General features: G+C 43.6%; 1 protein-coding gene across 8 annotated transcripts; it reads right to left on the bottom strand.

Moving 5' to 3' along the window:
• Positions 1–14,372: 14,372 nt before the first annotated feature.
• On the bottom strand, positions 14,373–64,243 carry HMG20A (high mobility group 20A). Of its 8 annotated transcripts, none has more exons than XM_070953566.1 (10): positions 64,144–64,243; positions 37,493–37,580; positions 35,763–35,913; positions 34,822–35,034; positions 31,453–31,624; positions 29,908–29,939; positions 22,623–22,698; positions 20,646–20,861; positions 18,898–19,041; positions 14,373–14,533 (listed from the first exon to the last, which is right to left on the bottom strand). In XM_070953566.1, exons 2-9 carry the CDS (start codon positions 37,576–37,578, stop codon positions 18,905–18,907), a joined length of 1,083 nt encoding a protein of 360 aa, XP_070809667.1. In that variant the 5' UTR covers positions 37,579–37,580; positions 64,144–64,243; the 3' UTR covers positions 14,373–14,533; positions 18,898–18,904. The 8 variants fall into 8 exon arrangements, with proteins under 8 accessions (XP_070809667.1, XP_070809665.1, XP_070809664.1 ...); XM_070953564.1 differs by lacking the exon at positions 14,373–14,533 and adding an exon at positions 14,556–14,844; XM_070953563.1 differs by lacking the exon at positions 14,373–14,533 and adding an exon at positions 15,650–16,350.
• Positions 64,244–71,896: the final 7,653 nt, after the last annotated feature.

The following is a 71,896-nucleotide window of genomic DNA, read 5'->3' as shown; positions in this document are numbered from 1 at the left end:
TTATATGCCGCCCTTCTCCGGAGACTCAGGGCGGCTTACAATGCGTTAAGCAATAGCCTTCATCCTTTTGTATATTTATACAAAGTCAGCTTATTGCCCCCACAAACTGAGTCCTCATTTAACTTACCTTAGAAAGGATGGAAGGCTGAGTCAACCTTGAGCCTGGTGAGATTTCAACTTGCAGTAATTGCAGGCAGCTGGTCTTAATAACAATGCTTTAGTCCACTGTACTACAGGCTCTTTATTGGTCTAGAAGTTGGTCTAGAAGATCTCCAAAGTCCCTCCCAGCCCAAGATCCTATGTTCGATTCTGTTCTGTTCTTACAATGGTCTTGAGCACGTATTAAAAGAGTGAATCCCACCCCCCAAATCCTGTCTTCCAGCTTTCTGAACCCTTTGCTAGAAGTGACCCTTGTCACTTCTGACAGCCGTGAAGTCAATCAATCCACCATACGAGTGAATATCATATTTCAAACTCTTCCTACCACCATTGGGGTTGAATTCAGACATTGCATTAAACGATAGCCTGTTTAAGTCGCCCTTGTGTGAAGAAACCACAACAGCTAGGATTTCCTAGCTCCTCAAAGCTGTACGTTTACAATCCCAACAGCTTGATTCATACCATATGCTAAGTTATAATGCCGTTTAATTTTGATGTCAGTATGTTTTGTAAATCAGCCGTTGCGGTTGACTCAACAAACCATGACTTCACACAACGTTTGTGATCTGAACCGTGCTTTCCCCTCCACTCCACCCCCTATTCGTGAGCCAGAAAACGTTCAGGCTTTCTGTGATTTTTTGGGTAGGGCTTTTAGTGCAGTGTTGTATAAAAAGACGGATAAGAGGCAGGGGAAAAAGAGCCTGTAGTACAGTGGACTGAAGCACTGTTATTAACACAGCTGCCTGCAATTTCTGCTGGTTCGAATCTCTCCAAGGCTCAAGGTTGACTCAGCCTTCCATCCTTTCTAAGGTAGGTGAAATGAGGACCCAGTTTGTGGGGGCAATAAGCTGACTTTGTAAAAAAATATACAAAAGAATGAAGGCTATTGCTTAACGCATTGTAAGCCGCCCTGAGTCTCCGGAGAAGGATGGCATATAAATTAAAGCAAAAAAAAAAAACACAACTCTCTGCTCAGTGGAGGAGCCTTGTACTGCCCCATTCAAATGGATATTCAGTCCATTTTCGAAAACCTCCACACCACACAATGCAACACAGCGTGACCCCTCCCAATCACACCCAACTCAATCCAATCAAGTCAACCCAACCCAAAGCCTAAACCAAACCCATAATGGAGGCCATGAGTGCCTTAAGCAATATCAAATCCAAAACAGCTAACATCGAGATGAAGCAAAGAATACATAGTGTTCTTGTTCTTCAATTAATCTTCTTGAGAATCACTCCAAGAAGCTTTTTCTAGAACTGAAGAAGCTTCTTGGATGAGAAGCGAAACCTCTTCAAGGAAAAAAAAAAAACAAAGCTCAATTGCCTGTTGAAAAAGCATTTTGGGGACAATCATGACCTGGATGACTCAGAATCCCCATAGACGTTTCATAGAGCATCATCCAAAGCTGGAGCTCCTTGCTCAGAGATGCTCATTTTATTTATCTCTTTATTTCCTGGATATTTATCATGATAAGAGTTCTTGCCGACAGACACCCAATGGTGACATTCTCGGAGAATGCCTTTCGCAGAAGCCCTGCTGACAGCTCTTGTTCTCTCTTGTAATTGATTGTGCAACCCAACATGACAGACAAAGACTTCAGAGGATAATTAGAATTGCAGAAGAAACAATGGCTACCAACCTGCCTTCCATTGAGGACCTGTATACTGCACGAGTCAAAAAGAGGGCTGTGAAAATATTTACAGATCCCTCACATCCTGGACATAAACTGTTTCAACTCCTACCCTCAAAACGACGCTATGGAGCACTGCACACCAGAACAACTAGACACAAGGACAGTTTTTTCCCAAACGCCATCCCTCTGCTAAACAAATAATTCCCTCAACACTGTCAAACTATTCACTAAGTCTGCATTACTATTAATCTCTCATCATTCCCGTCAACCATCTCCTCCCACTTATGACTGTATGACTGTGACCGTGTTGCTGGTATCCTTAAGATTTATATTGACTGTTTCCCTACGACTATCATTAAGTGTTGTACCTTATGATTCTTGACGAATGTATCTTTTCTTTTATGTACACCGAGAGCGTATGCACCAAAACAAATTCCTTGTGTGTCCAATCACACTTGGTCAATAAAGAATTCTATTCTATTCTATTAAGCTCTAATAATATTTATCAGGAACGAAATGTTGACTAGCTGGCTTGCAATTTCTCGCCTCGGCTCAATATCTTTATTAAAAACGTAATAAATCATCATTATATTAGCTCCTTTCTATCTTCCAGATCTGGAGTTTTACTGGCAGTTCAGAAAGGCTGCAGATTTCCCATCAGTTTTATGGAACTCACTTCTTCGAAAACAAAATGCTAACCAAGGATTCAGAAGAAGCTGTGGACGGTTATACTCTCCTGACAGCTTTCTCACAGCTGCCAGGCGAACACGCTGGGAATGTCATGTCGCTGCTTTCATTTAATTGACTCGATTTCTTTTTCCACCAGCAATTGATAAGAGAAATGTTTCTTTTCATAGATCCAAGAGGGTAGAAGGGGAAAGTACGTCTAATGCTAAAACTCATTTATTTTCTCCATTGCAGTTTATTTATTTATCTATTTCCTGAAAGGGATTTTTGAGACCTTTAAGCAGGCGTGCGAGACTCTGGAAAATTGTTCTGTAGCGTTTCATTCACATAATGCAATAATCCCACCAAAGGACCCTAAGTCTGTGTAATAGCAACAGGAGCAATCTGTATTTCCTCTCTGTTTTAGGAACAGCTCAGCTACTCTGCTTCAGAGGCTCACCATTTTCTACAGGAGGAGGGCTCTTCTGTCCACAAGACCCACTGCAACCCTCCGAAAAGGATCCTTGAAACCCCCATCTGGCTCTAGGCAAGGTGTTAGTTCCAGCAAGTATTCAGAAAGCTGGAAGGCAGAATTTGGGGAAGGGGAGGCGATTTATTATTTTAGTAACTGCTCAAGACCATTGTAAGAACAGAACTGAATACAATGCAACATAATGCAAGGTGAGGCAAGGCAATACAACATAACCCAACCATACCTAGCCCAACCCAACCACACCCAATCCAACACAACCCAACTCATCCCATTCCAACACAACACAACACAACACAACACAACTACACCCAACTCAATTCAACTCAACTCAACTCAACTCAACTCAACTCAACCAACCCAACCCAACCCAACCCAACCCAACCCAACCCAATCCAATCCAATCTAATCCAATTCTATAATGGAGACCTTATCACAAGGCAAAACTTCCATGAATATTTTGGTCTGCAGTCAACTGAGGTCAGATCTAATGGCCACATTAGTAGCACAAGCTTCATGTTAACCTTCCTTCCTAAATTTGGGGAAGGGGGGAGAATTTATTATTTTAGTAATTGCTCAAGACCATTGTAAGAACAGAACTGAATACAATGCAACATAACACAAGGCAAGGCAAGGCAATACAACATAACCCAACCATACCATGCCCTACCCAACCATGTCCAACCCAACCCATCCCATCCCATCCGCACCCAACTCAACCCAAGACAACTCAACCCAATCCAACACAACACAACTCAACTCATCCAATCCAACCCAATCCAATCCTGTAATGGAGGTCTTATCGCAAGGCAAAACTTCCATGAATATTTTGGTCTGCAGTCAAGTGAGGTCAGATCTAATAGTCACATTAGTAGCAGAAGCTTCACGTTATTCTTTCTTCCTAAATTTGAATTCCATCCTTGATCAAACAAAACCACAAAGCTCTTGACTGAATCAGAATAACATTTGCTAACCAAGCCTCTCCAGATTGCCCCCACCCCCCATTAATTGTGCAGAATTCTGGCCCATAAAACGCTCCCTCTAAAACAAGAACAGTTTATACCATTCTCTCCCCTGACCTCTCGTTTCCTTGTAACCCAGACCTCAGATGCAAAACAGGAGAGTTGAGCTGCATAATTCATTCCAGGGGTTAAGTTCCGTAAAGCCTCTCAGAGAGGCATTTTAGATTTGGGGCACTTCATTTCTTTTTAAAAAAGAAAAGAAATAAGCCATAGTTTTTATTATTTTTTTTAAAGCAGCATCTACAGTATAATGGCTGTGATATTAAATATTTAAACTTCCATGAATATTAAAAGTTCTTCGGTCGCCGTGAGCACCACAGACCAAGCGAAGGCTGCAAACAGCTGGGGCTGTCAGGAGGTCAGGATGCCCAAACAAGATTTGAAACCCAGGGACAGACTCCAGTTTGCAGAGAAAACAATCTGTTAGTTTCCCCCCACCCCACCCCTCTGCACGCCCCCCTTCCCTCCAATCTCTGTGTGCAAAATGCCCACAATCTCTCTTGGATACCAGAAATATTTTAAGCGTTTTTTTCATCGGCGTATTTGGCTCCATCCAAACTGACCTTTTTCTAAAACATCCAGGAAAGAAGCAACTTGGGTTTTAAGGCAAGGATCAAAACAGCTGGATATAACGAGACCCAAATAAAACCTAATTGGGGGGGGCATAGTCTCCCGCTTGGGGAGTTTGTCAAACTTGATTTCAGAGTTTGCTTATTTATATATTTAATTAGCACTGACAACCAAAAATCTCTCGACAGTTTGCAACCGTTCATCTCGCTTTGAAGGCTATTCCTGCCTGCCTGGAACATCTGGAAACCAAAGATACGCAGTTGAAATATTTTGCTTTTCCACACATTTTCCCCTCCGGGACTTGCGGAAAATTTGTTGAAAGAGGAAGGGAGGGAGATTCCCCCATCACAAACAATTCTTTTTCGCAGAGCCATTTTTAATATAAAACTTCACCGATTCCATCACACGGCTACAGGATTGTAAAGCAGAGCTTCAGAATTAATGACAAATATAATACGGAACGCTTTTATGCAGGGAGACCTTACACTTACAGCTAATCCATAAAGCAATTACAAAAGGGCAGGCGAGAATCCGTCTCTCTAAAAAAAAAATGGCTTAACTCTTTCGGGAGCGGCTGTTTCGCAGAAAGCAGTGGCAGTGTTGATCCCTTGTTTGAAGAATCCCCCATCTAGGTTCTCATTTTATACTGAGCTAGGATTTAACTGTGGGGGGTGTGGGGGCCATAGCGGTTAAGACACTGGGCGTGTTGACCAAAAGGTTGGCAGCTCGAGACCCAAGCACCACATGATGGGTGTGAGTTCCAGTTCCTTGCTCCGACTCCTGCCAACCTAACAGCTTGAAAACATGCAAATGCAAGTAGATAAATAGGTACCACTTCAGTGGAACAGTAACAGCATTCCGTGCACCTCGGCATATAATCATGCAGGCCTCATTACCGTGGAAGCATTTTTGGACAACGCTGGCTCCCTCAGCCTGTTTTTTGCCCTCCCCGAGCCTCTGTGTGCGCCTTGCACTTACATGCATCCAAAATGGGCAGTGTGGGGACTCCTGGGAGGGGTGGGTGGGGCCAGCCAGAAGTGGGATTTAGGGGTTCTGCAAACGGCACAGAATCTTAGCTAGAGTTTCTCCCGAACAACCAGCAGCCCACCCCTGGTGGACTCCCAGGAATTAGAAAGAGGAGACCCTCTCCACACAGCCCCCCTTGATGTAGAGTGGGGTAGGTTCCTCTCTCTGTTTCCAGAAGTCTAGCACCATCTCCTTTGTGCTATTGGGGGTGAAGCGGACCCAAGGGCAACCTCTTCCAAGGATCACTCACCGGGGATACGCTCATTCGGCAGGGTTTCCTTGGAGAAGGCACCGCTGTATAACTCACCTCTCAAATTAAAATAACAATGTCTCTGCTTACCCTGTGTTTAGAGGTTAATAAATTGCGCTTCGTGGTTGATGAGACGCTGACTTAGGCAACCACTGCTCACGAAAAGTCATCCATCATGGCTCCATTTGCTGGAGAAATGGAAACGGTGTCTTTATTTTAGAACTGCAGAAAAAACCAGGGCTACCAACCTGCCTTCCATGGAGGACCTGTATACTGCACGAGTCAAAAAGAGGGCTATGAAAATATCTACAGACCCCTTGCAACCTGGACATAAGCTTCCTCAACCAGTGGTGCTATTTAGCCAGTTTGGACTGGTTCAGACCCCTGCCCCGCCCCCCTGCCCCGATACTATGACTATTTAGCCACATTTTTCTAAGCCATGCGCACGCATGCAAGCCGCACGCAAGAGCCAAGTGCATTTTCAGTGCACGGCGAACCGGTGGTAAAATGATGTGAAATCCACCTCTGCCCTCAACCACTGTCTCGCTTAGCCACAGAAATTTTGGGCCCAACTGTGGCCGTTAAGTCGAGGACTACCTGTACACAGATCCGTGCAATCTTCCTCTCTCCGTATGATCCCGTCCTTAAATAGAAGCTGTTTAAGTGAGAACTTCAAAGCGAGGATATCGTTCCATCCTAATTGCCTCCAGAGCTTTGCAAACCTCCGTTAATGCAGGAGGCTGAGATGGAGCCGAACTCCAGAGGAGAATCGTATTTTTACAACCCTTATTGAGAGGGGTTGTTTTTTAAAAAACATTTTGAGGCATTTAGGTCAGCTCCTTCAGACCACCAAACCATGCAGCGTGATCCCCCCCCCCCCAATTTGATTCGCGTACCACCCAAAAACAACGCTGCTGATTTAACAGGGCAATATGTCCTTCCCGCTTTTTTCCAAAGAACCAGCTTTGCCGAGGCAAAGAGCCTTGGTAGTACAGTGGTCTAAAGCACCCTGTTATTAAGAACAGCTGCCTGCAATTACTGCAGGTTCGAATCTCGCCAGGCTCAAGGTTGACTCAGCCTTCCATCCTTTCTAAGGTAGGTAAATTGAGGACCCAGTTTGTGGGGACAATAAGCTGACTTTGTATAAAAATATACAAAAGTATGAAGGCTATTGCTGAGCACATTGTAAGCCGCCCTGAGTCTCCGGAGAAGGGCGGCATATAAATCAAATTAAAAAAAAAAAAAGGAGACAAATGAGGAACTAATAACCTTTATATTTCCAAAGCTGGATAAAACGATTTCCTTGATCCCTGAAAGCTAGAGAAAGCTGAACTATTGTCATAGCGCCTCCTTATTAACCAAGCGTTTAATTGAACGAATCCATTAAGGCAGTGGACGCTTAAAACATTATCGGGAGAAAATGCTTTGGGGGCCTCAGGAGAGCATAAGGCCACCCTGCTAGTCAATAAAACACCCTTCTTCTTTCAAGCTGCAGCAGAAGACGGGAAGACCGGTTGCTGTTGCTATTTAAGATTGGCGATAACTTTACAGAGTAGCCTATGGAACTTCCTACCCCTTATCTACATGTGTTCCACCCAGAGCCAAAGTACTGAAAAGCTTAAGGGGAATAGGACAAGAGGGTCATACAGGTAGCCTGTTGTAGCCTGTCAGCCACCAGCCCCTCCAGCAGCCGACTCAGAGGAGGAGGAGGTGGTGCGGGAGTCAGTGCCAGCATCAAGGCAACCTGAGAGCAGCAAGGGGGAAGGGTCCCGGGGGTCATGCGGTCCCCTTTTGAGATCTACTGACAAGGAAAGCCAATGGGGATTCACTGAACCATTGTGTTACTAACTTAACAATCGCAGTAATTCGCTTAACAGGTGTGTCAAGAAAAATAGGGCAAAACTCACTTAACTTGCTTAGCAACAGAAATGTCTGGCTTGGTTGAGTGGCTTGTGGCTCATCTCTGCCCAACCCATCTTGTAGAGCAGGGATGTCGAACTCAAGACCTGCGGTGCCTCTGCCAGCACAAATGGATCTCGGGGGGGGCACGTGCAGGGCCCCCCCCAGCCCCATTTTCACTGGCAGAGGACTATTTTATTGATTTATTTTTATTTATTTTGTCAAGCATATATAACAGGTAAAAGTATAAACATAATTTGAATACAGGAAAAGAGTAAGTAAATACAATGCTTAGCGCATTGTAAGCCGCCCTGAGTCTCCAGAGAAGGGCGGCATATAAATCAAATTTTAAAAAAAAAAAAGGAATATTAGGACAGGGATGGTAAGCACGCTGGTGCACTAAAAAACTAAAAACAGAACAAAAGGAGAAATGTGCCCCTTTTTGCATTTGAGCATGCAAGAAGGGACAGGAAAAGAGAAAGGCAAAGGCAAAGAAAAAGAACGGAAGGTGGGAAGAGAGCAAGGAAGGAAAACTAAGGGAAGAAGGGAAGGAAGAAGGAAGGAAAATGAAGAGGGAAGGAAAAAGAAGGGAAGGGGAGGGGGGAGGGAGGTGAGGGAGGGAGGGAGGGAGGGAGGGAAGAAAGGAAGGAAGGAAGGAAGGAAGGAAGGAAGGAAGGAAGGAAGGAAGGAAGGAAGGAAGGAAGGAAGGAAGGAAGGAAGGGATAGATTATAATGCGAGTGAGGGTCTGAGGGAAGTCCTACCTTAGCACTTGGCCACCACAGGTTCTCCTGACATGAGTGATGAGTGACGTCGAGCTGGTCACACCCACTCCAGCCACACCCAAAATCAAACACAACCCTGATGTGGCCCTCAATGAAATTGAGTTTGACACCCCTGTTGTAGAGGATCCAGAAAGAGAAATCCCATCAAAATCACTTTGAACTCTTAGAGGAAAGGCATGATATAAATGTAACCCACAAGATAAGGATGAGCAATGATGGCAAAAATTCATTCACTGCCTTCTCCAGAATCGTGCAAAGAGACCCTGCTGTTTCCACTAGGAACACCAAATCTATTTTTGCCACATGCGCAGATTGGACCGGACACCATCAGCCCCAGGAAACGTGCAAGGAATTGTCTAGTTATTTATTATCTTCCCCTTTTATCCGTGAACTTATTTTCCTATTTCCTGCAAGACAAAAGAGCCTGGTTTACGCTGTCCGTCTCTGACTTTGTCAGGATTGCAGCCTCATCTAGAAATGGGTCTCCCAGCATCGCTTCGGGGAAGTTTGGGGTGTTTAAAGGCAGTTACATTTTCCCCTTCCTTTTTATTCGTTTGAGAGAAGAATTTAAGAGAAATCTTCCTTTTTTTCCCCCCCCTTTCTCTGGTTTTGCCTTTGTACCGTCTTCTTAAAGGCCCCGTCTTCTTAAGCTGTGCTCCTTTAGTTAGCAAGCAGGAAACGCCAATACAAACGTCGGTACAAAGCACCCCTGTTAAAATTCATGTAGTCAAATCCAGCACTTAAAAAAAAAAAAAGATTGCAATGTAATGTAAAATTACTGATAAGCCAGACGGGAGGAAAAACAGGTCACGCTTGGAGGAATCCATTGACCTCCCGATCAAGTTGCTGAAAGACACCGATTTAACATTCTGACTATTTTTTTAAGTTCAGGTAAGAGATGGTTCGAATATTGCAGCCGAGCTGATATTTCAACCGTCTTCAGACTCACCAACAAAAGCTGGACTCACCCAGTGGTGGGATTCAAATGATTTAACCACCGGTTCTCTGCCCTAATGACTGGCTGGGTGGGCGTGGCCATGGTGGGCGTGGCCAGAGGGTGTGACAGGCAGCACTCGGCTTCCTGCACCCCCCCACCGGGAGCAAAAATGGACCGTTGGGGGGGGAACAAATTGCCCCTCTGCGCCCCATTTTGGGCCTAGGAGGCCACCCTGCACTTATCTGGAAGCCAAAATGGGGCACGTGGGGACTCCTGGAAAGGGCAGGGAGTGGAGGGGCCAGCCAATAATTTAACTACCGATTCGTCCAAACCGGCCTGAACCAACTGAATCCCACTATTGGATTCACCTAACATTCTACGGCATCATTCATTAGAATAGAATAGAATAGAATAGAATAGAATAGAATAGAATAGAATAGAATAGAATAGAATAGAATAGAATAGAATAGAATAGAATAGAATAGAATAGAATAGAATAATAGAGTTGGAAGGGACCTTGGAGATCTTCTAGTCCAACCCCCTGCCCAGGCAGGAAACCCTACACCACTTCAGACAAATGGTTATCCAACATCTTCTTAAAAATTTCCAGTGTCTGGGCATTCATAACTTCTGCAGGCACTTTCCATTTTTAATAAGTTCCACTTATTAATTTGTTAAGAGTTATTTATATCCTACCTCTTGGGATAATAAGTTTCAGCCTCCAGTCAATAAAAACAATTGCAGATACATCCATCCAAAATATTAATTAGGAACCAAGGCATTTTATATTGTCCATTCTACAAGACCGGGAATGGCAACGGATTTGCATTTTACTCCTTGCCTAAAGCTTAAATGTGATTTTTATTCATTCACAAGCGACCTATCCTTCATTCATATTTAAGCTTTCCAGAGCCAGGGGAACATGAATATGTGTTTGTTTTTTCAAATCTGAGCTCTGGGTCAAAACTCAAGTTTTCTGGCTGAATTGAGTTCTACCACCAATTCTGAGATAATTCTGAGGATTATTTACCAAGGTTCAGAACTCTTGGATATTTTTCCTTGTTTGTGCCTGGTGCTGTATTCTTTTGATCTGTTTTCTAATCTGTGTTGGTTTAGATACTTTCTCTAAAAAGTTTTTTTTATTTATTTAAAAAGGTTCAGTTACAGTGCTAATTTTTTCCCCCTCCAGGATTACGCCGAATTTGAAGTACATACCCAAGACAGGCCACTAGATGGCAGTGCTTCTCCCCAAAAATGTCAGTTCCACCAGGGTTGTGTTAAACATCTGGAAAATCGCCCTCTGTCAAATCCTTTGCACTGCGCAGAGGGTTGGTTCCATTCCCTCCCCTCTCGGAAGCATTTGGGGAATGTATGGAATTCACCCAGATATATAGATATATATATATATAGACACATACATGAAATAAACACACTGCACATCTCGTACAAGGAGCAAACAAGCTGGATTAACAGCGTGAGCAGTTTCCAGCCTGCAAATTTGCACCAAGGCTCCCTCTGAAAAGCAGGTCAGGAATGCGGAGATCAGCCACAACAATGCTTAAAATTAAAATAAATAAAGTAATATTTAAAGGGGTTTGTTTCTCAACTTTGTGGTCTTTATAATTTGTGTGGACTTCAACTCCCAGAATTCCCCAGCCAGCGTTGCTGGCTGGGGAATTCTGGGAGTTGAAATCCACGCATTTTAAAATTGCTGAAATTCAGAAACACAACAGAAAGGGTGGGTAGAATTAGCCTGTTTCTCTTGTACAGTCTCTGGAATTGTACTTTGGGTGTCTTTCCTTTCCTGTCCAAGTCCCTCAAATCTACAATGACGCAAACGCACAAAGCCCCTGCCTTGTGAGAACCTAAACAACAAAAATATGTGTGTGTGAGTTTTTTTGTTTTTGTTTTTGTTTTAATTTCTTCCATGGGCAACGTTAAATGCCAGCCTCACTTCCTGCGGCTGAAACAGAATTGCCCACGGAACAATTAAAACATCTGGAGGAGGAAGACGAGCAGGAATTTCAAAAAGCGAAGTTTGAATCTTCAGCCAGGGGGTTTCCTCGCCCACGACATTTTCCCCGGCCTGATGCATTCGCTGAATTGAAGGAAATGACACCAGCACCAGTGTTCGCTGACGGATGCGCTCAAGAGGCGGGCATGCCCAAATGGTGTATCCTGCTCTGGGACTTTCATACAGATAGTCCTCGACTTACGACCGCAACGGAGCCCAAAAGCGAGGCATCTGTTGAGTGAATTTGGCTCCATTTTACGAGCTCTCTTGCCACCGTCATTAAAGCTAGTGACCCGGTTGTTAAGTGAATCCGGTTTCCCTGTTGCTTGTCAGAAGGTTGCAAAAGGGGACCCCCGGGACACAGCCACTGTCGTAAGTATGAACCAGATGCCAAGCACCTAACTTTTGATCCCATGATCGTGGGTCATAACTGTGAAAAACCGTCGCATAAGTCCCCTTTTTCAGTGCCGTTGTAACTATGAACGGTCACTAAATGGACTGTCGTAAGTTGAGGATTACCTGTACTGTCAGCCAGCCGATTGTTGGGTCTTATCCCAAAGGAATGATGGCTTTTCTCTTCTTCTTTTTTTTTTTTTTTTTTTTTGCCCAAATGGGTGTGATTCCTTTGCAATTTTCCCTGCTTCTGGAATCACAACTGCTGGAGAGAGATGCTTTAAAAAAAAAAAAAAAAGGAACAGAATAAAATATAGGCTCAAGGTTGACTCAGCCTTCCATCCTTTCAAAGGTAGGTGAAATGAGGACCCGGATTGTGGGGGCAATAAGCTGAGTTTGTATAAATATACAAAAGGATGAAGGCTATTGCTTAACGCATTGTAAGCCGCCCTGAGTCTCCGGAGAAGGGCGGCATATAAATCAAATCAAAAAAATAAAATAAAATAAAATAAAATAAAATAAAATAAAATAAAATAAAATAATAAAATAAAATAAAATAAAATAAAATAAAATAAAATAAAATAAAATAAAATAAAATAATAAAATAAAATAAAATAAAATAAAATAAAATAAAATAAAATAAAATAAAATAAAATAAAATAAAATATCCCTGGATTGAACTCCTGTTATTATTAGTCCTCGATTTACGACCACAGTTGGTATTTAGCCAAATGGGATTAGATGTGGTCTACAGCTACAACTTCCTGCAGATACAACTGTTATCCTACGAGCAGCTACAAAGAATAGCTTTCCCCAAGCTCCCGTCTTCCAACTTCGTTGGGGACGTCCATGGAAATTCTACCGTCTTCCAACTTCGTTGGGAATGTCCATCATCCAGGTGATTAATTGTCCCAAAGGTGCTTTTCCAAAAAAGGAAATGGACTTCTTTGGTTTTTTTCCTTGAAAATGTTTTGGTTTTCATCCATTAAAGAAGCTTCTTGGATGAGAAGCAAAAACGTTTTCAAAGGAAAAAGGAAAGTAAGTCCCGTTGCCTTTTGGGGAAAAAAAAAAAACACCTTTGGTGCTTCGTTGGGAATCCATCATTCTCGAAAATCTGGCCGTTGGGTTGAAGAAAATCGACCAGCTCTTTCGAGGACTAAATGCAAAGGGATCTGCTCTCCTTTCCGCCTTCCAGGAAAACCCACCTAAATTGCAAACGGGAAGCAGTTGGCCGAAGAGGCTGTAATTTAGGATGTTTTGACTCCGGCCGATATTAAGCAAGGACTCGGCCCAGCAGCTGCGAGGTAAGGAGAACAAAATCTGGGAGATGTTTTCATGTCCAGCCTTCTGCTCTTCCTCATGAGGTCAACGCCGCTCACCATCTGCTGCTTGATGTCAAGGTTAGTCATGTTGGGCGAACTGGAAACGGGCCTCCTGCCCTTTGGGGTGAAGGCTTCAGGGCTGGTTTAGGGGTGCAGCTGGTTTTCTGTGCCAACTTTGGGGAAAGGAGAAGGATGCTGGAAAGGAGGAAGTGTCATTCTCCTTGTCGTTTGTCTAACCGGACCGTCCAACTCCAACCGGCTTCGAATCCCTGGCAGAGTCGCAATTTCCAGTTTCCAAAGATCACTTTGAGGGTCAAATTGGAAAGCTTTGCAAAGCTGGATTTATTAATAATGAGCAAATGAACTACAGCTGGCCCTCGATTTTTGTTTGCCCCCATTTTATGACCTTTCTTGCCTCGGTTGTTAAGTGAATCTTAACAATCTTAATTAAGTAAATCTTAAATCTTAATGCAGCTGAGAAGTTGCTAAGCCAGTGGTTCAGTGAATCTGGCTTGTCAGAAGGTCACAAACAGGGATCACATGACCCCGGGATACTGCCAACCGTCGTAAATATGAAATGTGAAGCATCTGGATTTTGATCAGGTGATCATGGGGATGCGGCAACGGTCGTAACTGCGAGAAAGTCAACTTTTTTCAGGGCCGTTGTAACTTTCGAACGGTCACTAAACGAATAGTTGCAAGTCAAGGACTATCTATTGGTCTGCCTAGCTCAGGAGGGATTTGCAGGCTTGCAGTAGATTTTCTACAAATCAAAAAGGGATTTCTCCTAGAGCTGACTGCCTGAATCTCCTTAGAAACGGGGAAATTCTGAAATTGCTTCTGCACAAATATTTGTAAGAGATCGTTGCAAAGCCGGGGAGCACAGATTCCCCAAAGACAAACAAGCAGAAGAATCTCATCTAGACTTCCTCGAGGGAAGTCTCGCCATCTTGAGGACGGTTGGCCCTGAAAACTCATGATTATTGCTTTTAAAATCCACAAGGCACGTTGCTTCTCATGCTGGCAGAATCCAATTCAAAAAGGGTAACGATGAAATGAGCGTATTGCAATTCGGTGTGTCCGGGTACCGAGTGGTACTGAAAACTGACAGCAGGCTCCAAGTGGCAAAGCGATGCTGGGTAAAATTCACCCTCATTAAAATGCAATTAAAATTAAGGTCAGAACAAATCTGGTCTTAATCGTGTTTAATGAAGGCAATGTTAGGAAAGCACATTCATTCTCTTTTGAAAAACATTTCTGGAGAAACCGCGGCGTTTTCTTAAAATCAAGCGTCATTAGAGCCGGCAAGTGACTCTGGTTACGTTTGGTCTCCATGCTACAAAAGATGGATCTTCTTTCTTCGGCCTGCAGATTAGGGAAATCTCCTGTGAATTATTACTATAAAAATGATTTTAGTATATCTGGATATATTCTGAATTGAAATCCAGAGAAGCTAAATTTATAAACCAGAAGGCAAGGTCTACATTTTCAGACTGCAATTAAATTGAAGTGCCTTTGGCTTTTTTTTTTTTTTTTAAAGTGTGCATTGTTTTGGGTTTTGTGGTGAGGGGGTCAAATGAGCGTCTTCTTTATTTGGAAACAGATCACGAGTTCAAGTCCCACTTTAGGCATGAAATTCAGGACTGGGTGACTTTGGGCCAGTCGCTCTCTCTTCTCTCTCAGTCCAATCCAGGGTTTGTTGTTGTGGGGAAAATAGGAGGAAGGAAGGAGTATTAGGTATGTTTGCCACTTTGAGTTACTTATAAAGTAATAAAAATGGGATTAACATCTATATAAACATCTATAAATAAAAACAACCAACTGGAAATGGGGATTTGAAATAAGTGTCAATAGTTGCTCTCACACAAAAGCAGCTAATTGAAACAGAACGATGCAATTTGTTAAGAGACTTCTCCAATCTGGAGCCCTTTATATGTTTTGGATTTTAATTCTCAGCTTTTTCTCTTCAGCCTGGGAAATCTGAAAGCTTCTGTTCTAGAAAATCTAGAAGGCATCAGGCTGGCAAAGGGCTGGAGTGGATAAAAGTAGGCTCAGCAAGTCACGAGCGTAAGGTGGAATCTCTACACGGCATAATCTCTTGCATTTTACCTGTATACCTGTATAACACCTGGCTGTACCTGGGCAGCTTTCACTGCTGCAAAACTGCTTAATAGTTATAAGAGAAAAAAGTGAATTCTTCAGCTACCATGTTTCTCCAAAAATAAGCCCGGGTCTTATATTAATTTTTGCTCCAAAAGTCACATTATGGCTTATTTTCCAGGTAGGTCTTATTTTGCGGGGAAATACAGTACTAAACACATCTGTCTTCTGACGATCTTAACTGGGGCTTATTTTGGGGGTAGGGCTTATATTACGAGCATCCTGAAAAATCATGCTAGGCCTTATTTTCCAGTTGGGTCTTATTTTCGGGAAAACGGGGGTAGTCAGGAAATAAGCACCAAAGAAATGGACATCCCCTTTTTCACATCATTTATTTCTGAAGCATCATCACATTTTACCAGAAAAGGGGAAGAAATGTCACACACACACACCCTCCCAGACACATACATGAGACTCTTTGCGTGTTTTCTGGTTTTGAAAGAGAGAGGGAGATTGGAGTAAGACTCCTGCGTACACCAAACTTAAGTAAGCATGCTACAAAACAAAAATAAGTTGGACTACAATGCACGTGAAGATCTTGTGTTTTTAATGTCAGAAGAAGGCATTGGTCGGTCTTCTTCTCTCCAAGCTGATTGGTCTTCTTCTCACCAAGGGAAGCCCAGGGACTTTCATGTTGGACAAGACAAGACTGACATGAAATTAAGGAATAAAGAGGCAGGGAAAATGCTCTCCTTTGGAGCACCACCACTTTGGAGCTTAGTTTTCGTTGCAATGAAAAAATACAACAATGTTGACTCAAATGAGAACGAAGCGTAGCCATTGCGTTTGTTCAATGCAGTTTAGTCCATGGCTAGTGGATAAACGATAAGGAATGGAGGACTGGGCAGAAAAACTGGGCCATTATCTTATCGTGACTTCTCAAAAACATAGTCCTCAATCTTTAAGGAAAGAACTGGAGCTTATCTCCAAATTTCTGCCTTTTATTTCTTGGCTTAGTTCCACACCAGGGGTCTCGTTCCAGGCTTCTTTCTCCCTTTAAGAGAGAAAAAAAATCCTAGAAACTGCAGATAAAACAGAAGAGGAGGAGAAAGGTGAATTAGAAGAGGAGCTGGGGTTTTGTGAAGGTATCTTTGAAGAGTTAAGCCCAACTCAACTAAGCTCCATGGAGAGATTGTGCCTTGAGAGATAAGTTGGCCCTAGAAGTCACACTTGCTAGCAGACATGAATTGTTAACCCACGTGACCTGCTTTGAAATCACCTGCACCATCTCCCGAATCAGAGGTGTCCAACCTTGACAACTTTAACAACTACTACCAAAGTAACAATTACTACAAAAAAAAACAATTACTGCCAACCTGCCTTCCATTGAGGTCCTGTATACTGCAGGAGTCAAAAAGAGGGCTGTGAAAATATTTACAGATCCCTCACATCCTGGACATAAGCTGTTTCAACTCCTACCCTCAAAACGACGCTATAGAGCACTGTTCACCAGAACAACTAGACACAAGGACAGTTTTTTCCCAAACGCCATCACTCTGCTCAACAAATAATTCCCTCAACACTGTCAAACTATTTACTAAGTCTGCATTACTATTAATCTTCTCATCGTTTCTATCACCCATCTCCTCCCACTTATGACTGTATGACAGTAACTTTGTTGCTTGTATCCTTACAATTTATATTGCTTCGTGGTAAGATTGCTTATTTGTTCCCTACGACTATCATTAAATGTTGTACCTTATGATTCTTGACGAATGTATCTTTTCTTTTTATGTACACTGAGAGCATATGCACCAAAGACAAATTCCTTGTATGTCCAATCACACTTTGCCAATAAAGTATTCTAATCTAATCTAATCTAACTTTAAGAGTTGTGGACTGCAATTCCCAACTTTTAAGACTTGTGGACTTCAACTCCCAGAATTTCCATGCTGGCTGGGGAATTCTGGGAGTTGAAATCCACAACTCTTCAAGTCGGCAGTTGAAGTCCACAACTCTTAAAAAGTTGTCAAGGTTGAACAACCCTGCTCCACCCCATTCTCCTTCACTTTTAGTATCACCTCCCACTGAAGGAAGCTGCTGAGGTGAGGCCACCAGGCGCCTTTGTGAGTCCCACCCATTGGGAACCAGCACTCTTAACAGTCTTGTTTGGGTTATTTTTAGGTAGTGAGAACATGTCATCGATGGGGGGGGGGGGGAAATAATAAGGAAGCAAGGGAAGAATTTGTTCGGGGACTTTTCTGTGGTTGTCATTTCTAGAAGTAGTTGAAACCATTTTTTCTTTTTCAAGAAGGAAGTCACGCTTGTCTTTGGATGCCCCAAGGAATGTTCTTAACTCTCCCAGGATTCCTCATCAGAAAATGAAATGGGGACTAGGAGCCTTTGGGGCCTCTGAAACCTTGGACAGGCCTCGGTTGAAAAGGAGAAACCAGGAAGGGAAACATCTGGCCTCCAGCCTCGGCTGCCCGTCTAAACGGAACTGCCATGTTCTGTCATGGCACGAATCCCGCAAGTCTGCCTTGGCAGCTTCTGGGCAGAATAGCTACCGCCGCCGCCACCATCCCCGAAAGAGATGCTTTGTCAAAAGGAGGGGGCCGATCAGCTGTGGAAAAATCCCAGGCTCGCATCCACAAGCTGCTTCCCTTCAACAAAGGGCAGCAGAAGTGTGGCTGATGCATCCCTGCGGGGAGAGCGGGCTTGGCTTAGAACCGTTGTCTGTTCCATCTGGCTGCTCGCTGGAAGGACAGCGGGCTCTGACGCCGACGCCAAGGGAGAATGGCGAGCGTGCAATTAACAGCACTTGGCAGCGATTATCGAAGGTCGGGCACGGAAAGGTTGGGCTCCTCTGGCATCTCCAGCGCAGATGGACCTGAACTGAAAGGGCATTTGTTTTTTGGGGTTTTTTTACTTTTTTTCCCCCCAACTCTCAATTCACAATTGAGAAGGCAAGGATTGAGCCTTATGGATTGACAGGGAAATAGGGGAGGGGAGGGGAGGAGAAGAGGGGAGGGGGGGATGGAAAGGGAAGGGAAGGGAAGGGAAGGGAAGGGAAGGGAAGGGAAGGGAAGGGAAGGGAAGGGAAGGGAAGGGAAGGAAAGGAAAGGAAAGGAAAGGAAAGGAAAGGAAAGGAAAGGAAAGGAAAGGAAAGGAAAGGAAAGGAAAGGAAAGGAAAGGAAGATAAAAAGGAGAGGAGAGGAGAGGAGAGGAGAGGAGAGGAGAGGAGAGGAGAGGAGAGGAGAGGAGAGGAGCGGAGAGGAGAGGAGAGGAGAGGAGAGGAAAGGGCAGGGCAAGGGAAGGGAAGGGAGGGAAGGGAAGGGAAGGGAAGGGAAGGGAAGGGAAGGGAAGGGAAGGGAAAGGGAGGGAAAGGGAGGGAAAAGAAACAAAGCAACTATGCTTCTGCTTTTAGTTGTTTTGAAGAATGTACATTCTTTGAAATACAGAAAGACATAAACATTACTGAAAGGAAAGCAGACCGTGGGAGGATTGGTTTATCTGTGGACAAGTGCTAAGAGTTTGGTGTAGCTGCACATGGTTTTGTACGGTCTGGGGCAAGAGTTCCATTCAGCTCTGAATTCCCAGAGGTCCTGATCAGGTAACTAGAAACTCACCAGGTGATTAACGTTCAAGATGGTTTACCACCTCCCGGACTGTCGCTATAAGGGTCTCATTCTCCTGTGGGTTGGCCAGGATAAGGTTGTGCAGCCGATTCATGTAGGAATCAATAGTGTCTAAGGTGGGGATCTCCCCGCTCCCTGGAAAACAGAAACAGAAGACCAGCCACTTGGCAACTGCCTTCCCAAGGAATGGAGGCTACCTGCAGGGTAGAGAAGCAGCAGAATGGGGCTCTGTTGGGCAACCATAGTCCAACCCACACAAAGGGGGCAGAAATTCTGACTCGGGGTCTGCTTCAACTTCCTGGTGTGGGGCTTTGGGTAAAGGCTGGAGGGAAGCGCAGCTGGTGGCAAAGAGCCGGAGGGCCTCGTTCCAGTGGGACTGCCTCATGGCCTGGAACTGGCCTTGCACTCCCGCAGGTCTTCCCTCTGCTTGGAAAGCCCATGCTCGTAGTCCTCAGTGAGGTGCTTCTGCTGAGCCTCCTTCTTGGCCAGATCCAATTTGAACTGAGCTGTTTTGCCGACTCTTTCTCGTGGTGGCTGCTTAGCTCCAACAACTGCTTCCTGTTGGGGCCCTAAGGAGCCCGGGCGGGCAGGCGAGGAGTGGCTGGGAGGGGAGGGGCGAGTAAAGGCCGGCGAGATGCCCCTTGACACAAATGACATCGAGTTGGCCATGCCCACCCAGTCACATGACCACCTAGCCACACCCACCCAGCCAGTCATTAGGCAAATCATAGTAGTGGTCCGCGAGACTTAAAATTATGAATTTGGTGGTCCCTGAGGTCCGAAAGGTTGGTGACCCCTATCTTGGACAACGTTCAGCGCAACCAAACAGGATGGTAAGCGAGCGTGCTACAAAGCGAAGCGTCGGCCTCAAGCATGACCCATGTTCCCAGCGCTTCCTCGGAGCCCGACAGATTCTAGAGCAGGAACCTTGACGACTTTTAAGACTTGTGGACTCTCAACTCTCAAGAATTCCCCAGCCAGCCATGGGAGTTGAAGTCCACAAGTCTTAAAGTGGCCAAGATCGGACAGCCCTGGTTCTAGAGGCAACCTCAGAAACTAAAACGGCTGAGAGGGGCTTCCTGCTTGCCATTTTATTGGCCTTCTGGGGCAAAAGAGTGTTCGCTTTTAGGACAACCGTCTTGTGACAGAGCCTACGAGAGCTCTTATGGATTGCCAAAGACAAAGCCAGGGAGGTGGCTTCATTCCAGCAGTTTAAAGCTTGAATGTAGGCCCCGGAAGAAGAAACCTACCAGAGGCTCACTTTGTTCCAAAGCTGACCCTTTAAGCATTTAGGACCCATCGGGCGTTGGGTGATGGCATCTAAGCTTCACCGGGCAGCACCATTCGGGGGAAGGGGGGAAGGACGCATCACCTGGAGAACTATTTCTAAACCTTCTCAAAGGGTCGCTTCAAATTTGAAACATCAAAGAGATCGAACCCAAGCGTGAAAAGAAAGAAGGTGGACGTAACCCCGCGGAGGAGGAGGTGCTTCTACTAAAGGCCGATGTAAGAGCCGCGGTGGCGCAGTGGTTAGAATGCAGTATTGCAGGCTAATTCTGCCGACTGCCAGCAGTTCGATTCTCACGGCTCAAGGTTGACTCAGCCTTCCTTCCTTCCGTCTGCGGCGGGTAAAATGAAGACCCAGATTGTTGGGGGCAAATATGCTGACTCTGTAAACCGCTTACAGAGGGCTGTAAAGCACTGTGAAGTGGTATATAAGTCTAAGGGCTATTGTTCACCTGGTAAGGGGACCCCGGCGAAGCTACTGGCTAGAGCTTGCCGTAAGGTTTCCAAGTGCTGTTGCAACACCGTGTTGCGACTGCGCTCGTGGATCACGTCCACCTCCAGCTTCTCCACCGCAGTCCTCATGCTTTCCACGTGCTTCTGGAGGGCCGCGTTCCTTTCCTCAAACTCCATGTTGGACTTGCGAAGCTGGCGCAGCTCGGCTTCTCGCGCTGACAACAACAGAGAAGAGTGTGAGAACCATGTTATTTAAAATTCAGAAGATTTGGCCTGAGTGGGGAAAGGTTTGGGCCCACAGATCATTCCCCTCATTTCTCGTCTCTTGATCGCCCACGGAGCCATAGGATCGGTTCAAAGAAAGACAAGATAAAGGGATTTATAGAATTAAGAGATGTCGTTATTAAGAAGGTAAAGGTAAAGATTCATCTGTTTCTTGGCCGAGGGAGCCAGTTTGTCCATAGACTCTTCTCTGTTACCTTCCCACCAAAGTGGTACCTATTTATCTACTCACATTTGCATGCTTCCGAACAAAAGGTAATTTGTGCTTAATGCATTCTGCAGAGCGAGTAAGAAGTCCCAACAGTTTCAAATGAAATAAGTATAATTTCTTCTTAAACCAGGTTTCCCAACCTTGGCCACTTTTAAGGCGAGTGGACTTCAACTCCCAGAATTCCCCGGCCAGCCAGTTGAAGTCCACTCATTTTAAAGTTGTCAACGTTGGGGAACCCAGTCTTAAATTCTTCTTACCATCATTCTGTACCGGCTATACAATCGAGTTGTATAGCCGCAATGGTATCATCTAGAACAGGGGTCTCCAACCTTGGCAACTTTAAGCCTGGTGGACTTCAACTCCCAGAATTCCCCAGCCAGAGCTGGGGAAAGCTGGCTGGGGAATTCTGGGAGTTGAAGTCCACCAGGCTTAAAGATGCCAAGGTTGGAGACCCCTGATCTAGAACAGTGGTGGGGAACGATGGGCCCTTTATGACTTGTGTGCTTCAACTTCCTGGCTCAGAAATTCTGGGAGTTGAAGTCCACAAGTCATAAACGGGACACCTTTCCCCACCCTGATAGACAAGCTTTATATCAAATTCTTCAAAGAAGTTGGCCCCCCCCCCCCCCCCCCCCCCCCGGAAGACGACTTGGGGTTTGGGGTCTGATGAGTCATTTTTGAAATTCTATTTAGGATAAAATTACTTTTAAATTAATTTTAGCAAGCAATCAAGAATTTATTATAAAACATGTTCAGAGATGGTCCTACATGCCCTTAGCATTTCATTAGATTAAATGAAGCTTTTTTTTTTTCTAAGATGTGTTGGAGGAGTTCTAATCAAACGGTTACGTATTATCAACTCTGATCAAAGGGTTTCTAAGGAAACTGGGGGTGGGGGGAAATCACACAGTAGATTAATGCTGGTGTAATTTTGCTGCCCATCTTTTCTGGCAAAATGGTAAACATTAAAGACACGCAAATCAGGATACCCTTATTTTATTCTGTCATTACTTCCACAAAGGAATTGCATGACCTCTGTAGATGCCTTAAGCGAAATAAGTGAATAAATTCCATAAAGAAACTTGTGTTTCCTGGATTTAAGAGTGCATTTTCCTAGGCCTGCACAACTATTGTGTGAGCTCAGAATTGGCACAGCTCTTCTAGAGAGACACTATGAGGGTGCCAGTTTTGGCTCCAACTGTTGCAAGACTTCTGGCAAATGCATTCTCTTAATTCAGCTGTTATTAGCTGCAAGATTTACTATAATAAGGCAACAGAAAAATGTCTTCCTTTTTTAAAATGAAGTAATCATAGGTTTTAAACCAGGAGTGTCCACACACATATATATATATATTTATATATATATATATATATATTCCTGAATAGATATCGGTAGCATCGCTCTATCGCATGCCAAAACTTTGAGAACACGCAAAATGTGAAAGGAGAAAGAGAATGCGAGTTTTTATTTTGTTCTGCTCACCTTTACTGTGGTTTAAAAACTCCTCGGTAAATATGGGAATATCGAACACTGACCTCTCCTTTGTATCCGGTTCCTTCTGCAATCAGACAAAGTTGCGTCTTGAAAATTCATAATATGAAACAACTCTGAAGACTATTAACCCTTTTCAGGCATTAATCAAAGGATGGACTTTATGATAATTTACAGATTAACAGAGTTGGAAGGGACCTGGTAGGTCATCTAGTCCAACCCCCTGCCCAAGCAGGAGACCCCTACATCATTTCTGACAGATGGTAGTCCAGTCTCTTCTTGAAAGCCTCCAGAGATGAAGCTCTCACAACTTCTGAAGACAACTTCTGTTCCATGGTTGATTGTTCTCACTGTCAGAAAATTCCTCCTTTTTTCCAGGTTGAATCTTTCCTTGTTCAGTTTCCGTCCGTTGTTCCTTGTCTGGCCTTCGGGTGCTTTGGAAAATAGCTTGGCCCCCTTCCTCCTCTCTGTGGCAGCCCCTCAAATATGGGAAGATGCTCTCCTGTCTCCCCTGGTCCTTCTCTTCACTAGACTAGCCATGCCCAGTTCCTGCAACCATTCATTGTATGTTTTAGCCTCCAGTCCCCTCATCTTCCTGGTTGCTCTTCTCTGCACTTTTTCTAGAGTCTCAACATCTTTTTTAAATAAGGAAGCAAGTAGGGATTTCGGGCCTGTTCCACGTTATGCCATCAGCATGGTAAACTCACAAGATTTGTTTTTCTCGCCATGTACATTTATACATCCGAACTAGACTGTGTTGTTTCTCTGTGTCATATAATATATGTGGGTATATGGGTATATGCATATTTTCTTATTTATATTTTTTTCATGTTTATGTAGTGTGTATTGGAGTGGTGACCATTTGAGAGCTGTATGTAACAAAATTTCATTTTAATCTATGCCGATTAGTGTACATTCAAAGCAGTGGTGGGTTTCAAAATTTTTTACTACCGGTTCTGTGGGCGTGGCTTGGTGGGCGTGGCAGGGGAAGGATACTACAAAATCTCCATTCCCACCCCACTCCAGGGGAAAGATACTGCAAAATCCCCATTTCCTCCCGATCAGCTGGGACTCGGGAGGCAGAGAATAGATGGGGACGGGGCCAGTCAGAATTTTTACTACCGGTTCTCCGAACTACTCAAAATCTCCACTACCGGTTCTCCAGAACTGGTCAGAACCTGCTGAAACCCACCTCTGATTCAAAGTGACAATAACGCCATTCTAAGTCTATAAGTCTTCCTTCTAACACGCAGGCACCAAAGGCAATCACCTGCAAAGAAAATCCTTCCCGCAAACTCTTCCGTTAGGTACCCCCCACCCCCACCCCCCACAGTGAACTGGAGTTCCTATTCAAACAAACGCACCCAACGCAGAGATTTGGGGAAGGTGGCCTAACGTTGAAGGCAAGACTGAAAGGACAGAGTTCCTAACTAAATCAGGGAGGAGGTTATAGACTGAATTACAAGCCAAAATGTGCACAGGGTTCAGGAAAATAGCTTGACGAAACCCCAAATATTTCTGTTTTTCCAATTCTCGGATCTTCGGTCAGGAATCTTGGCTTTCAGAGCTGGCCCTGGCAATTCCTCTGTTACCTTTGCTGTAACAACCGCCGTCAAAACAGTTGTGCAAGAATGAAAGAGATTGGCAAGAAGCAGGGTTTTTAAGCAGCTAAAAGCATCCTGTCTGCCAGCGAGATCTATCAAGCAGGGGCCGAGTCTTTTGTTTGGTTAGGACTCTGGCCTTTTTATTTTTTATTTTTATTTTTTTTAAGATTGAACACCTCAGGTTTTGAACGAAGCGTCAAACATAACTTGGAGCCAAGCTAAGAGCTTAAGGCCCTACAAGGGAATTTTGGCAGTTCAATCTCGGGGCTTCGCACTGGGGGCGGCTCTTCACCAGTTTGGTGAAGCACCTGGCAGGTCTTTAAGAGGGAGACAAACTTCCATGCAACCCTTGAAAGCTCTTGTAGAGGAGGAGGAGGAGGAGGGGAGGAGGAGGAGGAGGAGGAGGAGGAGGAGGAGGAGGAGGAGGAGGAGGAGGAGGAGGAGGAGGAGGACGACGACTCTGGGGTCCTTGTGGTCTCTGAGCTTGGTGGTTTTCTTGCAGTTGTTTCATTACCCAGCTAGGTAAAATCATCAGTGCAAGAAGGGAATGGAGTTTGTAGGGAGGAGGAGGAGGAGGAGGAGGGGAAGGAGAAGGAGAAGGAGAAGGAGAAGGAGAAGAAGGAGAAGAAGGAGAAGAAGGAGAAGAAGAGGAGGAAGAAGAAGAAGAAGAGGAGGAGGAGGAGGAAAAGAAGAAGAAGAGGAAGAGGAAGAAGAGGAAGAGAAGAAGAGGAAGAGAAGGAGAAGGAGAAGGAGAAGGAGAAGGAGAAGGAGAAGGAGAAGGAGAAGAAGAGGAGGAGGAGGAGGAAGAAGAGGAGGAGGAGGAGGAAAAGAAGAAGAAGAGGAAGAGGAAGAAGAGGAAGAGAAGAAGAGGAAGAGAAGGAGAAGGAGAAGGAGAAGGAGAAGGAGAAGGAGAAGGAGAAGGAGAAGGAGAAGGAGAAGGAGAAGGAGAAGGAGAAGGAGAAGAGGAGGAGGAGGAGGAGGAGGAGGAGGAAGAAGAGGAGGAGGAGGAGGAAAAGAAGAAGAAGAGGAAGAGGAAGAAGAGGAAGAGAAGAAGAGGAAGAGAAGAAGAGGAAGAGAAGGAGAAGGAGAAGGAGAAGGAGAAGGAGAAGGAGAAGGAGAAGGAGAAGGAGAAGGAGAAGGAGAAGGAGAAGGAGAAGGAGAAGGAGAAGGAGAAGGAGAAGGAGAAGGAGAAGAAGAAGCAACAACAACGACAAGAACATCTGCCTTTCCTGGGTCCTTGGGAATAGGTGGACAAAAATGCTAAATCCAGCCTAGACACCTGGTTGACTGTGCAATGAATCATAATAAATAAATCTTAATATCAATAAATATAAAACCGGATGCCGTCTCCAAAGGGTATGTGAGAGCCCTCAGATATTGGAACCCTGCTATCACTTCACCCCCCTCGTCCTTCTTTTCCTTAAGTGAGACATACCCTCCCTACCCAATTCCTGGGACGGAGTGGAAAACCTTTGGGGGTAGGGCTCATTTTGCAATGGCTCCTAACAACCTCTCTGCATCAAACGAAGGAACGAAACGAATGACTTGGTCCTCTGAACGCCATGACCCCTCCCTATTCCCGATTTGAGGAACCATCTCAGAGGCAGCGTCACGATAAAATTCATTATAAAAGAACGTATCAGGGACCGAAGGGGCAGGAAGGGAATGTTTGCCTAAGGCAACGACACGGCTTAAACCCAGCTTTCATTAGACCCCAAAGGAAACCGGCATTAAAAGCGGTGAGGAGGAGGAGGAGGAACTCTTTAAGAATTGATGAAAGGGGATTTGGGGGGGGGGGTGAGCCCCAAGGACAAAATATTGCTTCTCCTAGGAGGTTCCCCGTATGCACCCTCCCCACTACAAGCAATTAAGTCCCAGAGATCAGGCAAAGACTGCCAGCCTTAATGGAAGCATCTTAATGAAAACTGTCAGCCCCTTTCCATTAGCGGGTACATTTTGCCAACATATGAAGAATCTCTTGGGGGGAGGGGAAGGGGGGGGTCTCCTACAATTTAAACCACTCGTGGGGATAACATCAACAGAGATCTCATTACCCTTTTATTGCAAAAAGGGTATTGCATTTGTTCGGGCTTAATGTCGGGGTGTTATGAAGGCGAGAAACTCCCGATTGCGACGGCTCCTTTCCTGGTCCTTAAAAGAGGTGATTCGGGGACACGTCAACTGACTTGGCGGTGTGAGAAGAACTGCGTTGTGTTCCTGGGACGGGCCTCGATTCCGAGATTGCAGGAATTACCCCGAATCCTTGATAAAGGAGAATGCTTTTTGTGGCTCAGGGTTGAAATTAAGAGGTCCTCGGGGCTCTCTGAGCTTGGTGGGCTTCTTGCAGTCGTTTCATTACCCAGCTAGGTAATATCATCTGTGCTAGAAGGGGAATGGAGTTTGTGGAGAGGAGGAGGAGGAGGAGGAGGAGGAAGAGGAGGGGGAGGAGGAAGAGGACGTCGACGACTGTGGGGTCCTTGTGCTCTCTTAGCTCGGTTGTTTTCTTGCCGATGTTTCATTACCAAACTAGGTAACTACAGCACTGATGATGTTACCTAGTTTGGTAATGAAAGGTCCACAGGAAAACAACCAAGCTCAGCGAGCACTAAGGACCTCTCAATCCGGACAGTGTCAGTTGACCTTTAAGAAAGGAAATAATGAAACGAAAATATTTTCTCCAGTTAAGTGTATTCCGACATTATGTTGGCGATGGAAACAGACGAATTTGCTTTTGGAGAACGGCTGTTAAGTTAATGAATTCTAGCTAGATACAAGAACAACTATCCCCACTTGGTGTAGTCGTTTCATATACTTGTTTGGAAAAAAAAAATTCTTTCCAAAAAATGGAATTAACCGAATGGAGAACGCCAAACGAGATTCTTAAATCTTAAGAATAATGGTTGAATGCGTTGCCTAAAACCCTGCTTTTTCATTTTGCTGCGTGAAAATTATTATCTGGCCCAACAGCTGGCTGCAGTGCTCCTGGGTTGATTTAGGACTGCTATGAGTGAAGCACTCCCAAACCAGGAATGTAAACCCAATTCTGTTTTAAATAGTTATTCAAGTGCCTCTAAGGGGCACCCAGCACTTCCAAGGCTGATCAAAAGGATTAGAGTAACGTACTAGAAAATGCAACATTGGTGTAAAATGGCGAACAGTAAGAAGCTTTTAAACGCTTGAACCAGGAGTTCAAAGATGATGGGCCTACCGCTAAAAAGACATTCTCTTTTGCGCTTGCTAGGCCATAGAATAAGATTTATAGTCAGTCAAGTGTCAAGCGCTGGAAAATCAGAAACCCAGGCAGTTCAAATATATACAGTATGAAGGTTTATTGCAAGCTCAAACTGTCTACAAGACTCTGAATTACTAATAGTGCAGTTTGGTGGTAGATAAGAGTCTACAGAATTCAAGGTGGGCTGGACTTCTTGTCGGCGCAAAGGGACTCGAAACTAGTGACACGTTTGACACTTCCCTCCCTCGGGCTCAGCCTGCTCATCCCCTACACACCAAGTTTGCAGAAAACGATACTGTTGGGAAGAGCCATTTAGCCGTGCTACTCTGTGGGGAAAGGACAAAATCCAGCAACTGTGATCCCAGTGCCAGCTGCTGAGAAATTCTAGAGGAATAACATGGTTGCATGGCATCGCCACCGCCCATTCCCTAGAGTGGGTTACTTAATGCAGCTGTTGTGGTCCGCCAGCAGCCAGCAGAGCTGGCAGCAGATTCGAACACTGAGGAGATTGGGGAGGAACGTGGGCCAGTCCTGGAGTCTGGGGAAGGCTCGGACGAGGGCTCTGCATCGGAGGCAGAGAGGGGGCCAGGGCCATCTGGGAGTTATGTGCTGCCTCCGGAGCCTGACATCAGCAAGGCAGAAGAACGGGGGGAGCCTGTTCCCAGTGCGCGCATGCGCAGAGTTGCCAAGAGGCAAGAACAGTTAAGACAAAAGGGGCAACTCGGGAGTAAAGCTTGGAGATGATTGGCCCCTCCCATAAGACTTAAAAGAGGAGCAAACGGACGTGAGCCTTTGCAGGAGGCGATTTGTTCATTCTGGTTGGTTCAAAGCTCCGTTTGACTCTGTGCTCCGTTTGGCCTTGCAAAACTAATTGGCAATTAGGTCTCTGGCAGCGTTTCAAGGGAGATAAAGGTGGGTGCTTATCAGCATTACCTTGAAAGACTGTGGCAGACATCTGTCGGACTCTTCACAGAATGTTTGTGAATTATTACGGGCCGTGAATGACCATAATTCACAGCTGTTTAAATAAGAGTATTTTTGGGGACTAGGCATGTGATTTAAGCTTTCTCAGGGAGCCTAGGTCAGAACAGCAGCAACCCAATGGATCCCAAGCATCCAGAACTGCAAAGGACCATGTAGAAAAGAGCCTGATAGTACAGTGGACTAAAGCACTGTTATTAACATAACAAGAGCCTTGGTACTACAGTGGTTTAAAGCACCCTGTTATTAACACAGCTGCCTGCAATTTACTGCTGGTTCGAATCTCTCCAAGGCTCAAGGTTGACTCAGCCTTCCATCCTTTCTAAGGTAGGTTAAATGAGGACCCAGTTTGTGGGGGCAATAAGCTGACTTTGTATAAATATACAAAAGTATGAAGGCTATTGCTTAACGCACTGTAAGCCGCCCTGAGTCTCCGGAGAAGGGCGGCATATAAATCAAATTAAAAAAAAAAAAAAAAAAAAAACATCTGCTGCTTGCAATTACTGCAAGTTCAAATCTCACCAGGCTCAAGGTTGACTCAGCCTTCCATCCTTTCAAAGGTAGGTAAAATGAGGACCCAGATTGTGGGGGCAATAAGCTGACTTTGTAAATATACAAAAGTATGAAGTCTATTGCTTAACACATTGTAAGCCGCCCTGAGTCTCCGGAGAAGGGCGGCATATAAATTAAAGAAAAAAAAAATGAAAAAGAAAAATGAAAAGGGACCACTTGCTACTTGGATACCAAAATGGGGAGGGGGAGGTGTTTCTCTCCTTTGCTTAGCATCACCCAGTCCCAACAATGAGGTTCTTGTTTTCTCTTTTAAGGTTTGAGATTAGATTTTACAGAATCTTATACGCAACTGGTCCAGCAGATCTATCAGCGGACAGGATTGAGGTTATTGTAACTTTGGTCTATAGGATGATATTTCATTCTATTTTCAGCAGGCTTGCTTGTTAAATATAGGGGGCCTCAATGTCCCTTCAATTAATTCCAGTAACGCTTTCAACCCTGAAGTTGGCCTGACTGAGGCCATTTTGAGGCTTCAGTGCTGACACACCGGAGCTGAGCGATAGGGAGGGGGGGAATAGAGATAGTTTGGGTATTATAGTCAAAACAAAAATACTTTCTCTTGGGAACCAAGGACATTCCTGCAGGTGTTCGGAAGGAGGGGACTGATGTCACCTAGCAACTGGATTGTATCCTGATTGGGCCATGTGACAGGGTGTTTTAGGAAAATGAAAAACGTTTACTTTTAATTAGGTGAAAACTGCGGGAATGTTCGGAGTCGGTTTTCACCAGCCTGTGCCAATATGACATATCCAATAAACTTATCCTTTGAGGAATCTACCTGCCACAGAGTTTTGTTTGCTATGGGTGTGTTTACTTGGAACCCTGACAAACACTTAATGAAAAAAGAATCAGCTCCAGATGTTATCATAAAAAATAAGATATTTACCTGATGGTCGTGGGTAGCTGGGCGTGTTCCTTCTGAAACAGACAGACGAGGAGTAAATTTACAATGTGTTTACAATGATTGCAGCGTCCAAAGATCATGGGATCGCCATTTGAGGCTTTCCTGGCCACTTCTGACACGCAAAGTCAATGGGGGAAGTCGGAGTCACTTAACAGCAGCATGATTTGCTTAACAACTGCAGTGATTCGCTTAACGTCCATGGCAAAAAAAGGGTCATCAAATCAGGGGTGACTCACATAATCACGCTACTCTCTGAAGTTCTGATCCCAATCGCAGTTGTAAATTAAGGAGGAGCTATAATTGTTGCATGTATGCATGTGTAAAGGTAAAGGTAAAGATTCCCCTCGCACATATGTGCTAGTTGTTCCCGACTCTAGGGAGCGGTGCTCATCTCCGTTTCAAAGCCGAAGAGCCAGCGCTGTCCGAAGAAGTCTCCGTGGTCATGTGGCCGTCATGACTCAACGCCAAAGGCTCACGGGACGCTGTTCCTTTCCCACCAAAGGTGGTCCCTATTTTTCTACTTGCATTTTTTATGCGCTTTCGAGGTTGGCAGAAGCTGAGACAAGTCACGGGAGTTCACCCCGTTACGTGGTGTTAGGGATTCGAACCGCTGAACTGCCGACCTTTCGATCAACAAGCTCAGCGTCTTAGCCACTGAGCCACCGCGTCCCTAATGTGTAGATTACATGTGTTTAACATGTAGATTAATGTGCATGTGTAGATGTAGGTAAATAAAAGAATACAAGCAGAAGGTACTCTCTTGAAACTCTGACTGAAATACCACTCAGAAGGAAACCCAACTGCTTCTGCAGTCAAGGAAATGGACACAATTCACCCAGACACCCAGGAAGCCTCCTGCCATCCAACTCAACCTCTTAGCCTCTCTGCAGAAAGTGCAGCTGCAACCACGCAAACTTCTGGCCATCAGTGCCCTTGCTCAGAAAGCACAGATGTTCTAAGGAGGGGCAGAGAAGTGAAACATTTGTGGTTTATTGTGTGCACGGTCCTGACACCTGGACAGTTATCGTGTGTGATATAATGTACGAAAAAAGAACATCTACAATAACGACCCTCAGACATTATATGAGCAGTTCCCAACTTACAACAGTTTGTTCAATGACCATTCAACGTTATAACGGCACTGAAAAAAAGGGACTTACGACTGTTTTTCACACTTAATGACTGTTGCAGCATCCCCATGGTCATGTGATCAAAACTCAGCTGCTTGGCAACTGACTCGTATTTATGACCATTGCCGTATCCCGGGGTCATGTGATCCCCTTTTGCACCTTCTGACTAGCAGAGTCCATGGGGAAGCCGGATTCACTTAACAACTGGGTTACTAACTTAACAACTGCAGTGATTCCCTTAACAACGGTGGCAAGAAAGGTCGCAAAATAGGGCAACACTCAACGACTGTCTCGCTTAGCAACAACAACGGAAACGTTGGGCTCCGTTGTGGTTGTAAGTCGAGGGCCACCTGTGTTACTATAAAACGAGCCCGCATGTTACTTCTAGAGATCGTACCTTGCCGATGTGTTTTGCCTTTCTGTCTGTCCTGGGTTTTCCTGCTAAAAACCTTGTAAGCCTCCGTCTTCTGGTACTGCTCCAACTCCTTCATGTAGCGCTCCTTATCTCTGTCGGCTTCGTCAAGGTAGCGCTGCAACGACAGAACAATCACTCTTCTGTTCTTGGCCAACTGGGTGAGGAAGCCAGAGAGTTGAAATTCAGCCGCCGTCTCTGGTTCACCCAAGAATGTAAAGCGGAGCTGAATACCAAGAGCTGGCAGGGTTAAAAAAGCAGCCGAGTTGCCTCTCGGTAGCGTCCGCATGTTAATATCAAACTAGAATTTTCTTCGTAGTTGGTCAGTTGTAACCCTCTCCGCTTTAGGATGTGGGCTGTGCCTAACATTCCCTGCATGCATAAAGCAATCCTACAAATTTCCCGGTGAATGGCCATGAGTAACTCAAGAGTAGTTCCATCTGGGTATGAAGTGTCTGCACCTCTGGCTTTACTATGGGCGTAAACTACAGAAATCTTGGGAAAGAGGGAGAGGGAGAGAGATATAGATGATGGATGGATGGATGGATGGATGGATGGATGGATGGAGAGGGAGGGAGGGAGGGAGATAGATATAATGGATGGATGGATGGATGGATGGATGGATGGATGGATGGATGGGGAGGGAGGGAGGGAGGGAGATATAGGTGATGGATGGATGGATGGATGGATGGATGGATGGATGGATAGATAGATAGATAGATAGATAGATAGATAGATAGATAGATAGATAGATAGATAAAAGATAGATAAAAGGGCGTTGGTATAAATGGAGAGCAGAAGATGCAGGTTTAATTGCAAATCTGTCCTCCCGCCTCTGGATGGGATGGATCAAGCATAAAAGTTTAGCTTTCCGATCAGCGATGTGTTTGAATCAGGTTCTAAAGAAATCATATCAAAGTTTGCCTGGAGCTGCTTGTCACTTTTCCTTAATGACTGGAGCCGGGCTGCAAAACTCTTCAAAGGGAGCTGTTAACGGGGAAACAACTTCAAAAAGAGACCTGAGCGTGCAGAGAGAGGATGGGGCCCCTTTCTCGGATTTAAAAGCCCCTCTCCCCTCCCCTTCCTCTTTCACTTTGTTTCCTGTTGCCCTCTGAGCCTCCCTGATTTAGAAACCGGTGAGGGATGAGGGAAATACGAGCGATGACAGCAGCAGAACGGGGAAAGCAAAGGGACTCTGCTTCTACCTGTGCGTCAACGACAAGGCAAGCCTGTCCTTGATGGATGGAGGCAACTTTTTAGCGGAGGCAGCTGTGCCGCACCGAAAATCCTCTATGATCCCCTGCATTTCTCGACAATATATCGCTACGGTGTGGCCTGAATATTAAATCCCTCCCAAAGTGTGTTGAAAGGAGCCAAAACGGAAACAGGCATCCAGGACAGGGAGTCCTCGACTTACAACAGTTCGCCTAGTGACCGTTTGAAGTTACGACGGCACTGAAAAAAACAAAGGGACTCGGGACCGTTTTTCACGTTTATGACCGTTGCAGCATCCCCACGGTGACGTGATTTACATTCAGGTGCTTGACCGCCGACTCACACTTACGACGGTCGCAGTGGATTTCCCCCTTTTGCGACCTTCTGACCCGCAAAGTCCACGGGGAAACTGCGTTCGCTTCACCACCGTGCTTCTTAAGCGATTCGCTTAAGAAACAGGGCGGGAAAAGTCGTAAAACGGGGCGAAACTCGCTCAACCGATTTCTCACTCGGCAGCATGCATGTTTGGGCTCAATCGTGGTCGTAAGTTGAGGACTACCTCTATAAAGGGAAAAGCGAGGCCTGTGGAGGTATCGAGGTCCTGTCGGTCGTGAAAATCAGGACCGGAGGGGGCCTCGGTGCTCGCTGAACTTGGTTGTTATTTTTGCAAATGTCGCTGTAGGAACCCGAGTTCTGCAAGTGGCTTTTGGGAATTGTCATTTGTGGTGTGATGTGCTTTGTGTTTATCCTGTGGCTTCTGTTTGGTCCCTCTGTCAACCAGACTGATTTATTTCCTGATTTTGCAAGTCAGTCAGGAAGGCAAATTGCTAACAGGACATCCCATATACACAACAGAAAGTCCTTGGGAAGTCAAGGCCTTACTTCTGCGGAGACCCATTCAGGACCCCCCGGGGCCAGCAACGCTGCTGGAACCTGCTCAAAGGCGTAAACCACACAGCCAGCTTAAGACAGACAACGTTCACTAAATAAAGCCTGCTAGGCTGTCAGCCGGCTCCTGGCCAACCTCCTTTGGGTTTCGTCCTTTGGACCAAAAAGAAGAATGAGGCAAGGCTCCCCATTATACGCGGGATGTTTTCTCCACATGGTGAGCAGCCATTCTAAAAGGGGAGGTGAATTATCCCTTTGTCCCCGCGTTTTCAATCTGCATCCTGTTCAATCTGTTCTTTCGGTTGTATCTGTTGGGCCCGAGACGCCAGCTGTACCGAAGAATGTAAGGAGGCATCGTTCCATCAGCCTGCCTTGCCATATCCCCACAACTCCCTGCGCACCAAGACACAGTCCTACCTGTCACACTCCATAGTTGCCTCCTGAAGGCTAAAGGGCCGAGTTACATTACAGGTCCAAGAGGGAGGTGTCTTCTAGAAAGCATCCTACCCTAGAAGGGAGTATTTGTAGCTGGGATTTCAACTGTGGGGTCCTTGGTGCTCTCTGAGCTTGGTGGTTTTCTTACCGACGTCTGATTACACAGCTAGGTAACCTCATCGGTGCTAGAAGGGAATGGGGTTTGCAGATTTTGGGGGGGGGGGGATTGTGGGGTTCTTGGTGCTCTCTGAGCTTGGTGGTTTTCTTGCAGGTGTTTCGTTGCCCAACTAGGTAACTTTATCAGCTTAGAAGGGAATGGAGTTGGAGGAGGAGGAGGAGGAGGAGGAGGAGGAGGAGGAGGAGGAGGGTGGAGTCCTTGATGCTTTCTGAGTTTGGCTGTTTTCTTGCAGATGTTTCATTACCCAACTAGGTAACTTTATCAGTTTAGAAGGGAATGGAGTTTGTTTTAAGGAGGAGGAGGAGGAGGAGGAGGAGGAGGAGGAGGAGGAGGAGGAGGAGGAGGAGGAGGAGGAGGAGGAGGAGGAGGAGGAGGAGGAGAACTGTGGGGGTCCTTGATGCTCTCTGAGCTTGGTGGTTGCAAGTGAGGATGTAATCAAATGCCATAAAAAAAGGGCTCCCCAACCTTGGCCCCTTTAAGACTGGTGGACTTCAACTCCCAGAATTCCCCAGCTGGCTGGGGAAACTCAGCCGGCTGGGGAATTCTGGGAGTTGAAGTCCACCAGTCTTAAAGGGGCCAAGGTTGGGGAGCCCGTCCATAAAACATTCCCCAAGACAGAAAGGCGAATAGAGCAGTACCCGTTTCTCCTCCGGAGGGAGTTTGCTCCATTCGTTGCCCAACATCCGGGTGATTTCTGGAAACGGGACTTCGGGTCTCTTGGCGCGAAGCTGCTCCCGCCGCTCGTTCATAAACCTCACATAGCCGGTCAGGGGGGATTTGGGGGCATTGCTGTCCCTTAAAGGCTTCTTCCTTTTCCGCCCTTTGGACCAGTTTCCTCTCTTGGCTCTCTGCTGTTAGAGGAGACAATTCAAAACCGATCGCTTGGTTGGTTGGTTGGTTTTTTAAAAAAGACATTATCATCTCCCATGTTTTGATAAACTGCAGGTAGTCCTCGACTTACGACCGTCAACGGAGCCCCAAATTTCCATCACTAAGGAAAGACAGCTGTCAGCTGAGTTTCGCCCCATTTTATGACCGTCCTTGCCGCCATGGTTAAGTGAACCGCTGCAGTTGTCGAGTTAGTAACTCGGTCGTTAAGTGGCTTGTCAATGGTTGCAAAAAAAAGGGGGGGTCTCGTGACCCCGGGATGCTGCAACCGTCATAAATACAAGTCAGTTGCCGAGTGTCTGCATTATGATCACGTGACCGGGGGGGGGGGAATGCTAAGTTTGCAAAAATGGCCCCAAGTCCCTTTTGTCAGTGCTGTTGTAATTTCAATGGTCACTAAATGGGCCGTTGTAAGTCGAGGACTAGCTGTACAGAAGGCTTTCGTTCCCCTGTGTCGAAATACGGCTTCCGTTCCAGCCCAATCATCAGAATCTGCTGGGGAGGGGGGGGGAGAGGGGAGGATTATATTTGTGGATGACGCCCCGTTACCGAACCCCTTGCGAGGAGCAGGATTGCTATAATTAAAATATAAATAATCGATTTACCCCCCCCCCCCTTAAGAAGAAAAGATGAATGGCGACAGAACAGGCAGGTGGAGGAGGAAATCTTTCAGAGACGCATTTCCGCTCACCTCCTCCTCCGTCCTCAGCTCACTATTTTCAGCTGCATTAAATGACTCGTTGCGCAACAGTTGGCTTTGCAAGACGTCTTCGGCAAAATCTGGATGGTTGGCAGACTGGGAGGCGCTGCCACCACAGCACGATCCTTCTGAATGATTTACCCTGGAAGGAAGGAAGGAAGGAAGGAAGGAAGGAAGGAAGGAAGGAAGGAAGGAAGGAAGGAAGGGAGAGAGAGAGAGACTCAGATAATCATTGGAGATACTCCCACACTCGTTGCCGCAAAACACAAGCTACTCAGGCACAAATTTATCCCGTCCGCTCGGCCTCCAAAATGTCATAACTGAGAACATGACGGGCATGGCGAAGGGCAGCTGATAAGGGCTCCTGAATTCTAAAAAGTTGCATCCTTGCTCGTTGCGAAGGATAAGAAGCATTTCTGACCTCAACGGGGGAACATTATCGGGGGGGGGAAATAAATTTTGTTTGTAGAAGAGCAGAAGCTCCCTGTCTCTATTCCATGTTACAAAGGGCTGAAAGCTTCACAGGAGGACCGAAGGCAAAAAAAAAAAAAAAGTGTTTTATTATTCAGTAGGTTTCAGGCAACATTTCCAACTCGGCTTGTGATGCTAACTTTGATCTATACTGCTCTCGTTTTTTGCTTTCATTTATTGTCACAGCACTGCTGGCTGGCTGTTGCACTGGGGAAGTGGGGGGTGGGGGGAGTAAGGATTTTTCTTTTAAAAACAAAACAACCTTGGAGTGATAGGAAACACCACAGTGTGTTCCACGGCGTTCTGAGCCCGTCGTAATAAATCACTGGGCGCAGCACATTTGTCTGTCTGAAAACAGCTCACAGGGAAACGTATGCACTGCAGCTGCCATGGCTCGGGGCTTGGGCGTTCTCTCTCCCTTTTTCTTCCCCTCCATCGGGTCAGAGTTAGAGAAAGGTAGGCGACAAGCACGACAAACAAATCCTTTTTTTTTTTTTTTCAATTCCTTCCCCACAAACCCAGAAAGATCTTAGGCCTGAGCCAAAACGAACCATTCAGAGAATAGCCAAACTCGGCTAATGCCACTGTAATTCAGAATAAGGGAGTTGGAAGGGACCTTGGAGGTCTTCTAGTCCAACCCCTGCTCAAGCAGGAGATCCTACACCATTCCAGACAAGTGGCTGTCCAATCTCTTCTTGAAAGCGTCCAGTGATGAAGGATCCACAAGTTCTGGTGGCAAGCTGTTCCACTGGTTAATTGTTCTGTCAGGAAATTTCTCCTTAGTTCTAGGTTGCTTCTCTCCTTGATGAGTTTCCACCCATTGCTTCTTGTCCTGCCTTCTGGTGCTTTGGAGAATAGGTTGAGCCCCTCGTCTTTGTAGAAGCCCCTGAGATATGGGAAGACTGCTATCATGTCACCCCCTAGTCTTCCTTTCAACCAAATTAGACATACCCAAATCCAGCAACCGTTCTTCATATGCTTTAGCCTCCAGCCCCCTAATCCTCTTTGCTGCTCTTCTCTGCACTCTTTCAAATCCCACTACAGTTGAAATGCTTATTTTACTGCACATGAAAAACGTAAAGGCGGTGAGAACTGGAAGACAATTCTTATTTCGTATGCGATGTGCTCATCAAGTTGGGAAAAGAGACGAGAGGGAGAGAGAGAGAGAGAGAGAGAAAGAAAGAGAACAGTTTATGGTATAAAGCATGTTACATATGCATTAGTCTAAAGTTAGATAATAAGTTGCTCACCCAGATGGAACATCAGTGTTCTCCTTTGAGCCATCGTCGCCTTGAATGCGTGAAGGGGGAGAGGAGCTGCTCATCGGATTCTCCATTTCTGTTACAAAAGGAGATGGAGAGGCATTTTTCATATTAGTGTCTCTGGAGATTCTCCATCATCCAGGCCGTGGCTGTCCCAAGGGTGCTTTTCCAAAAGGCAGTTGGACTTCCTTGGTTTTTTTCCCTTGGAAATGTTTCCCTTCCCTTCCAAGAAGCTTCTCCAGTTCTGAAGAAGCTTCTTGGAAGGGAAGGGAAACATTTTCAAGGGGAAAACCAAGGAAGTCCAACTGCCTTTTGCAAAAGCACCTTTGGGATTTTCGTATTCGTATTTCTATTTACAGAACATGTTTGTAGAGCCACAGGCAGACTTATATCCTGGTTTTAAGTATTCGCTCCTAATTTCAATCTCATTTACTTCTGGGAGTGTTTATACTCCGGGCTACAGTCATCAGCTGCACAACCTCTGGCACATTTCAATTTGAGTTAAGTAGCATTTCTGAACAAGCTCTACAGAAACAATCACTAGTAGTGCAACATGACTGACGTGTATTAAGAGACTGCTCGAGTACAAGCAATAAGCAGTTTAGTTTAACAAGCCTACTAACTCTTAAAATATGGAAACAAGCACTGGATAGTAGCAATTTTTAATTAGACGTTCTGTACCAGTAGCTCTCAACCTTCACAATAGACCCCCTTTAAATACTGTTTTTGGCCACGGATGCCCAAGACTTAACTCAAGATTTAAACCATAACATTTCTTCAAATCTTCCCGGATTTCCTGTGATGCCATTACGCCCCTGCCCCCAGGGGTCTACGGACCACCGGTTGAGAACCACTGTTTTTGTCCCGACAATCGTCAGTATGATTCTGAATGAATTCGCCCGATAAATACAATACAGGTAGTCCACGAGTTACGACCACAACTGAGCCCAAAATGTCTGTTGCTAAGTAAAACACTGTGACCGTCATAAATAGGAAACCAGTTGCCAAGCATCCAAATGCAAGTCCCGTGATCATGGGAGGTGCTGCAACGGTCATAAGTATGAAAAACGGTCCTAAGTCATTTTTTTCAGTGCCGCTGTAACTTCGAACGGTCACTAAATGAACTGTTGTTAAGTACGGTGGCGCAGTGGTTAGAATGCAGTAGTGCAGGCTAACTCTGCCGACTGCCATCAGTTCAATCCTGACCGACTCAGGGTTGACGCAGCCTTCCATCCTTCCGAGGTGGGAGGAGATATGCTGACTCTGTAAACTGCTTAGAGAGGGCTGTAAAACACTGTGAAGCAGTGTATAAGTCTAAGTGCTATTGCTAGTCAGTGCTTCCTTCCTTCCCTTCCCTTCCCTTCCCTTCCCTTCCCTTCCCAGTGGTTAGAATGCAGAATTGCAGCCCAACTCTGCCCATTGCCAGGAGTTCTATTCTGAGTGGCTCAAAGTTGACTCAGCCTTCCATCCTTCCGAGGTGGGTAAAACGAGGACCCAGATTGTTGGAGGCAATATGCCGACTCTGTAAACCGCTTAGAGAGGGCTGTAAAAGCACTGTGAAGACTAAGTGCTATTGCTATTTTTGCTGCCCCAAATCCATTGATAGTCCCATATTTTAGAGTACTGTAATTGCCATGCTTCTATATAATCATTTATACAGGCAATCTGAGCTACCCTCAAATGTCAATCCTCTGGATATCATGAAACACGCTACAGGTGTAGAAAGGTTAACAACAACAACAAAAAAGAATAATTGTGTAATGCGTAGCAATCGATAGCGAAAACAAAACGAAAACAAATGTCAATTTTACGTCTATGGAAAAGAGGCAGATGGAATTTGTCAGACATTTATTTGACCGCTTCCTATTTCTGTTCCGTTCGGCGTCTCTTGAAAATGACCTCTTCAGGAGCCTGAATGAAAAGGGAGCAGGGTTGCTTAGCATATTCTGATGCAGCTGACCTCCAGGTGGGCTGCAGGAAAATGCTCTTTTAACCTGTTCTACTCCAGTAAATGGCAGTGGAGGCACGGCAGAGGCTCGCGTGGGGGGATAAAGGCATCGTTTTAGGGCAGGGGTCTCCAACCTTGGCAACTTTAAGACCTGTGGACTTCTGGGAGTTGAAGTCCACAGGTCTTAAAGTTGCCAAGGTTGGAGACTCCTGTTTTAGGGGGCCCATTCAATACCGGTAGTCCTCGACATACAACCACAATTGATCCCAAGATGTCTGTTGCTATTTGTTCAGTGAATTTTGCCCCGTTTTACGACCTTTCTTCCCACAGCTGTTAAGTGAATCACTGCAGCTGTTAAATTAGTCACACGGTTGTTAAGCGAATCGGGTTTTCCCCATTGACTTTGTTGGGCAGACGGTCGCAAAAGGGGATTGCGTGAACCGTCGTAAATATGAACCGGTTACCAAGCGTCTGAATTTTGATCGCGTGACCGAGGGGTGTGTGTGTGCCACAATGGTCGTAAATGTGAAAAATGGTCCTGAGTCACTTTTTTCAATGCTGCCGTAACTCCGAACGGCCACTGAACGAACTGTTGTTAAGTCGAGGACCACCTGTATGTCCTTTAAGGAAGCACTGACATAAAGTACTTACTTTACTTTTTATTTTTTTTATTTGACTTTTTATTTTTACTTCCGTAAAAACCTACCCTGACTAGGTGGCTCAGTGGCTAAGACACTGAGCTTGTCGATCAGAAAGGTCGGAGGTTCGAATCCCCAAGAGGGTTGGACTAGATGACCTCTAAGGTCTTCTCCAACTCTGTTACTGTTGCTGTTACTTAAAGCTGGTGGGGGGGGGGTTGCAGGAGAAAGAGAGCCCACAATCCAGCAGGAAAGAGGGCCATCCCAGCCAAATTTTTATTTACTGTCCGAAGAAGGGAGTTGTGAGGCATTGTGCCGATGAACCAACAACAACATCTGCCAGGGATGCAAGGAAGCAATTTGGGCCTTTCCACCCCCACCTCCAAGAGAAGCAACCCCAATGCTTATAAAACTAGTTTCAGGCTTGGTTTAGTTCCCGAGTGTCAGAAGGATGAAAAACAAGCATATAATAGGGTCCTTATGGTTTTGTTTTGTTTCCTTGTTTTGTTTTCCGATTTTATGAATGCCGCTTTGAAAGAAATTTGGCAAAGGGTTCTTTCTTATTTTTCCCCTTTCCTGAATACAATGCTAGGTCTGCTAACGAGCAGGAGAGCCGAGTGTATTGATCGTTCAGTTGTCAAAATATACCAGCACTTCAGCTTTTAAAGTCAGACCTTCCAGTTTACACGATTTACATTTCCCGGTTGGTTTTAAGTCAGGCTGTTTTCTTACAGTTCAGATTTATCCATCTTTATTGAAGACGAAGTCATCGTCTTGAGCCCTTCGGATCAGTTACAGGTAGTTAGAGGCACAGAATCAAGATCACGTGAAGTATTAGTACCGCTTTAGAAAAAAAAAAAAACACCTAGTAAGACCACACTTTTTTGGAATGCCAAAAAAAAAAAAAAAAGAGATGTTGAGACTTTGGGAAAAAATTCAGAGAAGAGCAACTAAAACGATTAAAGGCCTGGAGATTAAACCATATGAAGAAAGGCTGCAGGATCTGGGTTTGGCTAGTCCCGTGATGAAGAACCTTTGGCACGCGTGACAGAGGTGGCATGCAGAGCCCTCTCTATGAGCACACGTGCTGTCACCAGCGGCTCTTCTGGTTTCCAGCGCACCAGCTGATCTTCGTGCATGCCGGAGCCCCAGAAACCTGAAAACGAGCTGGCCGGTGCGCATATGGGAAACCGGAAGACCAGGTGGCCAGCATGTGCAAGCACACCAGCCAGCTTTGAGTTTCCGGGGCTCCGGTGCACGCATACGCGCATGCCTGCACACGCACATTCCTGTTTGGGCACTCAGTGCCGAAAAGATTCGCCATCACTGGGCTAGTCTAAAGAAAAGAATTAGGGGTGACATGATAGCAGTCTTCCAGTATTTGAGGGGCTGCCACAAAAAAAGAGGGGGTCAACTTACTTTCCAAAGCACCTGGAGGCGGGACAAGAAACAATGGTTGGAAATGAACCAAAGAGAGAAGCAACCTGGAACGAAGGAGAAACTTCCTAACGGTAAAGACAATTAACCAGTGGAACAGCTTGCCACCAGAAGTTGTGAGCGCTCCATTGCTGGAGGTTTTTAAGAAGAGGCTAGACAGTCATTTATCTGAAATGATATAGGTTCTCTTGCCTGAGCAGGGGGCTGGACTAGAAGACCTCCAAGGTCCCTTTCTGTTCTGTTCTGTTCTGTTCTGTTCTGTTCTGTTCTGTTCTATTCTATTCTATTCTATTCTATTCTATTCTATTCTATTCTATTCTATTCTATTCTATTCTATTCTATTCTATTCTATTCTCTATCGTCTATCTTATCCTTGACTTACAAAACCAGTCCCTGGTGCCAGAAAGATTGGGGACCAGTTATCTAACAGGCATTCTCCTCGAAGCATATATGAAATACCTCAGGGCATATTTAGACTTTCTAACTCAAGAAAAAGGCATATATATATCCCTCACCCAGGATTCATAGTCTTAGGAGCTAATGGGCATGTTGCCTTTTCTGTCCTATTCTATATATTACATTCTACTATCCTATAGGTTATATTCCACAGGCTGGTCTTCTTTTCCCCCCTTGGCCTTCAGGCTTCATAAGCAACCATTTAAGGGTCAACCTTGCTTTCAATTCAGCGTGGGAAGCAGCTGGACCCCAGGGTTACCACCGGGCAAAAGAGGCCGTATAAACACAGGAAGTAAGAAGAATGCAAACTCCTTTCTTGCTTTAAAGGTTTGTTTTATTTAATCCATATGGCTGGACACTCAACGTCGAGGTCAAATATTTCTGAACGTGGAGAAATTATTCAACTCTTCCAACAGGCAGGATAAGGGAGGGGAGGAGGGGAGAGCCGGTTCCCACTGGAACAAACTGGGAAAAGGATTTTTTTTAAAAAAAAAGTGTGCATAGGATGTGCTAGGTCAGAGGTTGCTCTGCTGGCTTCAAAACTATTCCTGCCTTTATGGGCCTCGCAGCTGTGCTCCGAAACCTAGGTGGTTTTTAAGACCGTCCAAGGCCTCTAAAACAATGCACAGAAACTCAAAATGATGTTTATTCCTGCATCAATTTTTTTTTTTTAATTTTGATTTATATGCCGCCCTTCTCCGGAGATTCAGGGCGGCTTACAATGCACTAAGCAATAGCCTTCATCCTTTTGTATATTTTATACAAAGTCAGCTTATTGCCCCCACAAACTGGGTCCTCAATTTACCTACCTTAGAAAGGATGGAAGGCTGAGTCAACCTTGAGCCTTGGCGAGATTCGAACCTGCAGTAATTGCAGGCAGCTGCTCTTAATAACCAGCTTAATAACAGGGTGCCTTAGACCACTGTACTACCAAGGCTGTTCATTATCTCAGTCCCCCGGTGCCTGGTGATGAGTTCCCCTCTTAAATTTTGGGCTCTCTGGGGATAGAAAAACATTACAGAGGATGGTGAGCACAGCACAAAACATTATGGGCTGTCCCCCAATACCACTAGATGAGATCACTAGGGCTCGCTGCCTTAGAAGAGTGAGGAAAATTCTCAGGGACGACTCTCACCCTGGTCACCACTTCTTTACCCTCCTACCACCGGGAAGGAGATATAGAAGTATAGCCAGCCACACAAACAGGCTGAAGGCCATCCGTGGGCTGTCAGACTCCTGAATGAGAAATAACATCATAACTACATAGTATGATGGACTGCAGGGCCGGCGCAATGTGTAACCTGTTCACACAGCTGCAATAGGACTGGGTGTTTTGTTAATATGATTTATTGCAGCGTTTCTCAACCTTGGTAGCTTGAAGATGGGTGGACTTCAACTCCCAGAATCCCCCAGCCAGCAGCGCTGGCTGGGGGATTCTGGGAATTGAAGTCCACCCATCTTCAAGCTTCCAAGGTTGAGAAACACTGATTTATTGGGTTAGGGGTTTTCTGTCTTCACTGTGAGTTGTATTGTGTTGGGAGGGGGTGGGCACTGAGGGAGATCAACCAATCTCATTGTACATATGTTGTGCACTGACAATAAAGATTTGAAATTGAACAGGTGAGCAAGTGATGGGACTGGTTTCAGCCAGATATTTCCTTCCGGTATACTTCGTCAGGATGAGAACAATCCTGACCAGGATGCTGAAAGGAAATAGGCCCTTTGCCCTTCCGCACTCGGGAACGCTAGGAGACTGCCGGTCGAAAAGCAGTTCAACATTCACTGAAAGTGTCAAGTCAGCAAAAAGTGGATGATTATTATTTTTTTTTTAACCTTAAGGACCCGGTATATTATAATCCATTTATTTCACAGTTATGGTCAGCGCTGATTAAATAACCGTTATTGGGATCATGGCAAGAAATGACAAATGTAAGAAGGAAGCAGAAATGCTTTAAAATGACAATGCTATAATTTGTAAAGGATCATTAATAGCCGGAGATTGCCATGTCTTAAATTGTAGCTTACATAAAACTATACTACGAACGTGTAATAGGTTCCATCAATCCACCTATAAATATTAAATCAGGCAATCCACAGCTAAAGGCAAACAATGACGTTCACTCTGAGAGCCTCTGTCTATTATCCTTCCTCTTCTCCAAAATCTTAGCTTTGGCGGGTTTCTAATCCGGGAGCAGAATTAAAAAGATCAGAATCCATGGCAATAATGAAAACCACCAGCTGTAACATGACAGAACTGGCCAGCAGACCTGCTCCAGGCCCCAGAATAAGATGCCACATTTCAGCACTTTTTTAAAATGCTGAACACCCTCTTGGTTTCCCAAAAGGCTACACACACACAAAAAAGTGTCCAGATATTTGAAAGACGCTTCATATTAAAGAAAAGAATACCAAATGCAATTCAGATTTCTAACCAGGGAGGGAAGGGGTTAAAACAACATCACTCCAATTCACAGGTTGTCCTCTGTAAGGCAAAATGGCTGCATTTCACTTACAGAAGCAGGTTGGGACATCTCAAGAAAATAATACTAGATTAAAGAGCCCCTAGATTAAAGAACTAGATTATAGGGACACGGTGGCTCAGTGGCTAAGATGCTGAGCTTGTTGATCGAAAGGTGGGCAGTTCAGCGGTTCGAATCCCTAGTGCCGCATAACGGGGTGAGCTCCCGTGACTTGTCCCAGCTTCTGCCAACCTAGCAGTTCGAAAGCACATAAAAAAAAAATGCAAGTAGAAAAATAGGGACCACCTTTGGTGGGAAGGTAACAGCGTTCCGTGCGCCTTTGGCGTTGAGTCATGACGGCCACATGACCACGGAGACGTCTTCGGACAGCGCTGGCTCTTCGACTTTGAAACGGAGATGAGCACCACCCCCTAGAGTCGGGAACGACTAGCACATATGTGCGAGGGGAACCTTTACTTTTAAAGAGCCCCAGGGCAGTTTGGGTGCAGGCTGCAGAGAAATTGATCAAACTGGGGGGAAAAAAACTCTGAATAATGGAATTACTAAAAAATAAATTCAGCAGTGGGACACATCATTTTGCCTGTTTTTATCGGCAAAAGAGCAAGGACAACTAGGTTTGAATGGCTGAGAGAAGGGAGGCATATAAATTTAATAAACAGTGCATTATATGGAGGCAACATTACCTGAGGATAGAATTATCATCTTTTTTCTTAGTTTCGTCAGCTTCCACTAATGATCTGCCAGCCTTTCTAGAATCAGGACACCCGGGGAACATCTATTTTTATCCCCTGGCAAATATTTTCGAGTTGGCGAATACGAAGCATCTTAAACCTTGTGAGTTGCCAGCGTTTAATGCTGTTTGTGGTCTGTGGCCATTATGCTTTACTGGAAAGGGATGACCCTGTAGCCGCTCTTTTGGTTCCTCACCAAAAGTGCGAACAAGAGGATGTATTAAACGGAGTGTGCACTTCAAACTCAAGGCAATAAAAACACATTTGCACAAAAAGAAAGCAGAGCCTGGCCGGGTTGGATTATTTTCAATCCCTTTATCAGCCGAGTCCATTAAAAAAAAATGTCTTCGCTTTTTCTGTGTAACAAACTATGGTAACAGGAGGAGAGGCACCTTCTTGGCAGAGACTAAGATAGTAGGTTTATGTCTTTGAAGATGTAATCATGCACTGATGGATATGTGTTGGTGAGTGGATGGATGGATGGATGCAGAATTAGATAGATATAGAGAGGTAGGGAGATAGATGATAGAAAGATGAGAGATGAGAGAGAGAGAGAGATAATAGATAGATAGATAGATAGATAGATAGATAGATAGATAGATAGATAGATAGATGAGAGAAAGATGAGAGATGATAGAGAGATGTTAGAGAGAGAGATAGGGAGGGAGGTAGATAGGAAGGGAGGGAGGTAGAGAGATGTATATATGCATGTATTACAAATGCATACACACATATATACATCTATATCTACATCCACCTACCTACTACCTATCTATCAAATACCCAATACACTTTCCTCCTATTTTCCCCACAACAACCGTGTGGTAGGTTGGGCTGAGAGAAAGGGATTGGCCCAAAGTCACCCAGCTGGCTGTCATAGCTAAAGTGGCACTAGAATTCACAGTCTCCCACTTTCTAGCCTGGCCCCTTCACCACTAGACCAAACTCCCTTCTGGGCTGGCCAGTCCCCAATATCCTAAGCAGCTTCCCCATTCCTTCTCCCCTAGGAGTGCCATTGAGAGGAGGGGGTTTTTCACACTGCAGGCCAACCTAGCCCATTTCCAAATCCAATCTTGTCTTTTGCCAAGCTTCTCTCTACATTTCAAGTTTGTTTTGTTGAGTTTTCCGAGAAGCAAACTGATGGACCGATGGACAGAGTCTTTTCTTTACGTGATTTTTTTTTTTGCCAAGATTCCAGGGCCAGAAGGAATAAACAATTATACTCAACATGGATTAAGCTCAATACAAAAATAGAAATCTGTCTGGAGGATTTATTTGATTTTGCAAAGACAGGGGTTCCCAGTGGTCCCCCACTAAGATGTTAATAAGCCCCCAAACAGGACTTAATAGAAGCTTCACGTGTGATTTGAAACAGGAATTGGTTCGGTTCCAGCTTCGTACCCTGGGTAAAACTGGACATGATAGATTATAAACCTTGTCTTAGGCCGTATGAGATAATTATGATCTAATGAATGAATTATGACTTACGGCAATGCGGAGTCTTTCTTCAAAAGGGGTTCAGAGCTGCTTTAATTTTTGATGTACATGTGTCACATTCAAGTGAAGCCTTAGAAGAGCTGACTGCAGACATCTAATTACACTCTGTAAAATGTCTAAGGAAAAACTCTTGCCTTCTTTTTTTTTTAATGCTGATCAAAAACATCATTGTTGATTTTTATATTCCTTCAAAGAGCCCGAAATTCTTCTGTGAAAGCAGAAATATGCCCCACTGATTTGCCTGGGCTGCTTGCCATAAATGTTGTTCAGAATTCAAAACAGGACCTGCAAAGCATTTCCTGTAACCTACTTTCCTCAACAGTTGGGCACTCCTCTCATCCACAAGCACGATCACCCCCTCCCCTCCCTTTTCCCACCTACACACGTTGCCACCTTCACTTAAAAACCACAGCTCTGCCACTAGACATGTTATAAATACCACGGGTAGTTCCTGATTTACGACTGTCATGGGGTCTGGAATTTCTGTCCTATGTCACGGCGGTTTTAAGTTGAGGCATCCCACAGACCCAATTGTATGGCTTTTAAAGTGGCAGTCCTTAAGTGAACGCTGCAGTTGTTAAGTGAATGCTGTGGTCATTAATTGAATCAATGTGGTTGTTCCGGGGGGGGGGGGGGATGGTGGTCACCTGACTGCAGAAGGCTGCAACTGGTTGCAAAAGTGAGCCAGTTGCCAAGTGTGCAAAATGCAGTCCTACTCAGCGGCATTCTTGCTAGAGGCCAGGAAAGCATAGCTGGGTTCTGGGCTTGTACGTGAGGAAGCAGGCCAAAAGGACAGGCTTCAAAAACCTTCGGTTGTGAAGGTTGGCTTGGCTACTGACATGAGTCTAACACGGGATCTGCTTGACAGTTTTGGATTGGCTGGGGAGAATTGGTGCCCAGGCTGATAACTCAGTTCATGGTCCCGAAATACCTGACTGAGATGGGCGGCTGTAGAAGATGGATGGATGGAGATTAGAGATAGATAGATAGATAGATAGATAGATAGATAGATAGATAGATAGATAGATGGATGGATGGATGGATGGAGAGGGAGGAAGGGAGGGAGGATGGATGGATGGATGGATGGATAGATAATGATACATAGAATAGAATAGAATAGAATAGAATAGAATAGAATAGAATAGAATAGAATAGAATAGAATAGAATAGAATAGAATAGAATAGAATAGAATAGAATAGAATAGAATAGAATGACTTGCTGGCTTTTCAGAAGAACAGAGCTGGTCTTCCAGTCCACCCCATGCTCAAGCAGGAAACCCTAGGTCACTTCAGACAAAGGGTTGTCCCATCTCTTCTTAAAAACCTCCAGTGTTGGAGCACCCATAACTTCTGGAAGCAAGTCAGCAAGTCATAAACTCTGTCAGTTTATGAGTCAGCTAGCTCAGCATGATTCAACAGCCACGAGAAAGGATGTCTGTGTAGAAAAGTGTTGACCAGCAACTTTATTTGGGTGGCTAAATCATCAAAGTATCAAAATGCAAATCTATCATTATGTGTTCTTGATGAACGTATCTTTTCTTTTATGTACACTGAGAGCATATGCATCAAGACACGTTCCTTGTGTGTCCAATCACACTTGGCCAATAAAGAATTCTAGTCTACCTCATGCAGCTGTAACACAGGCCAACTTGATTGTGTTGTCATGGTTTTTTGCAACCCTTTATTTTTAACCATCTTTTGAAGTCCTGGCTTCGTCAAAATCCAGTTTCTAAGGAGCTCCACACATGCTGGTACATTTGACAGGATTCTCTCCCGGAAAACGTGTGGAGATGCGGCTTTTTGCATTTTTGCCAGAAATGAATGTCGGAAAAGCAACACCCAGAATATTCTGGCTGAAGGCTGCACTGTATGGGGAGCGGGGAAGGGAGGGAGGGAGGGAGAGGCGTGTGCGTAACACGAATAGTGCCTATGTTCACAACTAGGGCAACCACCGCAAACAACGGTTTATTTGGCTGGGAGAAAGCAAAGGAACAGGAAGCCGCAGAAAGGCACAAAAGAATCCGATTATATTAAACAAAAGCTGGGCAGATGGAAATGTCTACCTTTCCATTGAATGAAAAGCATTTGACAGTTCTTTTTTTCTCTCTCTCTCTCTCTCCCCCAGTTAAATGGGCCAGTAAACTCAGACAATATGAAATTGGAACATTTCGCTGGTTAATTACCGCACCGAAGGCGAGAGAAGAATGACCTAACATTTAAGCTTAATTATATCCAAGTTAAATCGACTTGTGTATGAAGCTGACAACTTTGCAACGAAGCCATTTGGATGACACAGGCTATCAAACAATGGACTATGAATTGGTCAAGAAATCAATTGGCTACATTGTCCACAATGATGTGGGGAGGAAGAAAGGCAAACTGTTGGTCTTTGTATTCCAAATATCTGATGGCAGCTCAAATGGTTCCTTCTGAGTGTGCATGTGGAAGAATTTAAATGGTTAGCTCCTGGAAATGCCCAACCGCTATCCCTTCTGGGTATTAACTGATCCTGAACTGCCCCTTTGGCTCAAATTAGAGAAGGAAAGCGTTGAATCATGCAGTGGTTAAAAGGAAGTATGCCGTGCGAGTCACCAAAAGGATTGCTCCTTTTGTCACAACTAATGAAGAAAAGATCTCGCCACATGAAATGCATAATGGCAGAAGAATTACCGACTCACCAGCAGAGACTGGCAGAGCAAGAGCAAGGAGTCCTGCATTGAATCAAAGGGCTTTTTGCTATAGGCTAGTGATGGCGAACTTTTTTGGCACCGAGTGCTGAAAAGGGAGCGTGCGCGCCTGGGCCGCAACCTGGAAGAGGAGCTGCCCAGGGCACCTGCACACGCCCAAAAATGAACTTCCGGTTTCAGCCAGTTACTCTTCTGGGTTTCTGGCGCGCATGTGCACGCGATGATCAACTGGCCGGCGCATATGCTCACGGAAGACCAGCTCTTCTAGTTTCCAGCACTGCTGCATGCAAAAAGGCCAGCTGATTGTCGTGCGTGCATGCACGCCAGAAACACGGAAGAGGAACGGGCAATGCAACGCGTGCCAGGCGACATGGCTCTGCGTGCCACTTCGGGCACGTGTGCCATAAGTTCGCCATCACGGCTCTAGGCTGCTGGACCCCAAAGGGGGAATTTAACCTAAAGGTGTATTTTCAAGAATTACTCCATTATGAATACCTAGCGAAGAGTACAGGCAGTCCTCCAATTACGGCCACAATTGAGCCCAACATTTCTGCTGTTAAGTGAGACATTTGTTACGAGTTTTCCGGCCACAGTGGTTAAGTGAACCACTGCAGTTGTTAAGTTGCACACGGTTGTTAGGTGAATCTGGCTTCCCTATTGACTTTGCTTGTCGGAAGGTCACAAAAGGGGATCATGTGGGCACAGCAAAGGTCATAAATATGAACCAGTTGCCAAGTGTCTGAATTTTGATCATGTGACCGTGGGGATGCCGCAAAGGTTGTAACTGGGAAAAATGGTTGTAAGTCATGTTTTTCAATGCCGTTGTAACTTTGAACGGTCACTAAACAAACTGTTGGAAGTCGAGGACTACCTGCACCATTATCACCTTAAACTGTTCTGATCTCTGCAGTGCTACTAGTAAATAGCCTAAAATGGGTATTATTGAGGTTCACAGTTTGGCCTTATTTTTGGGGAGGTCTTATTATTTTGGGGCACATGGAGGAAACCAGAGGAAACGGCAGGGAGACGCAGGCGAGGGAAGGAATGTCAAAACTCGCCCTTCCACTCATTTTTTCCTTCCAGCTTCGTTTTAGTCTTCCCAGCCATGGGAACTCCCTTGCTTATCATCTCCACGTCTAGCTCCTTTGCGTGAAGTTAAAAACAAAAACAGACATCTCCATGAGAAAAATCAGCCAATGACACAACAAAGTCAACCTCAACATTCCAGCCACGGTATTTATTTTTCCATGAAGGACAGACAGCTCTTCCCTGATGTTTTGTCTGCTGAAACAGGCCTTCCCAGGGATTTGCTCCCTATTTAATGTTCCCTAGGAGAAAATCTCTGGGTCTAGTCACCAGAATGTCAAGTTCTTAGTTTAGGAGATTCAAACAGAAACTCACAATGTCAAGGGTTTAGACCAGTGGTTCCCAACGTGGGGCTTCCTGAGTCATTAAAACACACAAGTAGCCCCGAAAACCTCTTTTATTGCAACAGCTGTGAATTACGTTCATTCACAGCTGAGTCCCAATTAGCTGCAAAAAGTCCTTTGGGAGAAGTCCTTCAGGATAATCACCAACCTTTATCTCCCTTGACATGGTGCCAAAGACCTACTTGGCAAAGCCCCACAGAGTCCAGAATCAAACAGAGATGCCAACTGGGAACAGAATTAACAACGTTGCTTTCCTGCAAAGGGCCCACATGCCTTTGCTCCTCTTTTAAGCCTTATGGGAGGGGTCAATCATCTCCAGGCCTTACTCCCGAGTCGTCCCTTTTGTTTTAACTGTTCTTGCCTTCTCGCAGCTCTGCACATGCCGCACTAGGAACAGGCTCCTCTTGTTCCTCTGCCTCTCTGATGTCTGACTCTGGAGGCTCCAGAGTCCGCACATAACTCCCAGATGGCCCTGGCCCCATCTCTGCCTCCAACGCAGAGTCCTCATCCAAGCCTTCCCGAGACTCTAGGACTGGCCCATGGTTCTCCCCAGCCTCCTCACTGTCCGACTCCGCTGCCAGCTCCGCAGGCTGCTGGCGGACCACAACAAGCAATTTGATTTTTAATGGGGGCAATTGGAACCTTGTTTAAACCAAGTTAATGGCCTTTTAGGCTTCCTTCGCGTGAGTAGGAGTTCACTTTTTGAATAGTAAGAATTATATGTCCCAGGGGGTGGGGTGGGGGGGCACCAGGATTTTAGAGATGCTTAGGTGGGGCATGGCCAAAAAAAGGTTGGGAACCACTGGTTTAGACACCATCACTGGGAACATATGTAATTTCTACCCAGAAATTCTTAAGCTTGAAAATATGATTATGTTTAATTTAAGACGCAACATACAGTTTATATGTTCTTTGGCAAGCGTTTTCATGGAAGTCAAGCAATCACATAAACACTTGAAGGATAAACACTGAACATAAATCAATCCTCCAAAATGAGCCCTCCTCTGCTGTACAGGTAGTCCTCAACGTACGACCACAATGGAGCCCACAATTTCTGTGGCTAAGTGAGAAATGTGTTAAGTAAATTTTGGCCCATTTTACGACCCCTCTTGCCACAGTTGGTAAGTGAATCACTGCCGTTGTTCAATTAGTAACCCGGTTGTTAAGTGAATCTGGTTTCCCCGTTGACTTGGCTTGTCATAAGGCTGCAAATGGGAATCACGTGACCCTGGGACACTGCAACCGTCATAAATGTGAGTCAGTTGCCAAGCATCCAAATATAAATCATGTGACCATGAGGATGCTGCAACAGTCATAAATGTGAAAAATGGTCATAAATCACTGTTTTCAACACCATTGTAACTTCGAACAGTCACGAAACGAACCGTTGTTAAGTCCAGAACTACCTGCAGTGTCATTGCAACACCTTCTACAAAAATTTTTAGATGATGCTTCATAAACCTTCTGTGTAGGCTTTGATATACAGACTGTCCCTAATGCACAATATAAGCCATGTAACACATGTGGAGAGAGGCAGTTCAGGGTTTAAGACCATGATGGCGAACCTGAAGTGGCACGCGGAGCCGTGTCACCTGGCATGCGCAGTATCACCCATTCCTCTTCTGGGTTTCTGGCACGCATGCACGCACGACGATCGACTGGCCATTTTGCATGTCGCAGTGTCGGAAACTAGAAGAGCTGGTCTTCCGTTTTCCTGCTTGAGCATACGCACTGTCCAGCTGATCATCGCGTGCGCATGCATGTCAGAAACCCGGAAGAGTAGCTGGCTGAAACAAGAAGTTCAGTAGCTGAAACCGGAAGTTCATTTTCGGGGGGGTGGCATGTGCCCTGGGCAGCTCCTCTTCCAGGTTGTGGCCCAGACACGTGCGTGTTCGCCATCACTGATTTAGGATATTCAGATTCTGGTCTTTTATGGAGGCATCTCACAAGGTTGTGGTGGTAGCCGAAATGGCAGGAGAGACCAACATGTGCTTAGAACTCCTGAGCGGAAGGTGAGATCTGAATCTGTACAAATGAGTATTGTATAAATCAAGGCCTGTGGAAAAAAAGAATGCTTTTTCATACCTGTGCCCTTTTTATGTTGAATTATACATCGTATTCAAGGATAGATATTCAGAAAGAGATTTGGGGTGGTGGGGGAGAGAAAAGCACAGTTAACAACATAGAATTTGGGTGAAACAGGAAAACTAACAATCTTTGGGTCCGTGACTCACCAAAGTCAATGTGAGCTCAAGTGGTTCTGCCTCCCACCAGCTCTTGATCGTCACACTCCACATTCTGGCAAGATTAAAATCTGTTCTCTCCATTCATAAACAGAGCTTCTCGCATCTGAGTCACCCGAATTAAGGACTTCAAAAGGTTATTTCATATACAATTTAATTTGCATTTCTTTCAATGTTTCAGCAAAACTTTCAGAAAATGATAGCTTAGAACAGAGGTCTTCAAACTTGGCAGCTTTAAGACTTGTGGACTTCAACTCTCAGAATTCCGGCTGGAGAATTCTGGGAGTTGAAGTCCACAAGTCTTAAAGCTGCCAAGTTTGGGGACCCCTGGTTTAGAATGTCAATCTTGTTTTCTCCGATAAATTGGAGACCCAAAGTTCCAAATGAAGAAACCAGTTGCCGAGGTTCAAAGAACTCTTTAAACTTGAAAGGTAGAGCAAAGGCAAAATACAGGTAGTACTCACGTTAGGACTCTAATTGAGACCGGAATTTCCGTCACTAAGCAAAACATCATGTGACTGTGTCACTTAGCAACAGCAGTTCTGGTTGTGTTGATTAAGGAAGGAAGTAACAGTACTGCCTCTTTGTAAAATACAGATAATCCTGGACGTACTGCAGTTCGTTTAGTGACCAAAGTTACAACGGCACTGAAAAAAGTGACTTATGACCATTTTTCACACTTATGACTGCTGTAGTATCCCCTTGGTCACGTGCTCAAAATTCAGACGCTTGGGAACTGACTCACATTTATGATGATCGCAGAGTCCCGGGGTAATGTGATCCCCTTTTGAGACCTTCTTACAAGCAAAGTCAATGGGAAAACTCAATTCACTTAACAGCCGTGTTATAACTGCAGTGATTCACTTAACAACTGTGGGAAGAAAGGTCGCAAAATTAACAATGTTTCACTTAGCAACAAAAATTTTGGGCTCAAGTGTGGTCGTAAGTTGAGGATTGCCTGTATACATCCAGGAAGGCTAACAGATCTGCCAGCTTTCTTTCTTTCCTTCCTTCCTTCCTTCCTTCCTTTTCCTTCCTTCCCTTCCCTTCCCTTCCCTTCCCTTCCCTTCCCTTCCCTTCCCTTCCCTGCACATACTGAACAGGTTCACACATCACTCAAAGCTACTATGCAGTTTATCAATGTGAGACAATGCTGGGTAAGACACCACTTGATGGTTATTATGTAGTTTGGTAGGGGCTTAACATAAGTGTACACTCAATTATGTGGTTTGTAATCCATACTGGATGGTTTAGCATGATGCAGGAATCCAGTCACTTGTGGTTTATTCAACAATTCAATAATTCATGGCTTAGTCTGGTGTTTATATGCAGACGCTGTATTTAAACAAGCTCGGAATACTGGAAAGACAATGTTCCATTTATTCCTTATGTAATCAAGTCAATAAAAAAATATAATGCATAGTCGCAAAATTATTAAGGTGAAACACAAGAAACCACAGGAATAAATGTTTTGAGTATTTGGGGAAGTGAGATAGTGAAGCACACAACTGAGACTGAAGTGTTAAAGAGCATTCCCATTATTAGCACCCATTCTGAAAGTTCAAAAGTAGTAACTAAAACAGAGCTTACAATTTCTGAAAAAAAGAACACATTTCACAAGTTTTTATACAGTTCTAACAACAAATATCACCACAGTCAGTTTCAAGACAATTCCTTTTCAGACTGCAGCCAGACGTCCATATGGTCAAGTGATCATCCATAACCCATAAAATAGTAAGAATTCTGAATAAAGTTCTTGTTGCTATGCTGTAGCAGGTTTACAGTTTCCCAGAGTGGATGGATTGCCAAACCATGATTATGCATTACTTGTAAATTAGCATTAAACAGCTATGCTTTTTTAAAATGGAAGTATATCCCCCTGCAAACATAAATCATTACCGAAAAATTACTGGAGAAAGACACATTATGGGATTTACTATTACAATATTCTATTGAATATCATCATATAGTAACAAATATTACTCCTTCTCAATTACTCCTCAGCTCTTGCTCGCTCTCCCTCCCTTCCTCCCTCTCTCTCTCTCTCTTACTATTGACCTACAGAGACTATCAAACTTGCAATGAACAGTAATCCTCAAATATCTGTGTCTAGTTACTAGAGAATGGAATTTCCAGCTTATTTGTGCTACATTAATCTTAATATTGCTAAAAATATCAAATATAACATACACACTAAAGCAATGTTTAAGCATTTGCAGTTTTACACTTCTGCCACACTGTCTCTTTTTTTATAATATTTTAGATTTATTCTTTATTTGCATATGAATACCCACAATGCTCTTCAATGCGTTTAAGCCCTGGGAACAAGCTCAAAGATGTTCAGTTACTCTCTGTATGCTTTGAAACTTTCATAAACATTTCCTCATAGAGTTCACTCAGTAATTGCTTCTCTGGAATAAACTCTTAGAACAGAATTTCAGAAACTTAACAAGGGGTTATGAGAACTGTTACATAAGCTCTGAGCAAAAAGGAACCTAATGCAGAACTTTAAAATGCTCAGTATAAATAAGTGAAATTTAAATTCAAAAAGTCCCCTTTGCATCAAAGGTAAGTGCGGTAATATTTCAAAAAATGTAATTTTGCACATAAAGAAGAACATTTGAAGTATAAAAGGGGTTTTGAAAACAAAACCAGACTTCACCGACAAAGTTACCTGAAATAATGAAGATACATTTTGAACTACCTATTATTTTTATTTCTAAGCTTAGCTTGTGCACCAAACATTGCAAATCTCACCTTGACAGGTCTTCATCTCACAATTCTCTTTCTTGGAAAGAATAGAAGAGACAGCAGTCTCTTCCTCAATGGTTGCCAAGGACTAACGGACAGACGTTAGCCCTTTGCAAATTAATTTCCAGTCACTGCTATTACATAAACTCTATGAATAAACAAACCTTACATGTCATAGCATTAAAGCCATAATAACAGCATAGTATCTCCCAATAAAAGTAGACCTTGCTAAAGACTCTGATATACATATGGCCATTCACGCATTTTCAGAAGTCGAAGGAATCGTCTTAATTTTTCACACATCAATTCCCCATTTGTCCAGAATTTTTTAAGCGGAACGCACACTGGAATAGTTGGGAATATTATGCATACTTTTATTGCCTGCGTATATCATTATCATCGTAAATAATTATAGTAGATTATTTGCATTTAGAAGGTTAGCAATGAGCTCATCTCAGAAAATGCCAAAAAGTTCCAGTCCAACACCCCTATGACACGGATTCCATTTCCTGCTTTTTCTTCAGAACAATGTTCTGAGATGGGATTGCATATTTGCCTCCACCCAAGCATGTTTAAAATATCCCGTCAAATCAGCTTACCAGCTGCACCTTTCTCCTGAATAGCCTTGCAAGCAGTCCTCGATTTACAACAGTTCATTTAGTGACTATAACAGCACTGAAAAATGTGATTTATGAGCATTTTTCACACTTATGACCGTCGCAGCATCCCCTCGGTCACGTGATTTACATTTGGACGCTTCACAACTGACTCACATTTATGACAGCTGCAATGTCATGGGGTCAGGTGATCCCCTTTTATGACCTTCTTACAAGCAAAGTCAATGGAGAAGCCAGATTCACTTAACAACCGTGTTACTAATTCGAGAACTGCAATGATTCACTTAACAACTATGGCGAGAAAAGTTGTAAAATAGGGCAAAACTCACTTAACAAATTTCTCACTTAGCAACGTAGATTTTGGACTCAATTGCGGTCGTATGTTGAGGACTACCTGTATCAGCTTTTTGCTTAAAGGGGCTCAATTCTGCTTGCATTATATTCTTTTAATCATCATATTTTTAATTCTATCACCACGTGAATAAAGAATAAACATTCGCCGTGTCAATGACCAAACAGACAAGCCCACTCAATGTTGGGGAAAAACAATGACAATCGCCCTCCTCTCAAATGACTAATATACCGGTATTTCAAAGTGGTAGCTGCAGAAACCAAAACTTTCTTATTTTTATCCACTGGCACTGAAAGTGGAAAAACTCCGGAGAAGTTACAGTTGATGAAACACCGAGCGAGATCCGTTTTCTTAAACGTGGGTTAGTTTTGACAACAACACATTTGCTTGTAAATATAACACTGAATAATCGTGTTACAATCCCAGATTCTTCTAAACGCTTACATGTAAGAAGACCCTCTTTTCTAAAACTGGAGATTTTAACTGTTTAGCTCAGCCGAGTTTTTCTGGTAGGAGGAAAACCAGTTTATTGAAGGGAGGAAGAATGGCAGGAAGTAGGATTCCACTCATTTTGCCAGAAGTTTTAAAGGACTTCCCAAGCGGCAGCGTCGTTCCAAATTGTACCAAGGTAGCTGCCAGAGGATGCTGACTAATGAGATGCTAAATAATGGGAAATGAGTAAAAACAAGCTGTAGGGCATCTTGAAGTTTCCAAGGTTGAGACGCACTGTTGTACTACAACAAGGCCATGGATGGAACAGAATAAGGGGAATCTATGCCTCTAGTTCTTTGACCAGTGTTCAATAGCATGTACAAGTTCACATACCGGTAGCCCTGGACTTACATCCATTCGTTTAGTGGCCGTTCAAAGTTACAATGGCACTGAAAAAGTGACTCACTATCCAACCACCACAGCATCTCCATGGTTATGAGATCGAAATGTGTGCATTTGACAATTGTTCATATATTGGAAGACGGTTACAGCTGGGTTGGGTCACCTGCATCCTTCCCAGCCAGCTTCCGACAAGCAAAGTCAATGGGGGAAGCCGAATTCACTTAATGACCACATAATTCACTTAACGACTTCATTGATCCATGATCACCACTGTGGAAAAAATGGTCGCAAAACTGGGCACGGCTTATTTAACAACCACCTCACGTTAACCACACAAATTCTGGTTCCAATTTTGATCATAGATTGAGGATTGCCTGAATTGGGCTAAATCAAGCTTGATTTATTTAGTAAATACTCTAAACAGCTGCCTTGAATTCACCTAACTTACTCAGCAAAAACCAAGTACACAATATTTATTATACACAGTGTGATGTGTGGAACATGTCAAAGGAATGCCAAGGTGCTTTCGCTCTAGGGAAACTCAATTATTTTTGCCAGTGTTAACTTATGTCAAGAGTTGCTGGCTACATTATGCGGAATATGTCTTTGCTCAACAGTCTAACTCGGATTAATATTTACATAAGAAGTTCTAAAGTACTGTAAAGAATTCCTCAAATCGCTAAACAGATAATCAGCCTTCTGTTTGCAGAACCATGTTATTAAAATAATTCTTCCTGTGAAATTAAAATAAATTCATAGGAGGATTCTCATAATACAATATTAATCCCCGATTTGCTTTATACAGGCCTGAAGCTTTCTCGTAAAACATTATGCATTTCAAGATCACCATTGCAGCCCAAAGTATAAATAGAAATCTTTTAAGACAGAAGAGGGAGATTTCCCACTGTTCTCATTATTTGTCCCTATATTACTGTACTCATAGAAATATTAAAATTGACCAACCCAATAATGCTAACTTTTATGGAAGCTAAATGTATCCTGAATGCATGCTGTATGAATCAAAACACTGATATACTAATCTAAAAAGCTGAATGCCAAGGGAATATCTGATGAGAGCTCATACTGGGACACCCAGACTTTGCTTCTTACTCCCAGATGTTGAATGGTTCTGTGCAGGTTCCAAATTTGCCAGATTAGTGCTATTACATAAATAAGATGATGCTTGAAAAACAAATATAGTTTTGTATAGAGCGCAGAGTTGATATACTGAAGGTCTTTGCCCCAGTATCTTCAGAGAGAAAAGGGTAAAAATCTGTATAAAACTCTGGAGAGCTAATGCCAGGTGACACAGAAAATGCCATTTACAAAACTAACTTTCTATAAGATACGAATGGCCTGGACCACACCGCCAAAGCAGCTAGTTATTGTGTATGTTTAGATGGCAAAACCCAGAGATTAACAAGAGATAGATCAGGCAGATCTGAGGGAGATTTGCAAGGATTTGTAAATCAACACAGATTAAGGCACATTACTGTATATGCAGGCTGCCGAAATGATGATGGAAGTTGAATCACCGGGAAGTGAGTTTGTTCACGTAGGACTGAGTTCAGCTCAGCCACGGTGCACAAAACAAACGCTTGGGCTCTGAATTAGTAAAAGAGAAGTGTGTATGTGCCCTTGGTTCTAGTAGGTGGCATTCAGGAGTCTAATCAAAAGCAAGGTAGATCTTGGAAGCCTAAAACTTACCCACTTTTGACATGACTTACAACATTCCAGGGATAGAAGGTCAGCTAGGAAAAGTACAAAAATCAGCATGGCAAGCATCTAATTTATTATCTTACAATATGCTGAAGATTAAATGCTACCATAAAAGGCATTTTATGCACATTTATGGTGGTTACTCTTGTTCTTAACGCAAAACAGCCAGAGATTCAATGAGTAATAACGCCATGTGCTCTGAAACAGGACAGAGGCTTTGCAGCTTGGTTACTTATTATTTTTAATTTAAAATATACATGTTTCCTTCATGTAAAATCATAGTAATTAGCTATTGAACTACGTATTCCTATGCATATTTCCTCCAAAGTAAGTCACATTACATTCAATACCGTATTTCTCCAAAAATAAGATTCAACCGGAAAATAAGTCCTAGCATGATTTTTCAGGGTTCTCATAATATAAGCCCTACCCACAAAATAAGTGCCAATTAAGATTGTCAGCTAGATGGATGCATTTAATGCCATATTTCCCCAAAAATAAGACCTATAATATAAAGTAAAAAATAAAAAATAAAACCAGAAAATAAGCCCTAATGAGTCTTTTGGAGCAAAAATTAATATAAGACCTGGTCTTATTTTCGGGGAAACATGGTAGTTTTACTCTCAAGCCTTGGGTAATAGCCAAAAGCAGCATTTACCTTTAAATTGTGTAAAGGGGGGCCGTTAAGAACAAACCACTTGCAATGAAGATACTTGTCTAATGAGAAAATTTTAACATATGAGAGAATTTAGCCTTTCCAATATTTTCACGGAATTGCAAATTGGGCTCATGGCACTGCAAGGAGCAAAAAAAATGCCATGTCTATCATTCTGGAAGGTTCTCCCTAAATTATGGACTCTCCCATTCCTTAAAGATTGAGCAAATCCAAGAACTCTCACGAGAGAGAGAGAGAGAGAGAGAGAGAGAGAGAGAGAGAGAGAGAGAGAGAGAGAGAGAGAGAAGCAGCTGCATATACTTGTTTTTCCATCAGACCATCTGGCAAAGAAATCACTCAGATAATGCAAAAAGTATGTTTAAGTGCTTTACCTTAGGAAAAACTACTGGCCGACAACAGAATTCTTTTCCCAAGAATTCCTTTTTGTAGGCTTATTCACCCTACAAAAACATAGTTTTTCTTGTTTGCTTCCTAAATCACAGCACTGAAGTGAACTGTAATGTCCAAATAGCTTACAATCATAAACATATCAACTGGTAAATTAAGTCCTGATCAGTATTATTAGAATTATAAATTAAGATACATTTCTTCTGTTCCTATTCCTGTTCACTATTTTAAGAATTTGCTTTATAGAAAGCACTATACACATCTTTTAATAAATCATTAATATATTGTAAGCCACTTGGATGAAATGAATTCCTATTGTGTTCAACAAATAGCTTACAATGAGCACAAATGCAAATATATTACATAACAGAATTCTGGAAAAAGTATTTCACAACTCGATAAGTGGCAAATGGCATGCAGAGAGCCACGACATTTAAGAAATACAGGTAGTCCTCAACATATGACCCAGTGGTAAAATCCTCCTTGGATTGCCACCAGTTCACTGCGCGAGCATACGTGGTGCACACCAAAAGCATGTTGTACATGCGCAATGCACACCAAACGCACGCTTCGCATGGAAAAAGGAGGCTTAACAAGGTAAATAGAATAGCGAGGGGGGGGGACAACTGGGCCACGCGATTTAGATTCGCTAGAAAGCAGGATTTCCTGTTTTCTAGCGAATATAAATCGCGCAGCACAGCTGATTGCTGGAAATACCAGTTCAGATGAACTGGTAGGTTTTTTTTACTACCGGTTCGCCTGAACTGGTGCGAACCAGTAGCATTTCACCCCTGATATGACCACAACTGAGCCAAAATTTAGGTTGCTAAGAGAGAATGTTAAGTGAATTTTGCCTCCTGCCACAGTTGCTAAGTGAATAATTGCAGTTGTTAAGTTACTACATGTTTGTTAAATGAATCTGGCTTCCCCCTTGACTTTACTTGTCAAAAGGTTGGAAATGGGGTTCGCATGACACTGCAACCGTCGTAAATATGAACCAGTTGCCAAGCATCCAAATTTTGATGAGTGACCATGGGGAGGCTGCAATGGTTGTGTTAAAAAACAATTAAGTCACTTTTTTCAGTGCAATGGTGACTTTGAACAGTCACTAAATGAACAGTTGTAAGTTGAGGACTACCTGTATTACAGGTAATATTGGGACACTGATTAACAGACAATACAGATAGTAGTTTCACTCTCTAAAGTTCTCCTCTCTAGAGCATAAACAAATCAGCCAAACCATCTTTATAAAATGAGCAATAAGCATCATACGTTTCAATTTCCACCGTGCCCATTCCAAATAAATAAATAATCTTCCAAAAAGCGGAGAGAAGCTTCTTTAAGATGTGCTCCTGTGTTGTCTGCAAGGATGCTTATATTTATAATGCAGGGTGTATTAGAAGTATTTGAACGTTATCTTTCTACCGAACCTTACAGGAATGTGGAATGTATGCAAAGGACATTCTAACTTAACTAGGCCAAAACACAAATATCCAAACAATTTAAAACACCAAATGGTAGGAACACGGAGGGCAACTTCAGGAAAACTCTACCCACAATTAAAGCAACAACAGTTTCACTCTAGACATTCATTAATTAGAAACACTGTGATTTAAAGCTGGGGAAACAAACGGAGGTGAATGAACGTCTTTCTTATTGTTTCTTGTTAATTTTACTGGTTAATGTCTTATATAATTTGTGAACTACGCAGAGTCGCTGGGAGTGGCGCAAAACATACATTTCATACATAATAATAAGACCAATTCCTCTTTCAAGCAGGACACCCCCCTTGATAGCTTTCCTTCCAGAGCAGAGTGGCAACCACAGCTGTGATAGCATGCAACCACAGCCTGTTTCCTGCGGCACTCAGAGGCCTTTTTTATTTTGTCACCTTGACACCTTGAGAGGGAAAAGACCTGGAAACTCTTTTAACAGTTGGGCTATCTGTATAAAAAAATAAAGAAACCCCTCCAAAATTCTTCCCAAGCCAGGACAGTTCACTCATTGAGTCCTCAAGCCTCCCCAAAAAGTAGAGCACAAACTTTGCTAAGGTCACATCTCATCTCCTCTCTTTAGTATCTATCTATCTATCTATCTATCTATCTATCTATCTATCTATCTATCTCTATTCATCCATCCACATCTTTTCTATCCACCTATTTTCTCCATCCACCTATCTCTACATATCTACTATATCTACCTATCTACCTATCTACCTACTTCATAGTATAGACCTCATAGACGACCCTCACTCTGTCAAGGACCTAGGAGTACTCATCTCAAATGATCTAAGTCCCAGAGCTCACTATAACAGCATTGCCAAAAAAGCATTAAGAGTTGTTAACCTAATTTTGCGAAGCTTCTTCTCCAGTAACATCAAATTGTTAACTAGGGCATACAAAACCTTCGCCAGACCAATTCTCGAATACAGCTCGTCTGCCTGGAATCCACACTGTATATCGGACATTAATACAATTGAGCGAGTTCTGTATCCTCTCTATCCACCTTCCTTATCTATCCATCCATCCATCCAACCAACCACCTCTTCTCTACATATCTACTGTATCAATTTATCTCTCAATCTACCTACTTCCCTAACCTTCTGTATCTTCTCTATCCACCTTTCCTACATCTATCTATCTATCTATCTATCTATCTATCTATCTATCTATCTATCTATCTATCTATCATCTCTCTCATCTATCTTCTTTCTGTCTCATCTATCTCTCTTCTATCTTCTCTCTCTCATCTATCTATCTATCGCTCATCTATCTTCTCTCTCTCTCATCTATCTACCGTGTTTCCCCGAAAATAAGACCCTGTCTTATATTTTTTTGAAGTCTGAAATAAATGCTTGGCCTTATTTTCGAGGAGGTCTTATTATTTTGGGGCGCGTGGAATAAGGCAGGGCTCCTCTTGCTGTCTTACCTGATTTCCAGCTCTATCTCCCTAACCCTAACCAGAGGAAATGGCGGGGACCGGCTAAGCATTCATTTAAATATTTTCCTGGAGGGCTTATTTTCAGGGGGGGGGCTTATTTTAGTGCATGCATTCAAAAGCCCGATTGGGCTTATTATCCGGGGAGGTCTTATTTTTGGGGAAACATGGTATTTATCTATCTGTCTGTCTGTCTGTCTGTCTGTCTGTCTATCTCTACCATCTTTATCAAATTTATGTAGATCCCCTCCCCCACCTCATGAAAGTGACTCTTTATTCCTTTCCTGGGCTTGTTCTAAACATAAAAACACAGAAAGGAGTAAGAAAGGCACGAACGAAATAAGAGAAAAAGGAAAATAAAGGAGAGGGGAATTCAGAACAGGCAGGAGTTTGCATTTTACATTATTGCTTTCTACCAAGGGAGAGTTTTGGGAACACGTGCGGGGGGAGGGGGGGGCATCCCACCTTCTGTTATGTAACCCCCTCCCCGGAAGCAGCCTCTGGGAGGGCCCTGGATGGAGAAGGGACGACCACCAGGCCCCTCATTCATGGGGGGGCTGCTGGGGGGGGGGGACAGAGACACACAAGAAAATAAATGATGGTAGAAAAGGAAGCAGCGGGGTCTTTGGAGGGGGGGGCGGCGGAGAGGCAGCCCCCCTCCCCCAATGGCTGTGCTTTGTTCAGGAGGCGGGAAACGGGGGGGAGGGGGCTAGTCAGGGGGAAGGAGCCCCCTCCCCCACAGACCACCGTCAGCCCCCATTCCCCTCTCCTCGGGTGGAGGGGGGGGCCACACTGCTTCTCCCCCCTCCCGAAACTGACCTGTTGCAGAAGGGCGGGACGGGGAGGGGGCTCCCCTAGAGACTTCTGCCCCCTTCACCCCCACTCAGACTCCTTCATCCTCTCTTTCTCCCTCAGACACTCGGCCCTCTCACCGCCCCTTGTATCCCTCCGCCTCTCACCCCCCCCCCCTTATTGTTTCCCGTGGGGGAGAAATAAGCCAGCTCGCCCTTCCGTCCCCGGCTTAACCGAAAACGAGTTCCGAGAGGATTATTATAAAGGCAAAAAAAATAAAGGGATTCTGGCCCCAAGAACAGCGGCGGGATTATTTTCCCGGGCCGAGGCGGAAAGATCCCTCACGCGGCCGCACCAAGATCCGCGGAGCATGCTGGGGGTCGTAGTTCTCCGGTTGGCGTGGTTGGGTGCCTTTTTTTTTTTTGCGCCCCTTTTCCCTTTCCCTTTTTTTTTCTTTTCCTCCGCGCTTACCCGACTCCGAAGCAGGCAGGAGCTGATTGGATGTGGGGGAAAGGCCACGCCCCTCTCCTCGTCTGGCGAATGAGAGATTGGGGACGCGTGCGCCGCTCGCCTTTACGCTCCCCCCCCCCACTCGGCTCTGTCTGCCTCCCTAAGTCCCGCCCACCTCCATCCCACCCGCCCACCCACCCTCCTCCGGGCGCGAGCCGAGGCGGTTGGCGGCGCGCGCAGCCGGCGCGAGTGGGCGTGGCCGCGCTCGAGCGCTGCCTCCTTGGCAGGCCGCCGGTTCTTCGCCCGCCAGCGAGCGAGCGAGCGAGGGAGGCAGCCAGCCAGCCAGCGGCCGCCGAGTGAGTCCCTCCGGCGGGGAAGGAACGGCGGCCGAGCGCTCGGCGCCCCGCGGAGAGCCGCCTCTCCGCCTCCCCGGACCCGTGCAGGTCAGCCTGGGTGCTTTTCCCCTCACTTTCCGAAAAGTTTTACCTCAGGCGGGAAGGGAAAAAACAGGCCCGTGAGGCGAGAGGAGCGGCGGGGAAGCCGCTTTGTTTCGCTCCGGGACGGACGGACGGATGGGGATGGGTGGTTGGGGGGAGGTTGTCGGATGGGCCGGCGAGAAGGACGGGAGCTCCCCCCCGTTTTTTCTTCTTTTTGCCCCGCTCGGACCTTCCCTCTCCCCGGCGGGGCTGTCTCCGAAGGCGGCTTGAGGGGGAAAAAGGGGCAGCAAGCGCGACTTCCTGAGGAGGGGAGGGGGAGGTGGGCCAAGGGTGGGGGAGGGAAAGAAGCAGCCCCCCCCCAGAATGGCCTTGAGGCACTTTGGCATTTCTCCCCACAGACCTCTCCTCCCCCCCCCCCAACTTCTTTCTCCTCATCCCGTTTCTTTGGATGGAAAGTTTGGGACTCTGGACGTGGGGGGGGGGGAGAGAGATATGGCCGAAATGCGGTTCTTTTTCTTACTGTTTCCTTCTCTTTTTTAAAAAAAATAAATAAATAAAAATTAGACGGGGGTGGTGGTTAGGACGCGAGAAATACTATCTCACCCCCCCCCCAGCCAGGATCCTTTTTGCAAAACAGAGATTTTTAGGGCTCCTCCCTCCCCCCCCACACACACACCTCAGCCAAACTTCCCCACTCCGAAATGGGGAGGAGGGAAGCCCTTCTTAGGGTCTCCCACCCCAGGAGTAAATATGGATGGATGGTTAAGATAGATAGATAGATAGATAGATAGATAGATAGATAGATAGATAGATAGATCAAATTTATATTTTGCTGATAAAGAAATAAAGGGAGACTAGTATAGTACCCTGTTTCCCCCAAAATAAGGCATCCCCTGATAATAAGCCCAATCGGGCTTTTGAGTGCATGGCAATAAGGCCAAGCGCTTATTTCAGGGTTCAAAAAAATATAAGACGGGGGTCTTATTTTCGGGGAAACACGTATATAGGTGTCTGGCTGTTGAGGGGGATGAAAGGGGAAAGAGGGTTAAAAGATTGCTTCTCCTGTTTTATTCTTGAATGTAATTGCCCTGTTTTAAAAAATAAAAAAGCTGCACAACTTTTTAAAACTTATCTCCTCTATAATTTTTATATCTGTATTTATTACTCTTAAGTTATAAGATCCTTGGGTTGAATGGGTTTCATCCTCTTGCTATGAAGTTCTGCGACTGCCTCTTAATTGTTCTTTAAGAAGGGTTTTTTTTTTAAAAAAAAATATGCTTTTGGCAGCAAAGGTTCTTCAGAGGCTGCCTTGATTTCCCAGGGATGGAAGCTATTATGGTACCGATAAAGGAGTTATATTTGTAGCTCAGAGTTGAGCTGTGGGATCCTTGGTTCTCTCTGAGCTTGGTAGTTTCCTTTGCAGATGTTTCTTTATCCAAACTGGGTAACATCATCAGTGTTAGTAAGGAAAAGGGTTTGCTCTCAGCTTAACACTGATAGGACTAGCAACTAGAATATAAACTGACAGCAAACCCTTCTCCTTCTAGCACTGATGATATTACCTAGTTTGGGTAACGAAACATCTGCAAACAACCCAGTTCAGAGAGCACCGAACACTCCTCAGCTGTTAGGTTCTGGAAACTGCAACATACCTCCCTAAGGGACCAAAAGGGAAGCCAAGATTGTTATAGAGCAGCAAGGATTTGGGGTTTTTTTACATTTTACTATTTTACACTCAGAATTTGGGGGAAGCAAGATAGAGCTAGCATTTGGAGAAACATTAGCTTCCTCTTGGATTTACATGTATAATTTTTATTTGTATCCCACCTTTATCTGTTTTTACAAATAATTCAAGGCAGTGAACATATGCAACACATCTTCATCCTATTTCCCCACAAGAGCAACCCTGTGGGGTGGAGTGGGCTGAGAAACTGACTGGCCCAAGGTCACCCAACTGGCTTTCATGGCTAAAGCGGGATTAGAAGTCACGGTTCCTGTTTTCTAGCCCATGTTTTAACCACTACATCAATCTGGAAACTGGTGGAGATCTTATTCAGTTATGTATTTAATATATAGCAAACAACTATTTGTCTTAGTCCCCCTTTCAATAAGATAACATCAATCTGATATGATTAATGAATATGCATTTTTGCCGATGTTTAAAGTGCTTCAAAGTTATGTGAATATTAAATATTTAATTTAATACCCTGTTTTCCCCAAAATAAGACAACCCCTGATAATAAGCCCAATCGGGCTTTTCAGCGCATGGCAATAAGGCCAAGCGCTTATTTCAGGGTTCAAAAAAATATAAAGACAGAGTCTTATTTTCAGGGAAACACGGTAGTGCATTAGAAGTCTATAATTCTTAAGAGGTATACAAAAGATTAAAATATGAATGCAAAACTTAGAATTTTTCTTCTCCAGAGATGTTCTTCTTTAAGACCTCCTTCCTTCCCCTAGCAGTTTCTATTGTGCTTCCTAGGATCAAATCAGCGTGCTCTTTATATTATAATATTACTGAATATATGCACAATTGTGCTTTGTTTTTTAAGGCTTTCTTAATTACTTCTAGAAAGCAGACCGGTTCTCACATGTTAAGAATGTGCTTTTTCTGCTTGTTTTGAATTATAGTGAAATGCATTGCATTATAAGAGCATAGGAGTCATAATTGATGGACAATGAGAACTAAAGAAACAAGGTTTTTATGCAAGCCTTTATATCTGCATAACTCATTTTCATAATTTTGACCATAGGAATTTTCAGAAAGTAATAGATGTTTCTATTGGCTTAAGGAAGTGAATGTTTTCCAAAACAAGCATAATTTAAATGCTCCACAAAGCTAAAGCAATTGTATTGAGCTAGTTTTATTTTGAAAATCTGACATCCCTTTCTTAATTTATATGACAATTACATTACATTTGAAAGACTCAATATAATTCAGTATTAAATTTTGCACCAATAGATTGTTTCTGCTGAAAATATTAATTAAATAACTTTTTAAAACAGAAAACTGCTAATGACATTTATTAACTACTATAATGATTTTATTTTGAATCAGATAATTTACTGCTGACTTAGAATGACACCTTTTTGAAATATGAGGAGGTATAGTTTAATTATATTGTTATTAAGACTTTCTCATATTAATATTTTTATATATTGAGTACAGTACTATAAGTTTCTTGAGAAAGTTAAGTCCAGTGTAGGTTTGATTTAACTATGTTAGCTTTATTTCAAAGTTTCAGTATCTTTATTTCAGTATCTAGCATAAAGTTAAAGGTTCTCTGTGGAATCTTTAGTAACCTAAGGTATAACCTGAATGCTGTTTTTGAAAACTGAGTAATTCAGCACAAATAACTTCCTTTCATGTTACTATTTAAAAATTACATTTTTAAGCATGCTTAACTCTGGATATAATATAACCAGTTAAGCATAAAAAACAATTTATAGCCACTTTATTTCAATGGTGCACATTCCTAAATTTCTTTAATCGAAATTAGTGCATCTTAAGCAGATAATCCACTGTACTATACCAATGCAGTTATACTTCCATAAAGATACATCATTTGCTTGCAGAATTGGGACAAAAGTAGAAGATATGTTAAGTGTGTTAAAAGCAGAGGGTGCTACATTTTATCTAAAGTACAATACTACCAAATGAGAGAAAACAATAGTTGCTTCTTTTCACAATCTTGGCTGGAAATGATGGCATAATAGACCACCCTTCTCGTGTCTTTAACATAAAATGTTAGTAAAAATCTCTCTTTAAAACTGTCAAGATAGGCTATTTGAAACAAAGCATTAAATAATTACTTTTCCATGAATATGTTTATATTTATAAATAATGTTCAAAATTTAAAGTACTGTTGCCCAATGTTCTATACGAGTATCTGCATAGAATTTCTTCTAAGGTATCTCTGCTCAAAGAAAGAAATAGGATACACTATAACAAGAAATGTTTTTCTGTAGCTTTTAAAGCATCTTTTCTTACCATTAAACACTGTTAGTAACAGTTGCCATGCAAATGTTCTGTTGGAGCATTGCAGATTTAAGGTGAAAATTCTGAATGGTTAGATGCAGTCTTCATCCTTAAGAGATGTGTGGTAAGTTAATGCCCCATCCTTTGTCACTAAAGCAATGTTTATGTAATGTGAGAAATAATTAAATGATTTTTTTATCTCTATACAGCTTTTAAAAAGGATACTTGCATGACATTCAGTATGCTCCAGTTCATGATGTAATGCTGAAGCTGTGGGATATTTATATGTAAACATTGTTTCTTGCATTCTGATAGGATTGCATTTTTCTTTACTCTCTTTTGTAAGAGAGACTAATTTGTTGGCCTTTACCATGAAAATAATATGCAATGTCACTGTGGTAACTATGATAAGCAGCATAAGATTTTTGTCACAATATCTTCAATATTTGCTTATTATATATTAAAAGGATATGTCTATTACTACTAAATGTTAATATGACTTCCCTGACTCGGATGTTTTAACCAGCTCAGAAATGCTAAAATTCTAATAAGGAAAGAATGTATGGGAACTAAGAAGCACTTCCATTCAAATTTTTTTTTTTCAGTGCTGTATTTCCTGTAGACAGATTTTCTAAACGCAAACTGAAATACAAGCTTATCATGCTGGCTTTTCATAAGGCCTGGGCCTATAAGCGCTGAGTATATGTAGAGACCCACTTTGTGATTAATTTGGTCATTATAATGGGTGCTTTATTCTTGGCTGCAATGGTTTTTAATGTTCATATTTTAATTCTTTACTTTTTAAAATTTTGTCTGCTGCCCATAGTGATTTGGTAAGATAGACAGCAATATTAAACGTGTTTGCATTATGTATACTAGATACATCAGCCAAAGTTGATAAAGCGAATGTGTAATAAATGTAAAATAATATTCTTTCAATAAAGAATACTTAGATAGGGAATACTGCATTATAATTCACCTCAAGGTGTCATTGATAGTTGCTTATTTTTTTTCATTTCAAATGATCTAGCAAAAATTAATTGGAAATAACCTATTAAAATTTAAGAAATAGATCTAGTGCAGACTCTTAGAAGTCACATTTTGAAGCATTCCAATTTCAAAATAAGGTAAGTTATTAATGCAACAATTCGGCCTGACTTATTGATGACTATATATACAAATGTTCCGCATCCAACCTGTTCCCAGTGACAGCCTGTGGCTCTTCTAGGGATATTTCAGTTATATCCTTGCTGCTCTTTCATCAGTTTTTTCCATTGTCATCTCCTTCTGTTCCCCTGAGCTGAGCTAAGCATAGTCATTGTTTTTAGGCCATTATCACTCACACTCAAAATAAGTTAACGTCTTATTGGTAGTCATGTTCTGAAAATTGCCCACCCCAATCTAACCCTTGCCACTAAAATGTCATTTTAGACAAAGTTTGAAATTTTCTTCCAAAATGAACTTAAAAATTCAGTACTTAAGAATATATTATTTAACATTGTATAAGAAAATTACAGTTAATCATAATACATCTGTTTATTAATCAAATTTATTTATTGTTTTGTCTGCACAGGGGAGGAAAAGATCTTGGTAATCTATAAATAAGAAAGGCAAATTCTACAAAGGATTCATGATGATCCCTTAAATTCAGAGGCCAACTGAAAACCAGTGCTAATATATGCACGCTTTTGTGCCGCATATTCAGGTATAGTTAAGACTATTGTGTATTTATTTGTCTAGAATGTCACTGTTCTATTGCGTAATTTTAATCTTTGGCTCAAAATAGAAAAACAATTCCATACAATAACCACTGAATTCCCAGAAATGTCATTTATAAATATATTTAAAACCTACTGGAAGCTTTTAGAGGGAAGTAGACTTCCCATCATGGTGTTGTATATAAATGCAAAAATATTGTTTTGTTGGAGAACCAGCTTTAGAGAATCCTGAAGTTCCAGAGAAATGGATCAGGATTGCAGCTTCATTGAAAATTAGAATGGAGTAGTTTCAGTCCTACTTGCTTCATGCCAGAGAAATGAAAGTCTAATTCAGATTACTGCATTTGTTCCCTGGGTTGTCCAACAGAAAATCATAATGAATGGAAAAAGAAAAGGAGCTGTAAAGATAGAAAATCCCTGGTGCTTCCTATAGTATTAACATTACTGTTATGAGGCTGACACCTTTCTGTGCTTAGTGTTATTTTGCACCATTCATTAAACTGAGGATAGAAATATTGCTACAAAATAGTATTAAAATGATGACACTGTATAAAAGAGTGTAAGGTCATGCTTACAGTGGTTTTTTTTTTTCACAGATCCTACACAGTGTTTCATTATTTTAAATAAATTATTCATGGATAGCTAAATGCTCCTTCATAAACATGAACTTAACGTTAATGGAATAGAAATTCCCACAGCATTATATCCATTTCCAATAGACCCAGAGCTAATGAGTCTCCTACTTCTTATAAGAGGTACTGATTTGTATGGTTGTTGTGGGAGTTGCTTAGTGGAAAACTTCTGTTTTTGTTTTTTACTTGATATGGTTGCCCTTGGAGCTAGTACAGGTAGTCCTCACTTATCTAATGCAATTGGGACTGGCTAAATGATGTCATTAAGTGAAAGCCATGTGACTTTCCAGCTGTGGTCATTAAACGAATCACTGTGGGTCATGAAGTATATAATTTCATATAAAATTATATGAAATGCAATCAATTTTTGCCTATGTTTTATTATCTTTAAAACAAGCAGGATAAATTGTAGACAACTCTGGTAACAACTATATAATGCTTGTAAAAAATGTTGTTGGATCATTTAATCCTTCCATAAAGCTTTTAGAAAACACATGTTGAAGGGATGTAGCTTTTGCTGGCTGACATATTTGGATTTTGTCCAGACTAGGTGCATTCTATTAA

This window comes from Pituophis catenifer, unplaced genomic scaffold, assembly GCF_029215685.1.
Source record: "Pituophis catenifer annectens isolate HBS135680 unplaced genomic scaffold, rPitCat1.0.hap2 SCAF_14, whole genome shotgun sequence".
NCBI lineage: Eukaryota > Metazoa > Chordata > Lepidosauria > Squamata > Colubridae > Pituophis > Pituophis catenifer.
This window is presented reverse-complemented; position numbering and strand designations above follow the sequence as displayed.

Bases quoted from the DNA above. Each gene is read 5' to 3' on its own strand.
- HMG20A (XM_070953566.1), bottom strand. From the start codon at position 37,578: ATGGAGAATCCGATGAGCAGCTCCTCTCCCCCTTCACGCATTCAAGGC. The intron at 20,862-22,622 runs GTGAGCAGAACA...TGTTGTTGTCAG, and splicing joins GTTTTTAAACCACAGTAAAG to CGCGAGAAGCCGAGCTGCGC. The intron at 19,042-20,645 runs GTGAACAATAGC...TCTGTTTTCCAG, and splicing joins CGCCGGGGTCCCCTTACCAG to GGAGCGGGGAGATCCCCACC.